At 59.5% G+C, this 69,818-nt stretch overlaps 1 protein-coding gene across 1 annotated transcript; it reads left to right on the top strand.

Annotated features, from left to right (window-relative positions):
• Nucleotides 1-56,908: 56,908 nt before the first annotated feature.
• On the top strand, nt 56,909-68,700 carry PITX1 (paired like homeodomain 1). Its single transcript, XM_051843401.2, has 5 exons — nt 56,909-57,231; nt 57,525-57,737; nt 62,911-63,147; nt 65,177-65,409; nt 67,155-68,700. Exons 3-5 carry the CDS (start codon nt 62,979-62,981, stop codon nt 67,695-67,697), a joined length of 945 nt encoding a protein of 314 aa, XP_051699361.1. The 5' UTR covers nt 56,909-57,231; nt 57,525-57,737; nt 62,911-62,978; the 3' UTR covers nt 67,698-68,700.
• The last annotated feature ends 1,118 nt before the right edge of the window (nt 68,701-69,818 follow it).

Genomic DNA, 69,818 nt, shown 5'->3' with positions numbered 1-69,818 from the left:
GGCACACAGAGGCCATGAAGAGACGGGGAGTCTGAGGCCCCTCCCTCACAGGCCTGGGGGAGGCGAGCTGAGGGTGATTGTCCATCAGCCCCACTCCACTCCCCATCCATCCATCCATCTCCTGCCACAGCCACTGGAAACCTGGGGTCACGGTTTCCCTCTCTCTCACGGCGGTGTCTCACCCATGACCACACCAGTGGGAGGCACCCTGACCTCCCGAACTATTGCTGTATTGCTCAGCCAAGTCTCTCCCTGGCCCTCTTCACTGGCATCCCAGCCTCCTCTCCAGCCCCTCTCCATCCGTTGCCCACTTCTCAGAATGCAAATACGATCTTGTCCCACCAGGGCATGACTCCCTTCTCCGCTCTTAGTGGGAGACTAGAACACTGCACAGGGCTGCCCGGGCCCCACCCACCCTACTACAGCTCCCCTCTGGCTCACTCCTCTTCTTCCTTTCCCAACTTCCCTGCCACTCATCCTCCAGAGCTTGGCTCCCCTCTGCCAGGAGCCCTCCCCTGAGCCCTGACTAGCTAAGACCCACCACAGAAACAGGCTCTCTCAAATTCCATGGTAGAGACCCCAAACAAATTATTCCCAGGGTGCCAACTACTGGCACACAGCAGGTGTTCATGCAGCATTTGCTAGGTGAAAGGGCTCCATGGAGACAAACCCCTGGGAGGACGAGGCGTCACTGGACAGAGCACCGAGGGGGGTGGGAGCTGCCTAGAAGGGAGAGAAGAGACAGCTGCACCTCCCATGCCTGCTGCAACCGTGATCTCCCTCCAAGACCCTGAGGTCAGTGCTGCTGAGTGTGCTGTCAAACAGTGCACCTGACCCACATCCAGTTCACCACAGGATCCATTCTGTGTCTCCAACAGGAGCCCACTCTGGAGTGTAAAACACAACTGGGCACCATCATGAAGACAGGTGGAGGAGACAGGGAGGACCTGAGCAGGGCACTCGGCAGCATGCTACAGCAGGTGCCCAAGGAGCTCCGTGGCACCAGAGAAAATTGTAGAGATCAGAGAGCCGAGTCACCTGCAGCGCCTGGGGAAGGAGCCACTGCACGCCAGCCTTAGGAGCCGGGGCGTTCTCGATGACAGAGCCGTGACCTTACACCTGCCCTCCAAGCCAGAGACGATGCCAGCTGCATGGTGAGAGGGTGAGCCCCGTGCAGGACTTCCAGTGGGTCAGCGTCGCCTCGCCAGGCCCAGCAGAGGGAACAAGCAAATGAATGGCAAGCACAGTATACTTCTCTCTGTAAAGCAGACCCCGAATTAGCACTGGCAATGAGCATCCCTTTAGGATCTAAGAGGAAAACACACCCTGCCACAATCCTCCAGGGGCCCCGGGACTGCAGAGCAGGAAGGTTGGGACCCACAGAGTCCTTAAGAGTGACCCCCTTGCTGGCGCCGCGGCTCACTAGGCTAATCCTCTGCCTAGCGGCGCCAGCACACCGGGTTCTAGTCCCGATTGGGGCGCTGGATTCTGTCCCGGTTGCCCCTCTTCCAGGCCAGCTCTCTGCTGTGGCCAGGGAGTGCAGTGGAGGATGGCCCAAGTACTTGGGCCCTGCACCCCATGGGAGACCAGGATAAGTACCTGGCTCCTGCCATAGGATCAGTGCAGTGCGCTGGTCGCACCGCTTCAGCCACGGCGGCCATTGGAGGGTGAACCAACAGCAAAGGAAGACCTTTCTCTCTGTCTCTCTCTCTTGCTGTCCACTCTGCCTGTCAAAAAAAAACAAAATGACCCCCTTGCCCAACAAACCTCACCTCCTCCAGGAAGCCTTCCAGGGATGCCGAACACTCAAGCTCTCCTAGCACCCTCTGCCTCCCAGAGCAGCTGCCATGCACCTCCCCTCCCCTCTCACCCACTGCCTGTGCACCCTTCTCCCACTTCGAAGCAGAATAAAGCTCAGCCCGATTTGTAACACCGGGTCCGTGCTATCCTGTTAATCCCTCGTCCCAGCGCTCCTCTCTGGCCTGTCACCACCCCAGCTTTCTCTTGGGTGACAACATCCTGAGGGTGGAGACGGGCCCCGTTCACCCTTTTGATGGCAGCGACATGCACAGGCAGGCAGCTGATGCCCACGGAGGACTGAAAGTGTCTCCACTGTGTGGGTTCAAATATTGACTAACACCAAACCCACCAAGCAAACCCACACTTCCCAAGGGCCGAACTGGTGGGCAAAGTGAGTTCACTGCCTCACCGGCTCAACCAGACTTCATCTGGTGAGGCCACAGGGGAGCCCGGAGGAGGAGGGGGTTGGAAGGCAGCACGGGCTTATGCACCACGCACATGACGCAGAGCAAAGCTGTCTGACCTGGCCGAGCCTCAAAGATCAGGCAGAACTTCGAGACTTGGGGAACAGACAACAGCAGAGCTGGGCAGAAGGGCCAGGGCCAAGGCACTGAGACCGAGGAGGCATTGGAGGGCCCAGCGTTGAAAATGGTGGTAGACGCTCACAAGGGAGAGAAGTGACTGCAATGAAGAGACGAGGCATGAGAAAGAAACTGACCACACAGACCCTGGCCACCTGGTTCTGTGACCCGGCCCAGACAGCACCGGAGGTCCCCAGAGGAGCAGCACTGTGCACGTGTGCATGTGTGAGCGGGTGTGCACACACTCACGCACACCCTGCGCCGCTGGCCAAGGTGATTATGCAAATCTCAGGCTGGGCTGCTTCTCCCATGGGAACCGGCCAGCAGGCCATGCTTAGGGCTCTGAGAGCACAGCCGGCAGGTGCCAATCTCAACAGCGATGCTTATCCTGTCCTGGAAAACACCCATGGTGTCAACCGTGAGGACCACAGGCACAGGCCAGGCCTAGATAAGGAGCCAGAGGGCGCCTCCCCACCAACACCTTCCCACAGCCGTTTAGCAAGGCCTGTCCCCAGGCCAGCCCCGCGTTCCAGGAGATTCGGCTGGAGTTTTAGCTAGCACCTGTGCACCACTGTCCCTGGAGCCAGGAGCCGCCCAGCCACAGCGTCTACTCACCAGGCCTCATGACACAGGGGATTTCACAGTGACCCAAGCTCACCACAGCCTCCAGGGAGGCTGATGCTGCTGTTCCCCCGCAGGGGACTTCAGGAAAATTCTGTCCCCTTGCTGGGCATCATCTTGTCCATCCCACACAGCAGGATGGGGCCAGGTGACCCGCAGGAATTCCGAGATCCACAGGAACCACCAGGTTCCTCTCTCAGCAGAGGGACCAGAGTCCACCTGGGCACCGCTCTGGCCCGCTCCTTCCTGCTGGGGAACCCTGTACAACAGCGCAGAGCCGGGTTACACACAGTCCCATCACCAGGCCATCAGGTCAACCCCGCTCTAGGGACCCAGGTCCGTGGACGGAGAGTCCCAGACCCGGCTCTCTCACCACATCTGTGCTCTGGGAGTTCAGTGACCTGAGGGCAGTCACCTTCCAGCTGTCCCTCCTCGGGTCCCTGGTGCCAGGCACAGAGGCATTGCGAGCCCAGGGGAAGCCCCAGGCTCAGATGGCAAAGGACGCCAACAAGGCACAAAGCACGAGGTACCCAGCACCCGCCAGGGGTCAGATACCCGCACGCAGGTGCAGCCAGGGTCATCTTCCACCGCAGCGGTGCCGCCCAACCCGACAGTCACCCCCGACGGTTTCAGCTACCCACAGGTGACTGCCGGCGGAAAATACAAAGTGGAGAATCCTGGCAACAAACAGCTCCCATGTGCTATGTTTCAGGCCATCCTGAGTGGTGTGCTGGAATCCAGAGCTCCAGCCCGCCCAGGATGCGAATCCTCCCTCGGTCCCGCGTGGCTGTGCCGTGCACGCCATCCCAGTTGTCAGAGGGCCTGGCTCGGCGTCGCAGGCTTCCGTTCCAGTCACCTTCGACTTACTGGATAAAGACTGCAAAGCACAAGGGTAGCGAGGCTAGAGAGGAGCCGGCGTGCTTCTCAGGGGATACAGGAAAGAACAAGGGGACGTTTCGGCCAAGAGATCGCCTCCCTCCCACAGGGCTTTCAACAGGCGTGTTGTTACGACTGTCCTGTGTCCCCATGAGCTGTTGTCCATCTCGCACTGTGCCTGATTGATCAATGAAGCTTTCTCATAGGTACGCCCCCATCAGAGAAAATAGGACATAAAGGGTTCGGTGCCAGCCATGGTTTCAGGCATTCACTGGGAGTCTCCCACGGAGACAGGCGTCTTCTGCACTGTACTGGGAGAGGGGAGACAGGTGGGCAGAGCCCAGGCTGGCCAGTGTGGGAAGCCAGGAGTTCACCTGTGGCTGGGAGCTGGGCACCACGATGAGAAACACGCATGCCCCTTGCACCAGCAGGGCCAGGGCTACAAAGACAGCCACTGACGCTTGTTTACAGCAGAGAGAAAGCTGGTGCAGGCGCCGTGGCACGGCGGGCTACACCACCACTTGGAATGTCCACACCTCGTACCAGAGTGCCTAGGAGAGCGTCCTGCATCCACTTCCAACCCAGCTTCCCGCATGTGTGCATGGAAGGCAGCAGATGCAGGCCCAAGTGCCCCGGCCCCTGCTGCCCACGGGGTTAGCCTGGACTGTTGTCGGCATTTGGGAAGTGAGTCAGTGTCTAGACGATCTCTCTCTCTCTCTCTCTCTCTCTTTCCTTCCTTCCTTCCTTCCTTCCTTCCTTCCTTCCTTCCTTCCTTCCTTCCTTTTGTCCCTCCCTCCCTCTCTGTCACTCTGGTTTTCAAATAAATATATCTTTAAAAAAAAAGGATAAGAAAATTCCAAAAGCTTCTTAAAACCCACCAGAGGAAAATTACAATTTTTTAAAAACCTGAGGCAGGACTGGGCGCTGTGGTGTAGTGGGTAAAGCTGCCGCCTGCAGTGCCAGCATCCCATATGGGCACTAGTTCTTGTCCCAGCTGCTCCACTTTTTTTTTTTTTTTTTGACAGAGTGGACAGTGAGAGAGAGAGAGAGACAGAGAGAAAGGTCTTCCTTTGCCGTTGGTTCACTCTCCAATGTGAACAGGCGCACTGCGGCTGGCGCACTGCGCTGATCCGAAGGCAGGAGCCAGGTACTTATCCTGGTCTCCCATGGGGTGCAGGGCCCAAGTACTTGGGCCATCCTCCACTGCACTCCCTGGCTACTGCTGCTCCACTTCTGATCCAGCTCTCTGCTATGGCCTGGGAAAGCAGTAGAAGATGGCCCAAGTGCTTGGGCCCCTGCACCCACATGGGAGACCCGGAAGAAGCTCCTGACTTCTGGCTTCGGATCTGTACAGCTCTGGCCATTGTGGCCATCTGGGGAGTGAACCAGTGGATGGAAGACCTCTCTCTCTCTCTCTCTGCCTCTGTAACTCTACCTGTCAAATAAATAAATAAATAAAAATCTTTTAAAAAATAAAAACCCTGAGGCCACACTCTTCATATATGTGCCAGGAGGACAAGGACAGCCCAGAGCACCAGGCAGCCCATGAAGCCGCCGGTGCGTGGGGGAGCTGAGCGGCTGGGGACGCGCGCTCTGCAGCCTGCTGTCTGCACCACCACACGGCCTGGGGAGCACAGGCCACACTTGTTTGTGAACAGTGCAAAGCATCTGGAAAGACGCAATCTTAATGAAGCTGGAACACCCAAGGCTCAGGGCTATGGAGGGGGAGAGCAAACGACCAGCAGCCAGGTGCACTCAGCTAGCCACTACTGTCCACAATGTGTCCACCAAAACACCAGCGTGTCCACGGAGCAGGACTTACAGGGTGGTTAAGTCCTTACACTTTTTTTTATTTCCTTGGACTACCAAGTGGTGTCTGAGAGATTTTAAGGAAACCTGAGTCCCTTTCTATGTTAAGAGGAACCCTCACGGCGCTGCCCCCACCCGAGAGGGATCTAACACACGCAGAGTTCCTTCCCGCTGTAACTTCTCTGTTTACCTCTGGACCCTCAGAGCTGGTACACGGTGACTCTGCAAACCAGCACAGTGAACGCCTGAAAACTAAAGCGCAACTGTAACTGTAGTGCTCCCTCACCTGGGGAGACCTCCCCCGCCCTGGCCCCGACCTCAGCATTTCTGCCCAGGCAGCCTGTGTGTGCCCAGACACCAGCCTCCAAGTCACACCCGCCCCTCCCACCCACCGCCGCCTTGCACGGAGGAGCGGAGGCACAGGGCAGCCTCCAACACCACGGTGCGCCAGGCGCCTGTCCCTGAGTGCTCTCTGCGCCAGGCACCCGACGCTGCCCTGCACAGTGTCCGTTTCCCTGTCTGACAAAGAAGGAGACTTGAGCTCTCCAATCGGCACCTGCCTGAGGCCACACACTGGTAAACTGGGATTCAATTCCACACTCCATAAGTCCCAAGGCCGCGCCCTCAGCCACTGCTGTCCCATGGCTGGGAGGCCCCTGGACCCACCGACAGATGCCACCCAGCAGCACCGAGCTGGAGCTGGGAGGGGAGGGCACGCTGGACACGACCCTTGGAAAACGCTGCAAAAACCCAACGTGGCTGACTGTGTGAGGGGCGGAGTGACAGGCGAGGCCGCACCTGCCCAGAGGGGGCTGGTCGCCTGCTCTGGGATGGAGAGTGGGCAGTCGGGGGGTCTGCACCATGGTTTTGCACCAACATCTCAGTCAGGAAGACCCTCCCTGGGTTCACGGGCAGCACTGAGGGCTCAGCGTGCAGCTGCACACAGAGCAGTCTGGGAGCCAAGCCAAAGCCGGGCAGGTCCCAGGCCAGGACCCAGACACACAGCGTCCACCTGCCGCATGGGCCATGCCGGAGGTCTCCTGGCCTGCTCTGAGGTCTTAGCAATACGCACCTCTGCCTGAGGCAACGTGCACATGGAGCCCCAGGGGTAGTCACCTGCGCGGGCAGGCCCAGGGCAGGCTCCCCTGTGAGGACAGATGAGGGAGGCTGGGCTCAGAGGGGCTTCCTGAGCCAGGGGATTGGCAACCAGCGAGGCCTGAAGGGCCAGTCTGGGAAGTAAAGGCAGCCTAGGATCACAAGGAAGAAGCAAACGTAGCACGAGTCCTGCCAAGAACCCCATTCGGGCTGGAGCTGGGGCAGGGGCGAGAGTGCCCGTAAGAGGCAGCGTGGCGGATCTGGGCAACACCATTGGCAGGGCCCCCCCGAGGCCAGGCCACTTGGGGATGCAGGAGCCCCTGGGCCTAGGGATATCAAGCCACCTGGGCCTGGCGCTGTAGGCCACAGGGCAGCCAGAAGCCATAGTGGGTGCCCAGGCCTCAGCTCCCAGAGGAGCAGGGCCCCTTCCCACCCCGCTGTGGTTCAGAGCACATAGTAGGCACAGTCAGGGGAGGGCCTGAAGGCAGGTGCTAGGAACCACTGTGTCACACAGGCCTGGCCTGGCCAGGGCCTACTCAGGGCTGAGCATGGGGCAGAGTAAGAGAAGAGCCGGGCAGTGAGACCACAGAGCAGGGGAGCAGCCAGGAGCCACGGCCCCAGCGGAGGCCACGCACAAAGCATGGGGGACACCTCGGGGGCAGGCATTCAGCTCAGCCGTGAAGACGCTAGCCGGCGTGGCCGCATCCCACATGGAGTACCTGGGTTTGTACCTGGCTCCAGCCCCTGACTCCAGACCATGGTAGGCAGTGATTGGGTTCCTGACACCCGCATGGAAGAGCTGGATTGAATTCCTGGCTGCTGGCCACAGCTGTGGTGGACACATTTAGAGAGCGAACCACTGGATGGGAGCTCACTCTGTCTCTTTCTCCCTCTCTCCCTCTGCAAGATCTCGGAAGCACAACGGGTAGCACCAGCCACTCCCACAGCCTTCTTGTCTCCTGCCCATGCCTTTGGCCTACCTGGCCCCCAAAAGGGAGCTACCTCTGGATGGGGCAGCAGAAGGGGTGAGGGCGCAAGACCAGAGCTGGAGTCTGGGTCGGACCCCTCCCCTGGCTTGCCACATAGGCTAACCCGGGTTGTGCCTTCCTCAACGCCAGAGCCCCCAAGCTGAGTGCCAAGGCCATCAGGGCTCGTGGCAGGTGCTCGGCCTGACTGCAGAGAGTGAATGAAGGTGGCCCCGGGGCAGCGGGAGGTCCGAGCTGCAGCTCAGGAGATGGCTGCGGAGCACGGAGGCAGCAGGGAGCGGAGCTGTCGGAGCATCGGCCGCCTGCGGCACCACCCCAGGAGCTCCTCCAGATCACTCGTCAGTCTGCTCAGCACCCAACCCAAAAGACCGTGACTATGCCCAGCTTTCAACTGAGACACCGAGTCCCTGAAGTCACAGCCAGGACATGGAGGGTCCAGGACCGGACTCGGGCAGACCGGCCCCTTCAAACTCGCCGTGATGGAGACATCACAGCCAAGAGCAGATGGGAGAGCGAGCACAGGGAGAAAAGGACCAAGGACAGAGCCCAGGGCGACAGCCTGGAGCAAGGAGCAGCGGGAGGAAGCCCCAGGGAGGAGGGGCGAGGAGCTGAGCCGGCCTCGCCGGGCAGCACACAGCGTGTGCTTGCATTGGTCAGGGAGGGAAGGCATCAGTGATGGGACTGACGTCGACGCCAGGAAGCAGTCACTGGACAGGGTGGGCGGCAGTGCCCCCCTGCAGAGAGGCAGGAGGGCCCAGTAATTAGAACTGATGAGCGGCCATCAGCTCTGGCCCGGCCCAGGCCACCAGAGCCCGGCGTTCAGCCTGGGGCCAGCCGGCCGGCCAAGAAGCCTCAATCCACTCCGCGGGGCTGCAGCAGTGTCCCCTTCTCTCACCCACCGGCACCCTTCCTCGATGCCAAGCCCCTCCAAGTGCTGAAAGGAGCTGCTGCCCAAACAGTTCGCAGCTGTGCTAACGCCCGGGCCGAGAGACGCTGCCCGGGCAGAAGCAGGCGCCGCTCCATGACCAAGCTGCACAGAGAAGTGGCAGCTCCATGTCGCCTTTGAGTTTGTTGTAGCTAAGAAGAGCTCACAGTTGCGCCCTTGACTGCATCCAAGTCACTCCTTTTCCCCATATATGGCCGGGCCCACTCTTTGCCAGGACAAGCCACGTTTTCCTTATTAAGCAATATACAAAGCTAGAAAAACAGACCGCTCCCTGCCCCACAGCCCAATCCCAACAGTCACAGCCGGAGCAGAGGCCCCAGCAGGCTGCGGCGCATCAGAGGGCCCCTGTGGTCATAGGACACAGCCCAGAATGCTGGGCTAGGGGTCGGGAGCCTGCCCCAGCCGAGCCAGTGCAGCCGTGGCCATGAGCAACAGTAGAGCCCACTGGGTACCAGGCTCTGAGAGCAACCATGTGCAATCCTCCTGGCAACCCTAGCTGTGGGTCCTATTAGCCCCATGTTACAGGTGAGAGGCACAGAGAGGCCAAGTCATCTGCTCAGGGTCATCCAGCAGGGATGGCAGGGCAGAGAGCCAGCAGCATGGCCATCTGACCACAGAGTCCACCTCCCACCTCTCCATGGGCTCCCTCTCTCCTCTGGCCCTTGGCTTCCCCACCTGTTTGTTCTGTCACTGGGTGTCTGGCACTTCCACTGGGCCCTTTGGCCCAGGTCCGTAGTAGGTGAAGGGTAAGAGGTGTGTGGAAACGCAGGCCCTCTCCACCCCAGAGCAGGCCGCATGGAGCTGGGTGACGCTTATCTGCAACTCCAAACAGCTCCTGGGCCTCTGGGATTGGACAGCAGGAACACACGAGGCTGAGGGAAAGCTCCATCCTCCCGGGTGTGTGGACCCAGGGTGGTCCTGAAACAGACAGGGCTCGTGCGCCATGCTTGTGCACTGAACGGGATGTGGCGCCCCACACTCGAGCAAGGGTCGAACCCCAAAGTCCCTTGTTAACAGCTAAAGAATGAATGCTAACGGTTGCTGGATTAAGGTGCTCGTGACTAAACCGACAATGGTTTCTTAAGGAGAGACCGCCGAGGCTGGAGGAGGGACCTGCTCCCTGTGCCTCTGCCTCTTGGCTCACCCTGCGATCGCTGCCCAGCACACGTCCACCAAGGCCCGCCTTCACCAAATGCACGCTAATGGAGTCACCCAACCTTGGCCTGTGTAGCTCCAAACTGTAACCAAAAAAAGCCTTTTTCCAAAAATCTCCTCTCCTTTAGTTAAAGCTTCAAAGCTAATACAGCCCACGTGGCATCTGGAAAATGCAAGACGGAGCTGACTTCTCCAGGGAGCCACAGTCCTGCAGAAACATGCCAGGGGAGGCGGCCGGGTCAACCATGGACTCCGGGGTATGAGTCTCTGGGGGGACTTGGACCCTGCACACTCACCCTGGCCCCGGGTGTTCAGGATGGTGGCTGTGAGACCCGCTGCCCCAGATGGCCCACGCTGGCCTCTCCCTTGTCTTTCTCATCTCATCTCTTTGCTCCTGCCCCTCCTCCATGCACTCACCCACAAACTCAGACATGCAGCCCATGGGAGGCCACAAATGCCACCTGCCCATGACTGTCCTTTCTATGGCGTGTCTGAGTGCTTCTCGCATTAACCTGACCACAGCAAACATGGGGACACGCCTGCACTCCACGCTGCATGGCCTACAGTTTCCCCAGGGAGCTGCAGCTGTTCACTGCCTAGGAGGATGACCAGTGCCCCCCCACCCCAGCTGTCTTCTTGGGAATCCTCCGCGCCGTCTTCCGATGTATGTCCTACATGGTGGAGATCAACAGGCGTCAGATCAACGAACACAGGAATCGATGCTCAAGCTTCAAGTCTCAAGCAGCTGATTTATGTCACATGTGCCAAGTACAACAGGTGAGTGACTCTTTCAAGAAATGACCGTCGCCCTGGATTGCAGAAGGGTTTGAATCCGTGATGACAGTTGAGCTCCTATCATAACCTAACCAGGCATCAGGCAGGTGCCGCCATGGTCTCATAGGGCAGCCAGTGCCCCAGCCTGAGGTAAGTCAGCCCCCCACAGTGCACTGCCACCCCAGTTACTCCACATACCCCAAATTCCTCCATGTTTTCAACTAAGCACAATGTTTATCTTTTTAATTCTTAATGTGTTTTCCTATAAAATACCAAACCGATAAAGATGTAGAGAGTAAACCGTGAAAATGGGGACCCCAGCACTAACACGGTGTGCAGGCAGATGCCATTCCCTGCTCCCAAGAGACCCCATGGCCCACAGCACACGAAGGCTCATCTATGTCACGAAGTACGTGACAGCGGGCCCGACTCGGCTCCACCTGCAGCCACTGAGCCCCCGGAGCTCACCAGGTACAGGGTGGCTACCCTTCCCCCAACACCCACAGCCTCTCTGCCTGGCTTGCATAGACACTGCTCCTACCCCAAGCTCTCTTTCCTAAGGTGCCTGGTCACCTTCCCCCATTTTTCACGTTGGCTTGTCAAAAATAGCAACCCAGCTCAGGGCACGCATTCGGGTGCAGTGGGTTAAGCGACCACCTGGAACGTGCCTGGGTGCCCGTCCTGCCCCCGCTTCTGATCCAGCTTCCTGCTAGATCAGATGGCCCAAGTGCCACCCACATGAGACACCTGGATGGAGTTCCTGGTTCCTGGCTTTGGCTGGGCCCAGCTGTAGCTGTGGTGGGCATCTGGAGAAGGAGCCAATGGATGGAAGATACCTCTCTCCCTCTTCTTTACTCTGTCACCCTGATTTTCAAATTAATTAACTAATTTTTAAAAATAGCAACACCGCTCACTGCTCACAGCCAGAGTTCTCCAATGGGAGGGAGCTCTTCCATTCCTCTGGGACCCAGGACCCTCCTTGTGCAGACCCAGCCCCTTTCGCACACTGTCCCCTCTCCGCACGCCCGTGTTTGCATCTTCTTGAAACTGCTCAAAACTGTCCCCACCAGAAGTCTTCTCCACCCCAGCTCTCCAGGACCACAACCCTTCCTCATGTGCCAAACTCAGCCCACAGACCCCCCTCCATGAGCCTCACCGACACTCCCAGCTGGAGGTGGTGACTGGCGGTCCCCACTTCCCACCTGTCACGTGCCAGGGAGAGCCACTTCTCCCAAGTCTGACTGCTCAGGCTAACCGTGAACTCGCCGGGGCAGAGACCACAGCCTACGCACCCAACTCCTCCAGACGCCGGCAGTGACGAGCACATGGCAGACACACATCTAAAGGACAACGTAGCTGAAGCAGGAAGTGATCCCAACTGCAAGACACACACAGGAGAGGACCGTCAGAAAGACGCAAGATGCCAAGCACCACGATTCTGACGAGAGAAAACAGCTCAGGCTTCTAGAAGATCGTCCCCTGAGCCACAAGCACCCTAGGCAAGGAGCGACAACCAAAGTCTTAGAGGCAAGAAGTAGTGAAGATGAGCTGGGGAGCCAGAGAAGCGCAGACTCCGAGGCGCGGGAGCCAGGGAGGAAAGGGGCAAGGAGGGAACACAGGGCACTCACCCGGCTTCCTGACCCCCGGGCTCCGGTCAAGACAGCAGATCTACCTCCTCACACAGCCCAGGAGTTCTCCCTGCTGGCCATGACCCTCCCTGCCCCGTCCCTGTAGGACACTCGCTCCCAGCCCCCGAGGTTCACACAGAAGCCTCCTCTCCGTGAAGCCAGAAGCTGACAACCAAGACACAAGGTCTCGCCACCAGGAAAATCCCACAATGTATCCCACGCGGGACTCAGAAGAGCTTCACTGGCCGCTCAGCAAGGAAAGATCACAGTAATTCCCTCCCACAGTCTCTGCCGGGGGCCGACGCTGCAGACGCAAAGTCTTTCCGAATGGACACACATCCACAAATAGTAAGGGGGCAGAGGCCCAGCGCAAAGCAAGGAGACACAGCCTCCTCATGAAACAGTGGCAATCGATGGTGGTCAGAAGGATCCACTGGGTCCTAACGCCTTTGAGGGATCACGTGACTGCCCACCACCTGCCGGGCACGGGTGCTGAGAAATTGGCCACAGTGCAGGGGAAGGGATCGGTCTAGGTAAAGGAGCCAGAGGCTCAGAGAAGGAGGATGGGTGAGAGGCAGGTGCGAGCAGATGCGGGCCGGAGCTAGAGCAGTGGCTGCGGCTCAAGTGCAGACAAGTGCACACCTTAGGGAGAGAGCACAGACAGGGTCCAGGGGGCCAGGTGAGGGGTGCCGAGGGGGGAACACATGTGCCCCAAGCACATTTGGGCCTGAGGTGACCTCCTCACCTCGGCTTTGCACGACAAACCTGGAGGCAGCCATGCTCTCTCACCTGGCCCCCAGGAAGTCAGGAACCAGGCTGGCACCCAGCCTAAGGACCCAGACACGGACCGCTACAGCGCCCCTCGCAGGCAGGGTCCTCTCCCGCCAGGCACTGCTGGGGCATGGACAAAAGGCAGCCGCAGTCTTAGCCCCATCTCAGGACCCCACGGAAGGGCTCTGCAGACGCCACAGGGCTTCACGTGGCCAGCCTGGGTAGCTCTGAGCCACAGATGCAGGCTCTGCCCAAAGCTGGAGCCAAGCCCGGGGGTCCCCCACACCGGCAAGGCACAGGGGTTGCAGGCAGGGACAGTTACACTGGCAGCCACCCTGTGAGGTATTACAACACCAGCTAGACCTTATTCCAGCTTGAACTCCAAAGTTCTGGTCTCTCAGGAAGACCCTGGTTACATCAGGCAGCCCCAAGGCCGAGGTTCAGAACATAATCCCGAGAGAAACAAGTCCGTCACAGGGGCTTGCAGGAGGCAGTCACAGAGGCCCGTGATCAGCTGGTGTCCATCAGGTGAGCCTAACGCCACAGAGCAAACTGACCCGCCTGGGCCAGATCTACCTCGCCCTGCTGGCTCCTCCCACCTCCACCTCCAGCCTAACCTCCCACCAGAGGTGTGCGAAAGTGCCCACCCCCCACACACATGTGTACATGGAAGCACACACACCCCACAGGTAACAGGTGAGCTGTGGCTGCCTCCTGCTCAGGACCCTTTGCCCAGGAGGGCCTGGAACACGGCAACCCAAGAGCAACAGCTGAGGGAGAGGACAGACGCTGGTGGGCATGACCACCCAGGCCAGGCCTCCCCACGGAGCTCCGTCTGAACACCCGCTCCCACCTCCCACTGAGTGATGCCGGCACACAGCACCCAGAGGGAGCTGCCTCTCCTTCCCTGCAGCCCTGCTCCTCCTGCGAGGCCCAGCTTCCGGACAGCCCTCCGGCACCATTCTGCCACTGAACTGGGCCAGTCCTCCCCCAGTCCTCCCTGTCCCAAAGCCAAGGCAGCCGCAGGGCTTCATAGCCAGTCCTGCCTTCCAGACCCTTCTCCAGCCACAGCCAGGACAACTGCCTGCACATGCGTATTGGACAGCCGCGCCCATCCAGGTAAAGTGCTGTGTGCAGTGCAGAGGTGCTGCAACCCTGCCCGCCCACCTGCACTGCCCCGGCTCTCACTGCTCCCCTCTGCTGCCCCTCCGGGCATTGCCCCTCAGCCCCGGGCCTTTCATATACTCTCCCCCACCTTGGCACTTCCCAGCCCCTCCACCCGGCTCACCATCTCTGGCCTTCAGATCTGAGTCCACACAGGAAACCTCTCCTGGCTCCACCACTCCATGCGAAGCCCATTGTCCGCTCCGTGTCTCTCTAGCACCTCCCTGTGCTGCCCAGGGTCACAGCCGAGCTCCCCATCATCACAGCACACCCTGTGCTCTAGGACCCCAGCTCCACGTGCGCAGGCATCCAGGCCTGGCCAGCAGAAGGAAGCTCTGTGGGGGCTGCGCAGGTGAAGGGGTGGCTGGAGGGCAGGGAGAGGAGGTGGGTGGGTGTGTGAGGACCGAGGTGCATCTCCTGCCTGTGGGGGCTGCCCGTCAAGGGCCTGGGGCCTGGGTTGGGGGGCTGAGGACTGGGGGAAGACTTCCCATCGGGGCATGCACCAGGGGCCAGAGCTGCAACAGCAGGTGCACCACCAGGGACAGGAAGCGCCTCTCTGCAGGCCCACACTGAGTGAAGAGCCCACAGTTCCAGTGTCCCTCACTCGCCCATATCCCAGTCCATTCCCAGCCTGCACAAGAGGGGCAGGGAGAGGCCAACAGCACCCACAGCAGCTGGCAGGCAGAGCACACAGCCCAGCAACAGCCCAGGCACCGGGGTCAGTCCCTCTGACCACAGAACCACCGGGTGCATGGCCTCCCAGGGGCACTGACAGCGTTAGCTCTATAATGAGCTGTTAAACTGAGCATTTTTTCTAAGTGTTGTATTTCACAATTTTTAAAAGGTTGAGAGAGAGAGAGAGACAGACAGACAGAAACAGAGAGTCAACTCTCTTCAAGGAATGTAAACCCTGTGAAGGCCAAAACCCCAGACCCCAGCCAGAATCTCCAACCAGGCAGATGCTAGCCGGGCCACGCCAGGCCTGCCTGAGCCAGCTGCGGGCCATCACCGAGGTGGAAGAGGGCTGGGCTCACCCCCAAGCCAGGGACGGGGGAGACATTTGAGAGGGCTCACTGCCCCTGAACTCTGCTCACACCTCGTCTCTGCCAACAGCCCCGCAGCCTGCCTACCCTGCCCAGTGCAGGGTCCCCGAGCCCCAGGCAGCAAAGCTAGGGCGGAGCTGGCGTCCGAGGCCTCTCCTTCCAAAAGAGAGAACAAATCTGCTCCAAAGCGAAGTTCACAGATGGCTGTGGACGCTCACCACAGGGCCCAGCCTTACTTCCCAAAAACGCCAAAGAGCGGGAGGATACCACCTTCAGCCACCTAACTGGCAACAACAGAGGGATGAAGACAGGGGCAGGCAGGAGGAAAGCCCTCTGCCCCACCAAGGAACAGCGGGTAAATGGGCGCGCCTCGGCGGGGTGGGGGCACAGACTCCCCCTGCCAGGACGCGCCCCGCGGCAGTTCTACTTCAACACAACTCCGAAGCAGACCAAAGGACCAGTGTGCAAAGCTGTGAGTGTACTGATGCTCAGAGCAGCACCCCCTGCGGTAATAAAAAGTCAGAAGCATCCTAAGGGTCCATTAGTGAGAGGCTGGGTGTACAACATACGGGCCAGCGCAGCACCACCGCCACTCGTTAAAAAGACAAGAAGCAGGTGCAGCAGCTAAGACATCACTTGGGATGCCCGCATCTCATATCAGAGCGCCTGAGTTTGAGTCCTGGCTCCAATTCCAACCCCAGCCTCCTATCAATGCACACCCTGGGAGGCAACAGATGATGGCCTGCATCCTGGGGTCCCTGCCACCCGCGGAGGAGGCCTGGATGGAGTTCCTGGCTGCTGACTTTGGCCTGGCCCAACACTAGCTCTTGAGGGCATCTGGGGAGTGAGCCAGTAGACAGGAGGTCTCTGTCTTCTCTGTGTCTCTACCTTTCAAGTAAATAAACTGAAAAAGAGGAAATCCAACATGTGGTTTGGGAACCTTAAGAACTAGCTCCTTATGATGGAAGGACCTGTAAGCTTCAGTGTTGGTGAGAATGATGGTTTCTGCGTGTTTGCAGGGTGTGTGTTTATCTGAGGGTATTTACCTCGGCAGGCACATGCGTGTAACTCACCAAGACAAGGCGCTCTGGAAGGAGAACCGCGTAGCTGCGTGGTGGAGGTGGGGGTGGGGAGCTGCGTACTATCAGGGAGCTTCACAGGCTCTAGATGGCTTTACATTTTTTTATTTATTTTCATTTTTATTGGAAAGAACAAGAAATACAGAGAGATCTTCCATCCAATGATTCACTTCCCAAATGCCCACAACAGCCAGGGCTGGGCCGTGCTGAAGCCAGGAACCTAGAACACCCCTGTGGGCAGCAGGGACAGAAGTATCCGAACCATCCCCGGCTGCCTCGCAGGCTGCCCACGGGCAAGACACTGGATCGGAAGTGGAGCTGAGACAAACAAGGCAGCCTGGTGTCGGAAGTCCCAAGCGGCGACCTGAGCAGAGCACTCAGCTCCCACCTGTTTTAATTTTATAATGATCATGTGCTCATACCATCAAAGAAGCGATAAAGAAGCAGCGTTAAAACACAGCTCTGAGTAAGGGGGAAGGCCCACGTCCACGAGAACAGGGAGAACCGAGAGGCAGCAACACCACAGCAGCGTGGAAGCTGGGAAGCAGGTGGGTGAGCGGCGCTGACTCAACAGAGCCAAGTAAATGAAGTCCAGAGTCAGCAGTGCACAGGGTCCCAAAGCCCCCTGATGTTCACCAGGGGACGATGCACAGCCGTGGGAACTGGAGTCCCCGAGGCCGTGACGGGGCTGAAGCAGGAGGGCCGTGGGAGCCCCAGCTTCGAGGGGCACAGGTGCTCTTTCCAACTCTCTGCGGCCAGAGACGCCCCCTCCCCCGTCTCAGAAGGAAGGAGACTGCTTCCTGCTGAAGGGCTGGGCAGAGGGACCCTCCTTGGGAGACAGCAAGCCCAGCGGACAGCAGGAGCTGCAGACTGAGAAAAGGAGTCAAGTAAAGTGAACGTTCTGGTCTCTTTCCTCCATCAGATGCTCAGGACCTGGCGTCTTCAGAACTGTAGAACAGGGCCTGTGTCATGGCACAGTGGGCTACCATCGCCCCAACCAGAGCACCAGCCGGCATCCCGGCTACCTGGCTTCCATTCAGCTCCCTGCTAGTGCACCTGGGAAAGCAGCAGAGGGTGGCCCAAGTACTTTTTTAAAAAGATTGATTTAGCAGGATGGACTGAGGGAAAAAAAAAGATTATTTATTTGAAAGGCAGAGTTACACAGAGGCTCTGAGACACACACACACACACACACACACACACACACACGGGGGCGGGGAGTGTCTTCCATCTGCTGGTTCACTCCCCAAATTGGCTGGGCCATACCAAAGCCAGGAGCCAGGAGCTTAGTGGGTCTCCCATGCTGGTGTAGGGGCCCAAGGACTTGGGCCATCTTCTACTCTTTCTCAGGCCTTAGCAGAGAGCTGGATCAGAAGTGGAGCAGCCAGGACTCGAACTGGCTCCCATATGGGATGCCGGCACTGCAGGTGGCGGCTTTGTCAGCTAGGCCACAGCACTGGCCCTGGCCCAAGCACTTTGACCCCTGCCACCCACATGGCAGATGCAGATGGAGTTCCTGGCTCCTGGCTTCAGCCTGGCCCAGACCTGGCTATTGCAGGCATTTGAGGAGTGAACCAAAAGATGCAAGATATCTCTCTCTCTCTCTCTCTCTCTCTCTCTCTGTCACTCTCTCCTCCTGTAGCTCCCCCCACCCCTGTTGTTCTGCCTTTCAGATAACAAACCACTCTTTAAAAAAGAAAAGGACAAGAACGCCACAGGACGGAGGTGGCTTCCTTGGGTCATTAAGCCGACAACGCAGAAGAAAGTCGGAAGTCGCACAGAAAGACTACTGTCCTACAAGCAGCACACACAGCTCCAGCCAGTGTCTCAGCGAATGAGAATGGGCAGGCAAGGAAAACTAGGCAGAGGACACACTAAACAGAGGGAAAAAGCTATCCGGAGAAAGAGAGAACGCAAGCAGAGAAAAAAACACAAATGGCTGTTAACGCAGTGAGAATTGAGGTGACTCCCACAGAGCAAGTGCAACGTGCGGAGATCCAGAAAGGCCGCTTGGGAATTGAGGCGCCTGGAAAGTTTTATTTATTTTTACTTGAAAGGCAAAGGTACAGAGGGATGGACAGACCTCCCATCTATGGGTTCCATCTCCAAACACCTGGGCTGACAGCTGGGGCTGCCACAAGGCCAGTCCTAATCCAGGAGGTGAGAAGCCAATCCAGGCCTCCCACCTGGGGGGCAGGGACTCAAGGCGAGGCCTTACCTGCTGCCTCCCATGGTGCACAGAGGCAGGGATCTAGAGTCCGCAGAGGCAGGGATCTAGAGTCCACAGAGGCAGGGATCTATAGTCCGCAGAGCCAGGACTCAAGCCCTGATATGGGATGCAGGCACTCCCGGGGCATCTCAATCGCTATGCCAAACACCTCCCAGCCACGACAATTCTAAATGCTAAGCAGGACCAACACTTATTCCTTATCTGTCTGATGGTCTGGTGGTCACGGCTGGGGTTGGCTCTTCTCTGCCAGTCTCTCATCCCTCTGAGGAGCACGTATTCCAGGGGTGGCATGGAAGAACAGAAGGCCCGGTCACAGCAGCTTCCAGTCCTCTGCCTGTTGAATTATGTTCACCAGCATCCCACCGGCCCAAGGCAAAGTGTAGGAGGGGAAACGGAATTCAGTGCTACTGCTAACTTTGCATGATCCCTCTGCAGCTGCTGCAGGAGCTGTGCACAGAAACTGACTAGGAGGCACTGCACAGCTATGCAGATACAAGGAACAGGCTGTGTTTGCAATCCATAATGTGAGAACAGAGCCAGCAAACAGAGAGGAAGCATGGAAGGTAAGATACTCTACATTTCATAAAACTAAACAGCAGGAATCCCATACTGAATGCCCACTGATGGTCTAATAAATAGAACTGAAGAGAATCACACCAAGATCATGCCACATACCAACTCCAGAACCCCAGGAACAAAGGGAGGTTAGCAGGGGCCGCTGAATAGACAATAAATAACAAGATCAAGAATCAAAATGCAATCTGAATTTTCTATAGCTGAGTCAGAAGCTAGAAGGCAAAGGACCAAGCTTTTAAAATTCTTAAGGAAAATTCTTCACAAATTTGAATTCTATACCCAGCCAAACTATCGATTTCAACTCGATAGGAAAATAAACATGAGTTTACAACATGCATAAAGATTTAAAAACATTACCTTTAATGCAATGTGCTCTGACAAATGAGGACATAAGCCAGAGGAGGAAGGCAAAGGATTCAGCAAACAGGAAATCCTCCCAGAAAGAGAAATGAAGCTATTTCCAGGAAATGGTGAAGCAAAGCAAAAAAAAAAAAAAAAAAAAAACAGATGCGCAGCATGCACTGAGGGTGGCCAGTCCAGCAGGGCAAGTCAGAATGCCCCAGGACGACTTTCTCAGCAACAATGACTGGATATATTGACCACTTTGTCTGAGAACACTTGAAGTAGCTCATGGAAATGTGTATTATGAGAAGACTATGCACTGCTTTCTCTTTCCTGCACCAAAATAAACTTAGCATTTTTATTTATCTGAAAAAGACAGAGTGAGACCTTCCATTCGCTGGTTCACTCCTTAAATGTTTACAACAGCTGGGGCTGGGCCAGGCAGAAGCCAGGCACTCAGAACCCATGCTGGGTCTCCCACATGGGTGGCAGGGAGCCAAGTACTTGGGTCATCACTGTTGTGTCCTAGGGTGCGCATTAGCAGGAAGCTGGAATCAGAACCGGAGCTGGGACTTGACCCCAGGCACCCTAATATGGAATGCAGGTGTCCAAAGCAGCATCTTAACTACTGTACAAAGTGCCCACACACAGACTTATCTTTTAATACCATTTTCCCAGTACTTTTGGAACTGCTGTCATACAGCTGGGGATAATGTATAGGGATAAGTACACAGAAAGATTCACAAACAACAATTATTAATTGTAGGGAAAACAAAAAGTTGTGTACCCAAAAGAAAATGTGCATGGTTTAATATGACACAGCCCAAATAATGTCAACGCTGAATCCTGACCTATCAACCACATTCTGTAACTCGTGGGGCTGTGCATTATGAGAGTGTGTATGGAGCAAGGGGGAGACGTGTGAAAGAAGTGGACACTCACCTTCCATGGTGAGAACTCAACAGAGAGTGCTGGAAATATGATAAAGTTCATAAAACTAAGGTTGAAAAGTAGCAATACAAATATGTTTTGTAAAGTTATGGAAATAAAGAATCAGCTAAAGGGGTTGAAACTGGCTGTCTATAGGAAGTGGAAAAGATTGATAGATGAGTACATGGCTGGAAGAGGGATTTTTTTGTTCACCATACGTGTTGAACACAGATTTAACTTCTTATATTAATGAAAACGTTGGTAGAAAATGAAAACTAAATTTACAAAGCAAGAACAAGGCTTGCCCTTTAGGCACAGTAGGCTAAGCTGCCGCTTGGGACGCCAACCTCCCTGATGGGACTGCTGGCCGGGGTCCCAGCTGCCTGCTGACACACCTGGAAAGCAGTGGACAATAGCTGAAGTTCTCGGAGTCCCGCAAGCCACTTGGGAGACCCAGATGGAATTCCTGGCTTCTGGCTTCAGCCTGGCCCAGCCTTGGCTGTACAGGCATGGGCGGGGTGGTGGGGGTAGTGATTCAGTAGATGGGAGATCTCTCTCTTTCTTGATCTCTCCCTCTCTTTTACTGATGCTCTCCTTTCAAATAAATAACTCTTCTTTAAGAAACAAAAATAAATGCCCCTCCTCTTGGAAAAAAAGCAAAAAGGGAAAGGGACGGCAGAGAAAGAACCTGATGGGAGCCCTGTCAGGAGGTAGGAAAGCAGCAGGCGAGGACAGCACCTGTGCAGGGACAAGGACAGGCGGGGACCCAGGAGGTAATCCTGAAGGGTGACGCCCGCCAAGGCTTCAGAAAAGCAGGTGATCCATCCTTGCCAGTGCGGAGTCAGCTGGCCCCACACATTCTCTGTCCATCTCAGCGAGTGCTTCCGAAGTACTTGGCTATTCGCAGTGCTGTCTGGAAAAGTGGAAACCTGAAGAAGGCGTGTTCAGTCACTCAGTGTGAGCACAGTGGAGCACAAAGCCGGCACCAGACAGGAGCTCTGATCTACGGGAGACGCCGTGGCACGTTCCAGGGTGAATGCAGCCCACGAGGCGTCATGAGTGCTGTGGGGTACCATATGTGTACATACACACAAAACCAGGGCCAGCAAAAATGGAGACTTAATTTAGCCAAACACTGCCAGCGGCTGTGCCGAGGAGGTACTTCGAAGCGACTTCCCCTTCACACATGAGGAAGGTGTTCACTGGAAGGTGACTGTTTCCATGACATACGTTTCCATGGACATTCTGAAGATCCCCCGTATGCATGGCTTTCAGCCGGTTTTGTACCAAAATAAACTTAACTTTTAATTCCATGTTCGACAAACATTTTGAAGTACGCTTGTTGTTACACTCACTTGTTCTTCAAATATTGACTGAGCACTTATATAGATGAATATGCTTGATACCGCTTCAACTTTTTACAGTGGGTATCAATGGAAAAAAATAAGATTTTTAAGAAAAGAAAAATCAATATGATCAAAACATGTCTTCAGCCAGCGCCGCAGCTCACTTGGCTAATCCTCCGCCTGCGGCGCCGGCACACCGGGTTCTAGTCCTGGTTGGGGCGCCAGATTCTGTCCTGGCTGCTCCTCTTCCAGGCCAGCTCTCTGCTGTGGCCCGGGAAGGCAGTGGAGGATGGCCCAGGTGCTTGAGCCCTGCACCCGCATGGGAGATCTCTCTCTCTCTCTCATTGTCTAACTCTGCCTGTCCAAAAAAAAAAAAAACAAAAAAAAACAAAAACAAAAACAAAAAACAACAAAAAAAAACAACCATGTCTTCACTCTTAAAAAAAAAATATTCATTTATTTGAGGGGCAGAGTCACAGACAAAGGGAGAGAGATTGTCCATCTGCTGGTTCACTCCCCAGTGGCCGGATCTGGACCAATCCAAAGCCAGGAGCCAGGAGCTTCTTCCAGGTCTCCCAGGGAGTGCAAGGACCCAAGCACTTCAGCCATCTTCCGCTGCCTTCCCAGGCCATAGCAGGGAGCTGGATTGGAAGACGAGCAGCCAGGACTTGAACCGGTGCCCATACGGGATGCCAGTGCTATAGGCAAAGGCTTAGCCAACCACCCCACAGTGCCAGCCCCATCTTCATTCTTAAAAATATCACCCAGGGAATAGAGGAGAATATGTGGCCCCATGAGCCCAGGCTAGGAAGGGGTGGGGGCGAAAGAGGGAGGTTGGGTAATGAGAAGCCCAGGAGGGATAGACGTAGTGTTGTGCAGCACAGCGGGAACCCGTCATCTACAGCCGTTTGCGATATGTCCAAAGTATCTGGAAGAGTCCAAAGTGCCCCACATAGAGAAACAGGAGACAGAAATATAAACACTCTGAGCCCATCACGACACATGCACACTCGGCAGAGGACCCCACTGTGCTCACAAACACAGCCAAGTAGGATGTGTCAATGAAAAATCAGAAATACAAACAAAAAATGAGAAGGGCACAGCAGCCAGAATTCATGCCAAGGGAAACCTGCCTCCCACTGAGCCCGTATTTGTTATATAATAAACATGAGCAGAGATGTGGCTATGAGGGTCTTCCCTGCCCGTGCCGAGAAAAACAGGGAGCTGGAAGCAGCCTGCAGCCCCCTCCACAAAGCAGGGCCCCCGCCAGTAAGAGGAGGATCGGCCCCCAGAGATGGCCGGGCTCAGGAAGAGTGCATGACGGCCACGGGCTCCCAATCAAGCACGCTGTGCAGAGAGCACAAGTCCACCTATTTTACACGCAGAGGAGGTGGCTTTGTTAGCCTTTTCTTCCTTCCTACCTGACTGTCTACAACAGATACAGACTGATTTTTTAACTCAGAAAAGACTTTTGCTTGCACACAAACGCAAAGTATAGAGCAAAGGCTGGGTTGGACTGGCCTCCACCTCGGAGCAGTGGGCTCTCAGTGACCGATGTGGATGCCAGACCCACGGGTGCTCCTCTCACAGTCAACAGCTGCCACCCCCATCCCGTATGAGAGTCCTGACCTCGTCCTGCTTCTGCTTCCGATCCCGCTTCCTGCTGAAGCTCCAGGGAGGCAGCGGGTGACGGCTCCAGCAGCTGGGTCTCAGCACCCATATGGGAGCTCCGAATGGAGTTCCTGGCTCCTGGCTGTGGGCTGGCCCAGCCCCAGCTGTTGCAGACGTTTGGGGAGTGAATCAGCAGATGAAAGCTCAATCCCTCCCTCTCTCTCTCTCTCTCTCTCTCTCTCTCTCTCTGTCTGCCTTGCAAATAAATAAATAGTTTAAGAAGAAAAAAAAACCAGAGTAATGTTCACTGAAAACCTACGCACCTTCTCCTGTATGCTTTAAATAATCTCTGGCTTACTGGTAATACCTCACCATGTAAACGCTATGTAAATAGTTGTTACACTGTATTGTTTAGGGAATAATGACAAGGGAGAAAGGCTCCGTATACACACAATTGTTTCCCAGTGCACAGCTGGTTGAACCCATGGATCCAAGGGATGCAGAGGGCTGACAACAGTGATGGAAACAGTCACTAATCTGGGTCACAGCCAGCACTTCCCACAGCACCGAGGGATTAAGTGATCGACTGCCCAGCTTGGGCTATGGTGCACTCAGACGTGATCCTGAGATACAGGCCTCCCGTCTCAGACGCGCCTGTGTCCCCAAGGCTTAGAGAGCAGAGTGCATGTGGCAGCAGGAGACACACACTATCAGGGTCTCTGGCCAGCCTGGTTGTGGCCAGCAGGGCCACATCCACTCTGAGACTCTGCTACCTTCATGGACGACAATCACCCTGTCCCGCCCATCTTACCATAGGACTCCTGGAAGGCACACATCAGATGCCTACTGTGTACCGTGTGCTGTGTGGATTGAGGTTTTCCTGGGCTGCAACAGGAAGCCAGGAGAGACCATGGAGGCGGCCCCCGGGGGAATGTGCCGAGGGGCTGTTCCAGGCCCCCTGCTCCATCCCCGACCCCCTCCCAGCACCCAGCCACACACACCTGCTGTTCCCCACCCCCGCATCTTTCAAGGAAGTCAGAGCTCCAAGGAAAGCAAACCCCTTGGGCGGCTGCTGGAAGCAACAGTAGCCCTACTGTCCCAGGTAGGAGAATCCCTCTGCAAAGAAAGGTTGACAAAGAGGAAGGCGAGGAGAAAGGGGGGTTATACCAACAGACGCAGAGCAAAGCATTTCAAGTCCTGACACAGGCAAACTGGTTCTGAAAGTCACCTGTCTCCGAGCAGGAACGCAAGGCCCTGCCCCGTCACGCCACACAGCTGGGCCGCCACGCTCTGCCAACTGCCTTATATAAGCTCATGAAAACCCCGGCCCTTTAAGTTCCCTGTTTGTGCAAACAGTGTCAGGGACGCATCCGTGCGCCCGGGCCGTCCGTCATCACCAGTGCGTTTCCCAGGCCAGCGGTGACTCACCGCGGCCCCAGCCCACACTGTGCGTTCTGCAGGCAGCTGTGTCACCACGAGGCCCGGCGGCCTGCGAATGCCTCCATGCCATGAATCAGACCCACAGCAGCCGAGTCAGTGATGCCGAAACCCCAAGCCCCCAGAGCAGGGGAGAGGAGAAGGGCCAGGGACTGTGGGGGAGTGGGGGGTGTACTGTGTATATTACACGTGTATGTGTGTACATGTGTGTGAATGTACGTGTCTGTGTGGGTATACATGTGTGTGTTGTGATGTGTGTATGTGCATGAGCATGTGTGTATCATCTATGTGAACGTGTGTGTCTGTGTCTGTGTGTATATTACTTGTTATGTCTGCATATATGTGTGTGAATATGTATGTATATATGCACGTGCATATAGGTGTATGTGTATAGATGTGTGTGCAGATATGTGCGTGTATATTTGTGTATGCATGTGTGTATCTGTATTTATGTGTGTGCATGTATGTGTGTATTGCATGTATACACGTGTGCTGTGTGTATACATGTATGATTATGTGTGTGTCGCTCCCCGTCTTCGTGGAGGAACGACACAGGACCCTGCGCTGTTCTTTCATCTGCTCGGCCCTCCCGGGGTTTGCTGCTGGTTCTTCCCGGGTTGGCTACTGTCCCTTCCACCTCCGTGGAAGGGCGGTTCTCCCTGCCACTTTCCCCACTTCCGCGGGGGAGCGGCACACCGCCGGCCGGCTCTCTCGGGGGCTGCACAGGTGTTCCTTCAGATAGATGTTCCTGGTGCATATTGTCTCTCTCCTCCTTTATAGTCCTCTTCCGCCAATCCCAACTCTGCTACCCACACGCCGAGTACGCTGCTCTCCTCCAATCAGGAGTAGGTCCTACAGTTTATTGGTTGAACTGGAGGCAACTGTGTAGAAGCTGTTTCCCTTCTCAGCGCCATATTGTGGGAAAGCAGATGCATAGAATAAGTCTTAATTCCAGTAACTTAGTCTAGTCCGAGTTGCTCCCCACAGTGTGTATGGTGTGTACATGTGTGTGTATGTGTGTGCACATGCATGTATATGTGTGTTTCTGTGTGTATGTGTGCATGCATGTGTATATATGCATATGTGTGTGTTATATGCTATGTGTGGTGTGCATATTTGTGTGTTGCATATGCATGTATATCTGTACATGATGTATTGTTGCATGTGTTGTGTGTGTGCATGTGTGTACGTGTGCATGTGTATATATGTGTATGTGTATATGTTGTATATAGATGCATATGTGTGTATGCACATGTATATATACATGCATGTGTATATATGTATATGTGTGTGTTGTGTATATATGTCTATGTGTGTGTACATGTGTATAATGTGAGTATATATAGGTGTGTATGTATTTCCTTTCTCATCATTCAGCCAGCAAAGCTTGGGCTCCAGAGATGACACCTGTGGCAGCCCCTGCTCTGCAGAGAGAAAAACCAAGACTCATCCTCGTGGGAAGCACGCAGGCCAGACCACAGCAGAAACCACAGGGCAGAGAAGGCACGGCGGTGCCCACAGAGCAGTGGGACCCTAGGAACCCACAGCAGCAGCTGGCGAGTGTGAAGGTGGGGGCCAGCCTCGGAGACCCCCACATCACACCCCGATCAGCCACACCCACGGAAGACAACACCTGCCCCCACAGCGCTAAGGCTGCGGCTTACCCCTGCCTTCTTCTCCAGAGCTCCACCCAAAACGCAGGGCCAGAGCACACCCGTTTTCAGCCCCCGAGTGCACGGAGCAGGAGAGATCAAGGGCGGGCACACACGCACACACAGCCAGCCCTGTTCTGTCTCCAGGGACGTGACTGACAGCTGCCTCTCATCCCGAGCTTGGCCCTTACACATCCGGGGCACTAGCACACCAGCGACCTGCACTTAGCCGCATTATTTGAGGTGATCGCAGATGAGCAAACAGGGTCACATACCGGCTGATGAGACTCTTTAACATTCGTGCTTTCGGCTATCAGCATATTTGATCTTTGCCATTTGTGTGTATAAACACAGGGGCATTGAGATGTGCGTGACTGAGTGCAGACCCCAGCTCACATTAACATCAGCTGAGGCCTGCTCTGCCCGGAGACACAGGCAGTGGGACACAGATCCGCGACAGGGTTCTCACTCAGCAGCACCTTTACAAAGCAGCAGGAGCGGGCAGGTGAGCAGAGGTGAGCTTCTCTGCGCCCCCCCCCCCAGCACCCAGCACCCAGGGCCCCCAGCACCCAGGGCCCCCAGCACCCAGGGCCCGCAGCACAAACGTGTATGCGGGAGGTGCTTCCCGCTCCAATGGGGAGACCTGGCAACCGCAGGTCCTCTTGCAGGGATTCACCCTCGTTCACGCTCTCTGAGCCCGATGCTGGCCCGGGGCTGGGGAGCAGCCGAGAACAAGCCGGGGGCCGAGCAGACGCGCCCCTGCCCGGAGGCGCCTGCGTGCTGGAAGGAGTCCGATTTTGGCCGACTTGCTTCTTGATCAGGGTGGCGAAGCCCCTCTCACTGCATACTTTGGTCAAGCGTCTCCTTTTTCTGGGCTATTTAAGCCCTGGCTCCAGTCCACCCACCTACTCAAAGAGCCACGTGATGCCGAGGTTGGGTCTACACTGAGAAAAGAGATTCACAAATCACAACAGTACTTCCCTTCTCTAAGTCACCCCCAAACAAGTCTGCTGTCACCCCGTGTTCAACATCGTGCCATCCAGCAGCGGGGAAGCTTTGAGTGTCATGCCACCCACCGAGAATCCAGGGAGATCGATTAATGCCCAGCAAGTCTCAAGATGTCTCTGTAGAGTTAGAAGAGTTTCTTGGGGAAGCGCATCACCAGTTACAGAGAATATTTTGTGGAGTCTAATGGTGGACTCGGAAGTATGTTCCAGAAACGGAAACAGGGAGGAAGTCTCGCTCTCCTGGGCGCAGGTGCCCTGGGCCGTAGGGCGCCATGAGGACAGAACTCAACCAGCTCAGCAAGGCCAAGGACGGACGGGCGCCATGAGTCCCTCCCGGCAGGCACAGGTGCAGAGACAGGAGGAGGGCACAGCATCCGGCTGCCCCTGGCTGGCTGCGGCCGTGGGTCCCTCGCCTGCGAGACCTCCCAGGGGACAGCCCTGCTCACCTGAGAGAAGGTCAGCCTCAAGGTTCCCTCAGCGAATCAGGGGGAGACAGCGTTTTTCCAGGCTTTGAATCACTCTCTGATTCAGCTCCCAAACACCCAGAGACAGGAGGCCCAGCCGGGTTTGCTCAGGAGTGAGAGAATGTGTTTGCCTAGCACAGCACACAGCCCAGCTTCCAAACACCCCCTGTACCTCGGCAGAATGGCTGTAATTACAGTATTCATGTCATAATTGCTGCCTATTTGCAAATACAAAATCCCCAAATCTTAAATTAAATTATAGCTCCTTTTTCTATGCACAGCCATTGTGCGCTGGTTTGCCGGGAGGAGGAGATGTCTCCGAAGACAGTTTTAATAACAAGACAGAGGTCAGCATTTGCAGAAGGCGACGTGACTTATTAGGACAAAAGAGAATTACTGAAAACCACTGTAGCGAGTGGCTTAATCACACATTTCTCCATCCTGGGACGGAGGACCAGTGAGGGCAGCCTTTGATCTGCCCTTCGTCTGGCCTGCCGCCGACCTGGGCACCAAACGATGAGAAACATCCAAACTTGCTGGGCTCACTTTGCCGCAACAACGGACTTAGCCCGGGGACCCTCATGCTTGAACTCTCACTTCAAGAGAGTTCTAGACTTGTGCAGAGAAAAGTATGTACCAAGGGGTGTTCTCCTCTGCCTAGGGACCACTGGTGAGCTGGCTTTGGACATGGGCGTGAAGGCAGGCAGGGCACAGAGAGACGTGCAGCTGGGGCCAGCGCAGTGGGAGCCGGCCAGGCAGGAACAGGCTCCAGCCTTATTCTAGACGTGCCTCATGCCTGCAAGCGAGGCCAGCAGCTGACACAGCTGTCAGAGCCCAGAAGAGAGTGTTCAGGAGGACTCCGTGCTGCTATGCAGAGAGGAGGGACTGACGGAGTCACTCCCAGCCCAGAGATGTTTGAACCAGGTGTGCCCAACAAAAGGCCACACCGCCCGCTACCACCTACAGAGCCTGTGTTTGCTTACCCGGGCGGGCGGGCAGGCAGGCGGGGCCTCCAGGCCCAAGGGGACCTCACTCAGGCTGCAGGGAAACAAGGCCTCCCGTTTCCAGCCGCCGAAGAGCTGCCCACACAGCTCCACTCTCAGCCCTGGGGGACATGGGGTTCCAGGAGCCTCACCTCTTCACGGGTTGCGTGGGCCTGGGGCTGTCACAGGCAGGGGGCAGGGAACTCAAGGGACATTGTCCATGGCAATGAGCATCTTCTATGCCCCGGCTCTAAGCCGAAAGCAGGTGGCACGTGAGAAAACGTGGGGCAACAGGGTCCTCACCCTCAAACAACTGCAGCCCAACATGGGCCGTTCACAGCGGGCACACGACCTTAGGCAAGCCCCTCAGCCCCTAGCCTTAGCCCTCATCCCAACAGGGGGACGAGGACGTTCTGTTGAATGACAAGACAGCGGGCAAATGTTTCCAGATGCCACCTGTGAGAGCAGCCCGGCACGGCAGACTGCGTGGCTCCCGACGCAGCCCCACCCCTGGGGGCTGTCCATCCACACACAAGTGAGCCACTCACAGCCTGCTTCAGTGTGCCCGTGGCCCTGGGAACAGTAGCTGCCTGGCAGGGCTGCCCTGGGAAGAAAATCAGCAATCAAAGCAAGAAAGAAAACTCGCAGCCGAAGGCACGAGGTCGATGCCTCCCGGTACCAATGGTCACTGTTCTAGTATAACAGCAAAGGCAGGCCTGGCCCGTCACCGAGGGAGGGGAGCTGCCTGCTGGCCTGTTCCATGCAGTGTGGTTCCTTCCCTGAGATCCCAGGGGAAGGGCCCTAGCTGGACCTGATGAGGATCCGAGACACCACCCCCTCCCCGGCCAGAAGAGACACCCCAGGTGGGCGCTGACAGCCAAGCAGGCATCAGCCAGGCCAAGCCAAAGAGTGAGGATGGCTCTGGGCAGGCAGTGCAGGCAGAGAGAACGGCATGTGCAAAGGTGCAGAGGCCGGGGCGGGGGGCTGGGGGAGGCACTGTGATGAACAGAGCTTGCGCACCAAAAGGCACTGGGATGTCAGCTACCGTGCAAGGACGGGGATGATGGCATTTTGCTCTTTAGTAGACTAGACACAAGCATCGACTGAGACCCCCAAAGCAAGCCTGGTCTGAGCCCTGTGGGGCAATGGCCCAAGGAAGAGCCTGTGCCTGGCTCAGGGATCTTGGGGTCCCCACCCAGACCACAGAGCTCAGGTAGGTTCTGCCCGCTCCAGCCAAGGAGCTCACAGACGTAGCACCCAGTGCCCGTGGGCTCCCAGGGGCCTGCCCTGCACTTGTGGCGGCTCTTCTCTGAGACACACAGCAGCTCACAGACCTGCCCGTGTCCATGCTGACGGGACGGTGCTATCATCGGGCTTGGGGGCAGGGTGCCTGCCACGCTGCAGGCAGAGCCCTGGGTGCTCTCTGCCAGGGTCAGGGAGAGCTGGGCCTGGCAGCCAGGTGGATCGCAAAGTGAACAGGGATCTGCTCGAGCCTACTTCCCAGAAGCAGCACCCATCCCAGTAGATGGAGCCCGAGTGGCCAGAGTCCGACCCTGGGGCACTACCTACGTGGCTGTGGGAAACCAGGACAAACCGGGTGAGGATGACAGCCGGCCCTTCCTTGAAGGCCCCACTTCCCACTCCTGGATCCTGGCCTGCTCCCTGTCACTAACACACTCCATGCCTCAGTTTCCCCACTGGTAAGCAGATTTCCCAACAGCTCCCTCCTCAAGGGGTTGTCTGAGGGTTAAAACACTGGACATCAGGGGCGCAGATGAGCCTAAGACAGCCAGCCCTCAGTAACAGTAACCCACTGGCTTAGCTACTCCAAGGCTTCCGTGGAGGGCACGTGAACAGAGAAGCTGTCGTTGGCATCTCCAAGCAACACGGCACACCCAGGATGAACATAAACAGCCCTGACTGGGCCAGCACTCTGGTGTGGAGGGAAAGCTGCTGCCTGCAGCGCTGGCATCCCATATGGGCACCGATTCGAGTCCTTGCTGCTTCATTTCCAATCCAGTTCCCTGCTAATGCACCTGAGGGAACAGTAGAAGATGGCCCAAGTCTTTGGGCCCCTGTACCCACATGGGAGACTCAGAAGAAGCTCATGGCTTCTGGCTTCAGATCAGCACAGCTCTACCCAATACAGCCTTTTGGGGAGTAAACCAGCAGGTGGAAGATTCTCTCCCTCCCTTCCTCCCTCCTTCCCTCCCTTTCTGTAACTCTGCCTTTTAAGTAAACAAATAAATCTAAAAAAAAAAAAATAAAATAAAAAAATAACACAGCACTGAATACCTACGGTTCACTGGGACTACTCCGAGAACAAGAAAAACAAAATTGCACTCAAAGTTTTGCAAAATTTTTTTTAAAGAGACCTGAGCCAGGCAAACCAGTTGCTCAAGTGCAGTCTGAGACTGAAGGCACGTGAGGCAGCAGCAGCACACACAGCACTGCACGGGATGACTGATGACCCACTCGGCCCAGGGCTGGGCCCCCACGGAGTGGGTCCTGGCACACTGCATGCACTCAGTGTCCGGGAGCTCCCACGGCTGCGGCTGTGGATCCCCTACGCACACCCACCTGCCCAGCAGGGCACGGGCTTCCCGCCTGTGATTCCCTAGGGCACGGCTTGGGCTCTACCACGACAGTGAGGCCAAAGCACCACCCCCACCCTCTCTGTACTGTCTCAGGAACAGCAGGGACCCCCTGAGGGGCGAGAAAGAATCCCAGGACCACAGAGGCTGAGCAGCAAGAGCCACACAGCGCTTTGGGGACCACGCCCCCAACATGCACGTTCCTCTCCCCCACCAGGGAGCCTTTTCTTGTTTCTCTGTGGGCACAGGCGCCAGCCCCACCGGGCAGTGCTTGGGAAAATTCAGGTGTCTGCCCCACCCTGCTCCGTACTCCCATGTCCCTCCCCAGAGCAATCTCCAAGGGACTGTCTGCTGGTTGGTCAGACCAGAGCCATCCCCCAGGCCACCCCCAGCAGCTGGACAATGTCCCCTCCCAGGAGAGCCAGCACAGAGCGCCAGGACAGGCCTGCCTCAGTATAGCCAGCTGGGGCCGCTGAGCCACTGCACAGCCTTATGCATGGTCATTATGCCACAGCCCAGGCTGGGCACAGTGGCCAGGAAAAGCCAGCCAAGGGGACGCGTGCATGAAGCCCGGGCCTCCAGGCCAAGCCTGCGACTTGATTCACAGCCCAGGGACTGCGTTCTCTGGTGAACCCTCAGCCCAGGCAGCAGTGACACAGAGCAGGCATTAGAGACCTGTGCCACGGGCCCACAGAGCCAGGTCAGCCTCCTCAGAGCAGACGGGGCACCTGCAGGAGGAGCTGGGGACTCAGCAGCCACAACCTGGTGAGACCCTGGGTCCATTTCAGCAACCCAGAGGCTCCTAACGACAGCCTTCCAGCATGGGAAGCCGGCAGCCCCTGGGGCCCTGTGGCCCGGCCATGGCCACAGCCAATGCTGCCGTCCTCTCCATGGCCAGGGCCAGGTCATCTGGGCAGAACGAGCACCCTTTGGCTTGAGAGTCTCCACCCTGCAGAGCTGCGTCCCCACCCAGCATCCTATAGGCTGAGGGTGCAAACCCTTGTCATTGGCAAGCAATAGGGAACTGCACCCGTTGGACAGGCGACTCGAGCCACAGGAAGCCCCCTGTGCAAAGAGCAGAGACCTCTCCCGGCTGCCAGAGCCCACACGGCCCTGAGATGATACTACCCCCTCCCCAACAGCGTGAGCAGAGCAGGCTCACCTAGGCTGACTGGCAGCAAGCCCCGCCCCCACCCCGCCCACGCAGGTCCAGGCCCTCCAGCACCGCATCTGAAATAACCCATGGTCACCTCCGAAGGATGTCGTGCAGCGAGCCTCACAGAGACCCCCCCCAGGCTACCTCTGCTGGGGCCCCCCATGGGGTGCGCTCGCTCTCGGGACTGGGCATGGGTGCTTTCACTGGGCCCACTTCACCCAAGTTGGCTAGAATGTCAGGCACTTAGCAGGAAGCACAGGGTCCCAGCCTTCAAGGATCGGGCCTGGTTTGCTCACAGCAACAGAAGCGCAAATCCAGCAGCTGGTTCCAAAGGCGTACAGGCAGGAGGGAGTGCACAAAGCCGGCCAAGGGTGCCATGAAGGGTCTGCCTGCCCCGCCCCCACCTGCCAGGGAGGAAGGCAGGTGCAGAGTCGCACATGCACGTGTGCTGCCCACCCCTCAGACATGGTGGGCCTGTACCCCCACAGCCCCCAGGAGGGACAGCAAGGAGCAAGAGGCCTCTGCACCCTGGACCCCTCAGCCCCCAAGCTCTCACCCAGTGTCCAGCCCCTGGCAGCCCTGCGCCCCGCTCTGCGTTCCCAGACCCATGCTGTCTGTCACAGCAGCCATGGCCTGGCAGGCACCCCCAGGCTGGGGGCACCAGGGCCACACAGCCTACACTTCCCATTGCCCCCAACCCCAGTGTCCACAGGGCAGCTCTGCTGGGGGGGCACCCCCCAGCCCTGGGAGCTCTCTGGGCTGTCACCTCTTGCCTGTGTCCAGGCCACTCCGAGAGCCCAGGCAGCTGCAGAGCCACTGATAGACCCTATTCACTGGAGGTGGCAGCAAAACACCACTGCTCTCTGTGGCCTTGGCAGTCAACGGACCTCCCCAGGGCCTGTGTCTTCTCATCGGTGAGACAATTCCCCCTGTAACCCCTCCACCCTGGACTCCCAACAGGCTCTGAGTTGGGCATGCTCACCTCCACTCTGTGGCCAAAAGTGAGTCGCATGATCTAGAGACAATTCCCCATTTCTGCAGAAGCAGAGCAGATTGAGAACAGCATCCCTTTCGTGGCTCCCAGGCTCAATTGCTCTCCTGAGAGGGAAGGAAAAGGCAGAGCGCTGGCCACGCCCGGGGAAGACCCAGACTCTGGAGCTACACTGCCAGGCACAGAGCAGTCTCTGTCTCACCCTGGCCCAGCAGCCAGCCCTGCGGTGAGGGGCCTGGGCTGCACCCCCTGTTCTAGTCCCACCAGAAGACAGCTGCTAGAACTCCTGGCCTCAGAGCTCACATCTCTAAAATGGGACCCACACCATCTCCTCCCTCCCAGGGCTGTGAGTGCACAGCCCATCCCAGGCCTGCAAGCCGTGCCTGACACCCCACGCCTTCCCGGCCGCATCAGCCCCCACTGCCCCCTCCAAGGGCCAGGGCAGGGGCAGCCACAGGAAGGCTGGCAGCCTCTAGTCCCCTCCCACGGCCAGGGTGAAGTTGCCGCCTCCATACCCAAACCCCACTCCCAGTCCTCATAGCTTTTCTGAGCGTCAGGGTGGACAGAAACAGGGAACTCAGAGGGCAGGGTCGACGCCAGAATTCTGAGTCCCAGAAGGAGCAGGTCTGGGGGCCGGGAGGGCTCCACAGAATGTACCTAGGGTCACCTGAGCTGCAGCAGCTCCCCGACAACAGCCGAGAGCCCTGAGACGGGGAGGGCTGGTCACCTGCCCGAGGTCACACAGCCGCTGAGTGGTAGAGGTGGGACCCCCGGCTCCACACCTGCCTGACTGCCCAGTGAGGCAGAGAGGTGCCAGGGAGCATGTGCACCCAGGGGGACCCCAGGCCCATCTCCAGGTCAGTGTCACCCACTACCACCGCCTGGGAGGAACGGCAGCCCCACTGGCAGGCCCATGCCCCCTGCCAGGGAGGGAGCCAGCCACCTCGCCGGCCTGCTGCCAGCCAAGAGGCTCAGAGCGATGCCACACAGAATCCGGCAGCGGGCAGGGCAGGGTGAAATCCCTCTTTATAGAGTTATTTTTGCTGTGGAATTTTCACTGGCCTGTAAAATATTTTTATATTTATTACACGTTTAACGGGAGCTCCTAGAACCAACAGGGTGTAAATAATGAAAACTAGGGCAGTAAAGGCCCCAATAAACCTCGCACCAGCCCTTTGATGCTCTCTGGCAGCTCCAGTTTCTCCTTCCTCCCAGACCCCGGCCCTGTGCCCTGCAGCAAACCCAGAGGCCCGGGGACCCCCGGAAAGCCCATCCTCAGCTCCCAGAAATCAGGCTCACCCACCGGCAGCTGGGACTGTGCCACTGGAAGAGCCTGCTGCTCATCATGACCAAAAAGCACCTACTGTGTGCTCAGCCGATGCCAGTGCTCATGGGAGGTGGGCCAGGAGAAGACCTCAGTGAGGGCCTCCACCTCCCCTCAAACCTCAGGGCTCCATGACCCCAAGGCAGCCCCACAGAAGAGACGTGCACTGGAACATTGCATTCTGGGTACCCAGAAGTCTTAGGAGGATGCGCTCCATCTGTCAGTACCGACCCTGCAGGCTCTGTGCACCTGCATCCTGGGCTGCACCTGGAATCCATGAGTTTCCCAGAGCCTCCTCCCACTCCCCACGCCCCCCCCCCCGCCGGAGACGATCCCCAGGGGAAGCCAGACCTGTGATTCCAGGTGGAATCACAGAGGCACGGAGAGGGGAAGAGACCTGCCCTGATGACAGGTGCCAGCTAACGGCAGAGCCAGGACCAGCCCAGGGCCGAGGACCCTACGCCCAGCGGAAGACATCTGGCTTGAGGCAGGAATCATCTCACCACGTGTCCACAGCAGCTACCCTAACTCTGCCTGCCAAGGACCCCGGTGACCCAAGGCTCAGTCCCCAACAACCCACCCCTCTCCATGCTGGGTCATCTGTCAGCAGCCAAGTCCCAGGCTTCCTCCCCACAGCTGAGCCCAGCCGTCCACCAGCCTGCACACTCCCACACGCAAACCACCCCCAGCCCTGACAGCATCCCCAAGGGATGAGCAGCTCCAGGCTGCCCAGTGAGAGCCCCCTGCCCCTCACCCAACCAAGACACCGAATGGCGGGCCATGCATCTTGGGGGTGGACCGCATAGCGTGTGACTAGCTGTACGCAAGCTCCCTGCTGTTGCATCTCATCTGTCCCACACAGCCTCCAGGGAATTGACTTCTTAGCTCAAGAGGCAAGACACTGCATTTGTCCTGAGCAGAGCCCCTGGGGGCCGGCTGTGGCCACCACTGCAGCCCCCCCTCAACGCCCCCCTCCAGGGCCGCCCTCCCCGGCACAGCCTCCGCCATCCACGCGACCACACAAGGCGCCTGCCCCAGCGGCACTCCATTCCTGCCACCTCCATGCCCGCGCCCCACCCAGACAGGCCACGCAGGCTGAGCTCCAGGGCGGGGCAGGGGCGCTGCAGGCAGACAAGGGTGGGGGTGGAGGCATGAACCCCCACAGTTCTTCAGACACGAGGCTGATGGGAGCGCCTCCTCTCTGGGGACAGATCAGGCGGCAGCTCCTGCCCACAGCTGCTCTGAGGCCAGGAGACTCCTGTCTCTCAACTCCTGATAATTATAGTCCCTGGTGCTCGGTTAACACCCGTGTCATTGCAGGCTGTTGGAACAAGCCGCGTCTGAGCGCAGAAAATTAAACAACAGCCTTCGACAAGTGGCCTGTCCCCCGTGGCACCGCACTCAGCAGGCCAGGGGAGCCGGCACCCCAGGGCGCAGGCAGCAGGCTCCCAGTGGGGTGGGACAGCCCCTGGAAAGAGGGGTACAGAAACTCACGGGGGACACTGGGCAGGCCCCGTCTTCTGCCCTGGAGAGGGGCTTTCTGGATGTCCCCTCCCCTGAGACCACCCACCCAGAGGCAGAGTCTGCCGCTTGGCAAGGTACGTTTTCAAAGAGGCCTGGGGCTCCAGCCCTGCCCACAGTGGGAGCCAGCACCTGCCCCCCACCCCCACCACCACATCAGCCACTGCAGGAACAGGCAACAGAGCAAGGGGTGCGGGCCCCTTCTCAGCTTTCCGACCGGGGGAGATGCAGCCCAGGAGAGCAGTGCTGAGCCCCCCGGCGCAGCAGTGGCCAAGGGGACTTCGCCCAGTGCCCTGAGCCAAGCACCAGCCTCCATGGCCCACCCCACGGTCAGTCAACAAACAGTAAAGGTGCCAGCCTCACTGGAGTAACCTGTGGGTAACTCAGCCCCCACATCGAGGACCAGAGGCCGGGCTGACCGAGCCCTGGCACCTGCTCCAAGAGCTGCTGCAGCTCCCCACTTTGTAAGTGTGAAACCTGGGGAGGGGGGCTCCAAGGGGCTAAGAAACTTGTCCAAAGTGGCAGGTACAGGACCAAAAGCCAAGGCTGACCTTTTGCAAATCGCAGAGGACATCTGAGGCCAGCGCAGCTCTCTCCGCAGGGCAGCTCCAGAAGCCGCTCAGCCCCTCCCTGTCCCGAGCTGCAGCTGTGGGGCGGGGCGGTAACAGCTCCCCTCAAAGACACGCACTGAGCGGCGTCGCCTCCCGGCAGGCACCAGCAGCAGACACATGGTTCCCACGCTCCCCCTCCGGGCTCCGGCACACTGGAGATATTATTATTATTTATTATTTGCTGAGTGCTGACAGCACGCTGAGCATCAGGCCCCGGACCTAGGCTCTGCCAACACAGCCGGCACGGCCCAGCTCTGCAAAGACCCAGATGCACACCAGGCTTCTCTCCCATCCTCAGCCCAGGAGCCCACAGCCCTCAGCCTCTCCTGAGCGCAGCCCGGGCAGCCCAAGCTCCAGAGGCAGTGCCCACCACCCCAGGAGGTGTACAGGAGGAGTACGGGAGCCACCCCACTGGGCCCTCACTCTCGCCTGCCTGTGTGGCTGCGGCAGGTTCTCCAAGACTCAGGACGGCCCTGCCACCGGCTTCTCCATGCTGGGGCACCTCGCTCACGGTCATCTCTTCAGGAGAGAGGCCTGGAGGCCACAGCATGGAGGCCAGGGCGAGCAACGGAGGCACAAAGAGTAAAGGCAGCCCCAAAACTCACCTTTACAATAGACAGTGTTAGCAGGAAACGTTTCTAAAAACCAGAACTAATACAAAAACCAGTGACGAGCGGCTGGCCTTGTGGCGCAGTGGGTTAATCTGCTACCTGTAGCACCAGCATCCCATGTAGGCACTGGTTCAAGTCCCAGCTGTTCCTCTTCCTATCCAGTTCTCTGCTAGTATCCTGGGAAAAGCAGGAGGAGGTGGCCCAAGTGTATGGCCCCTGCACCTACACAGAAGACTCAGAAGAAGCTCCTGGCTTTGGTTTGGCCCAGCCCTGGCTGCTGTAGCCATCTGAGGAGCAAACCAGCAATTGGAAGATCTCTCTCTCTCTAAGAAAATAAATATTAAAAAAAAAACAATGATGAACAAAATATCAAAATCCTAGATAAAAAAGAGATCGGGGGGCTGGTGCTGTGGCATAGCAGGTAAAGCCGCTGCTTGCAGTGCCAGAATCCCATATGGGCGCCAGTTCAAGTCCCAGCTGCTCCACTTCCCATCCAGCTCTCTGCTATGGCCTGGGAAAGCAGTGGAAGGTGGTCCAAGTCCTTGGGCCCCTGCACCCATGTGGGAGACCCGGAAGAAGCTCCTGACTCCTGGCTTCAGTTCAGCTCAGCTTTGGCCTTTGTGATCATCTGGGGAGTGAACCAGCAGATGGAAGACCCCTCTCTCTCTCTCTGCTTCTTTCTCTCTGTAACTGTGCTTTTCAAATAAATAAATAAATCTTGTTAAAAAAGAGAAGATCAGTGTTACTGATTGTTCCTTTGCCTCGGGCGGCAGTGAGACTGGACACGGCACCTGGGGAGGGCACTCAGAGCATCCTCCACTCCAGAAGCACCTCTTCAACCCTACAGCAATGTCATGGTCAACACCCTGACCCCTTGGTTCCTAGGGACAGGCACTGCCCACCTCGGGGGGCTTCCTGGAGGAGGATGAACACTGAGGTCCCTGGGCCTCTGCCTGCATGTAGGGATAGGACAGGGAGAGGATGTGCCTTCTGGTGCTTGTGGGCCAAGTTGTTCAACTCCTCTCCCCCTTACTCAAGACTGGGGAACCCCAGGAGCCACTGTCCCCATGCCACCTCGGCCCAGCGCCCTCTGCTGTCATGTGCTCCCCTGGGTCTGCAGGGGACCCGGGAGGTGATGTGAAGGGCACAGATAGGGATCTGGAACTCCACGGACCGAGAGTTCAGTGCCACAGCGGGGTCAGGAGACGGGGGCCGCCCTGGCACGGAGGGAAGAGGCACACGCAGGACAGCACAGCAGTGTCCCCGCCCCTCGCACCTCCTGCCCCCACGCAGCAGGGTGCCCTGTGAGGCCAGGGAGCACGTTCCCAGCTTGCAGCCCGGGTCAGACATGCTGAGGGCTCTCTAGAATGAACAGTGAGGGAGTAAACAAAAGCGAACACCCTCCTCCCTGCACACACTCCTGGTGTAGACCCTGGGGGAGCTCCACCTGCTGGGGCCCTCTCCCCACACCGGAATCCTCTGGCAAAGGGTGGAGAGAGAGGGCTCTCCCTCACCTCCGCCCCTCAGATCCACGGGGCCAGGGCTGGACCTGTCCGAGGTGCTGGCCACAGCCCCCAAGCTTTGGCCACCTCCATCAACAGCGTAGGGGGTAGGGTGGGGGCCAGCACTCCCCAGGGTCTGCAAATCCTTCCTTGCCTTCCTGTCAGGGCTCCCTGCTGCCTGCCGCCTGACACAGCCCTCAGGGATCCAAGCACAGGGCACGGTCACTTCCAGCAGGAAGCTCAGATCTCCCCCGAGAACCACAGGCACCACGAGCGTCCAGGCAGAGGGTCCCCAGGAGCAGGCACGGAAAGCTGCTGGGAGGAGCAGCAAGAACACTGGGGGCTTGGGGCAAGGGGGCGCTCACGCACTGCTTGGTGTTGGGCTCTGAGGCTCCAACCCTGAGCCTTCTGTGCGCCCACTCAACATTCACCAAACATCTAGCAGTGGCATTCAGCCTAGTAGGACACCCACACCCCACAGCAGGCACTACCCAGGGCTGGCTCCTGACTCCAATTCCAGCCAACGCAGACCCAGGGAGGCAGCAGCGAGGGCTCAGGGAACAGCGTTCCTACCATGCATCAGGGAGACCTGGATTGCATTCCTGGTGCCTGGCTCTCATCGGGGAGACCTGGGTTGCATTCCTGGTACCTGGCTCTCACCCTGGCCCTGGCCATTGCAGGCATTTGGGAGTGGACATGGGGATGGGATCACTCTCTCTTAAAAACAAAAACCAACCACAGCAACACTTCCTGCGCCCAGGCATTCTCACCCCCATGCCCAGCAGAAGGCTTGCCCACAGTTCTGCAGCCTGCACCCCAGGAAACCTCCCCGGGCGAGGAGCTGCAGGCAGCATCCCGGAGAGAGGCGCAGCCAGGCTTCTCGCCGTGCGCATCCTCCTGCACCAGCGGGCTGCAGATAGCATCAGGAGACACCGGGACCTGTGTAGCACACAGTGATTCACAGCCAGAGACATCCCTCCCGGGGCTCCCGCCGATTATCAGCCCCGCCATCTTCAATTACCAGGCTTGTCACTCATCCCCAGCCATCAGAAGGAAGTGAGTGAGGAGATTAATGTCTTTTTAAAAACTGCTTCCATCCCTTAAAAGGATCCCTGCACGGATGTCATTTACATTTCTAAGAGGAAAGGCAGGAGGAGAAGCAACCGGCACACTCAGCTGCTGCCCAGCCCCTCATCCATCTCTGCCCGCCCCCGTCTCTCCCTAACCCGGGGAGGCCCTTCTGGTTGAGGCCTGGGTGGGCTCAAGACCAACACCTGCATCCCCAGGACCTCTGCAGAGAAAGGCCGTGGAGTCACACGCCCAGCAATGCCACAGAGCAGGCTGCCCTGCGGAGAGTCCACTATGGGTTGAATGGTGCCTCCCTACCCCAAAGACAAGTTCAAGTCCTAACCCCACCCAGTACCTGAGAACGTGACCTTTTTGGAAGCAGGGTCATTGAAGATGTCATTATTTAGGAGGAAGTCACACTGGAGGCGGTTGTGCCCTTAACCCAAGGTGTTCAGGGTTTTCGGGAGAAAAAGGGAACTGGGGCACAGACATGCAGAGAAGACAGAGACCCAGGCACACGGGGGGCATCTAACGCTGAGAAAGGTCCCACAGGCTGCCGGTGGCACCCAGAGCAAGCACAGAGGCAGGGGACAGAGAAGCCGAGCCCAAGTCTGCTGCTGGACTCCGGGTCTCCCGAGTTGGACAAGAATCCCCCTGGGGGGTCAGGCCCCCAGGTGGCAGTGCTGGTCACAGCAGCCACAGGAAACAAACACCTGGCCCGTGGCTGCTCTGACTCCTCCATCCAAGGTGCCTACACTCCAGCCCCAGCGGCGAGCGGCACAGTGAACGGAGCACAGAGGGGCTCCCAGATGGGTCTCGAGACCTAGCCAGGTCCCTGCCTTCATGGAAGTGCTCCAAACGACCCAGGAAGGAATCACTGCCCCAGTTTTGACCGCCGCCATTGCGTCAAAGTGTATGTTGAATGTGTCACCAAGCCAGAAGTCTAACCTCCTGGGAGGGCTTTCCAGATACCACTCAACAGAGCCCTAGACAGGGGGGAGCTGAGGCAATGCCCCAGGGCCCCAGAAAAATGCAGGCAGGAGCAGGCACACCCTGGGTCTGTGCCAGCACTGCTGTGTCAGAGCCAATGTGAAAACCAAACCAGTCGATTCGACCACGCCGCACCTGGGGAGGGGCCACCGCATGTCCAGTGCCTAGCAGGGGTCAGACAGGAGACATGGTTCAAACGCATAGAGATGAGTGCGGAGGAGATGCGTGACAGCATGCCCTGCTGCCTTACCGGGACAAGCCAGGAAAACCTGTGCCCTCTGAGGGCTCCCCCACCATCCAGGCACCCCACCAGGGATGCCAACAGCCACCAGCACCAGGACAGCGGGTGCGAGGCTGCCTTTCACCTGCCAGGGAGCCATCGCCACCACCACACCTGGCTCGGAGCCTGGCAGCAGTGTGCGAGTAGGGAGCCGGGTGCACAGGCTGATTGCCCAGTGGGTCTGGCTCCCCGGCCGCGTGCGTCCAAACAAGCAATTGGCCTCTCCCGGGCCTCCTCTCCTCATCTGTAAAATGAGCAGGCAAGCTCACTCTTGGGGTGGGGAGAACTGGGTGGGTTAACACAGGGAAAGCACCGGGTGCAGTGGCTGGCAAGGGTGCAAGCCGATGCTGTTCGCCGTCACTGCTCACGTCCTTCCAACCCCAGGGAAGACATCCTCTCGATGGCCTTGTGAGCGTTCACAGTGGCACTTCTCTGTTTTCAGAGAAGTGAGCCTTGTGACAGGAACACAGCGGAAAGTTCCCGAAGCCCAGCGGGAAAGCAGACACGGCGCATGGAGAAGATGAGCCATGAGACAGTGGCATCCGTGGAGAAGGCTCATCGAACCAAAAGGCATCTGGTGCTGAGGGCTGAATAGGAGTCTCCCAGGTGAGTCCCGCCCAGTCCATAAACCATGAGTGCTGGAATGAGGCAGACACGCATCCCAGGCGAAGGGTCCGAGAATCCAGGTAGGCTCAAGATCAGAGCAGGCAGTGTGCGGGCACTGGTGCAGGGAAGCAGGCCGAGACCAGTCGGGGAAAGGTCTTGAACATCACCCCTGGAGGTCTCGGCTTCACGCACGGGCTCTACAAGGCCATGCTTGAGAGGGGGCGACCAGTGAGAGCTGGGTGTACGCAGATGGCTTCCCGCACACAGCAGCCAGGGAGGAGGCCACGGGGCCCCGTCTTCCTCACCAGCTGGGCCCTGCTCTTCGTCTGCCCTTAGATTTTCTCCCTCGGAGAGATGTTCTCAAGTTTGCACTCCCGGCACCCCCACACCCCAGCTATCCTGGTTAGGGATGTGGCGCCCGCAGCTGCCTGCTACCAGGACAGGCCCTTGGCCAAGGCCTTTTGGGAAACTGCTCGTGTCTCCTCGCAAGCCTCTGGCTGACAGATGGAATTAGGCTGAGAGACATTGGGAGCCCCCGATGGCAGGCTGGCTCCGGGAACGCCGCAGGCTCACACAGCAGCACTCAGAGCCCACGGCCCGCTCCTACCCACACCCCCGAGACACCCCCGCCCCGCCGCTCTGTCGGTGGACGCTGGCGGGGAGAGTTCTTTCCAAATGCAAGCTGCCATGTTCTGTGCCATGGACACTTGAGCTCCCCTCACGGCCCTGTGGCTTACCCAGATGGGCCCCAGGCTGCACTCTGACCTCACCAGCCTGGCACAGATGCTGCCCGCACCACCCTGCCCGTCTGCCTGGCAGCTGGGGCCACACTCGAGGCAGCTGCCCCAGCAGGCACTAAAATTAGGTGACCCATTAGCACCAGGACACAGTGATCATGGGCAGTCACCCACACTGCCTAGGTCATTTCTCTCGGCCCAGGGCTTGAGCCAGAGCAGAACAGGCGTCCCCTCTTGTGCCCAGAGAAGCCAAGTCCAGGAGAGAAGGCAGCGCCCACCGCCCAGCGGGAAAACCTGTGTTGTTTTCTGCGCATTTAGTAATTCCTCCTGAGAATGAAAAGGAATACAAGGGCACTTGGAGAAGTTTGTGGGAAAATGGAATCAAAAGCAGGAGTTAATTTTGGTGCAAAAAACTCTTTTTGTGGGCTGGCACTGCAGCTCAATAGGCTAATCCTCCGCCTGCGGCGCCAGCACACCGGGTTCTAGTCCTGGTCGGGGTGCCGGATTCTGTCCCAGTTGCCCCTCTTCCAGGCCAGCTCTCTGCTGTGGCCCGGGAGCGCAACGGAGGATGGCCCAAGTGCTTGGGCCCTGCACCCACATGGGAGACCAGGAGAAGCACCTGGCTCCTGCCATTGGATCAGCGCAGTGTGCTGGCCGCAGCGCACTAGCCACGGTGGCCACTGGGGGATGAACCAACGGCAAAGGAAGACCTTTCTCTCTGTCTCTCTTTCTCACACTGCCCACTCTGCCTGTCAAAAAAAAAAAAAAAAAAAAAAACCAAAACAAAACCAAAAAACTCTTTTTGTAACACATGGAGAGTACATATTATGGAAAAACCATGTGTGCATCTCAGAATTCGGGTGCACCAAAATAAACACTTACTTTTAATTGCATTTTCCGTGAACTTTTTGTAGCATCCTAGCACATAGCTCTGGTGGAAAATTGCAGCGTTCTCTGAAGAGGTGAAAGACCAAGAAATCCCCATCCAACCCTGGAGCTCACCTCACGCACGTCTGATCTGATGCTTTCCCCTCCTTTGAAGAAAACACACTCCACAGACGATCTGTGAAATGCCCCTCTCCCCACGCAGGGTCAGGGTCAAAGCCTGAAACAGTCTTCGCTCACCTGAAATCCAACCGACGTTCCACAGTCCGTGTTACCCACAGGCCGTAATTAAAGCCCTGGAAGGAACACTTCGGCCGCTTCCCCTCTGAGCCGGTCTACGTAACGGCGCAGTGAACATCCCAGCGCGTGGGCCCCTGTGATGATGTCTCAGGACGGGTCCCAGGCAGCGGAATGAGTGAGTCACAGGAGAAGCTCCGTGGACGGCCCTCGATACAGCCTGTCTGCTGCGTGCCAGGAAGCCAGGCCCCAGAGCAGCCACCCCGCGGACCTCACCCACTCCGGCCAGGGCTCCTCGCAGCCACAGTATGCTCATTCTTGGGATAATTTCTCTCCTCGGGAATTTAGTGCCCATAAACCCCGCCTGCTTCGCACTGCAGCCACATGCCTCCCTCCGGTGCAAGGCTGGCCCGCGGTTCCTGTGCCTAAACTCAGCCACAGCATCCACCAGACGCAGCCAGCCCTCAAATCCCAGGCCCAGGGCCTCGGAGCTGCCGGGGCTCCAGTGTATACAGGTCTCAAATTAGGGGTCAAAGTGAAACCCATTGATCGGGGCCTGCAAACATCCCCAAGGACCTCTCCTGCCCCTGCCCCTGTGCCCCGGCTCACCCCGCTGCACACCCCCAGGAAGCAATCCCCTGAGTGGGGCTATCCAGCCCCGCAAGGTTAACTGATGACCCAAATTACAACACCAGGCCTAAGCCAGCAACCCATAAAGCGACTCGGCCAAGAATCAAATTGCCTCTGCATTTCCCTGTAGGCAGCCTCCACCCCAGGCGCAGCGTGCAGCGGCCGTCTCTGGCGTGGAGTCCGCGTCGCTCCCCCGCAAGGCCTGGATGGCACTGCCGTATCGCCCATCATAAATACAGCCCCTCGGCTAAACAAAGCCGACAGCTTTGTGCCAATAACCTTTGAACCACTCAAGCCCAGTGTCAATTGTATTTGTCTTCAGGCAGAGGTTTGCTCTAGACTGTTTGCTAAATCAGAGCTCATCTGCACAGATAACTCAAATATATTACAGGCGGCAGGCAGACACCAGGCAAGGCCTCCCCCGCAGGGCCTCACAGGGGTCTCCACCCCGGCACCTCCCTAGCCACTCAGCAGCTTTGATGAGAAGAGACACTGAGGCCGGCGGTGTGGACCGTGCTCCGCGGCCTGCTCCGTGCCGCCCCAGCAAAGTCACCTGCCAGTGGGAAGGCTCTGTTTCCTTCTGAGTGAAAGGAGAACGGATTCTGACCTGATCTGGAGGGTCCTTCACAATCTAAGCAGGGCACAGGGCAGACCGCCCAGCAAGTGCAGAAATGCAGAATGACTTCCCAGCCTGTCCCAGAGACCAAACCTGAGAGAAGTTCCGCCGGGCGGAATAGCAGCCCCAGTGAGAACACTCACACTTGATTGGCAGGCGGGGGCTCCATACAGACCTGAGAGACTACACAGTCAGTTTTAACGAAATGATACAGCAGAGGCCAGGCCACTCTGTGCTCCAGCAGGGGAAGCCACCAAGCTGCACAAGGCTGGGCTAATTTGTGCCAGTTGCATTTCCTGAGTGCCTGCTGCACACCAAGCCTTGGGCAGCAGCGAGAGGGCCCCGGAAGTCAGGGCAGCCGTGCGCTCCCACCGCCCCACCCCTGTCACAGGTTGAGGCCGTCTCAGCCGTGACCCGGAGGCCCCGGGGCCTCTCACTTTGCACTGCCCAACCAGCAGCCTCCTACCTGGCAGGAACCCGGGAACACGGGACGGAGGCTGGGAAGGACCTCTCTCTGCTCCGTCTCTGGGCCGACAGGAGGTATGAGATTTGCATTCAGCTCATGTCCCATGCGCCTCTTTGAAAACAAACGAGACGAACCTCAACAAGGAGAACTGAGGGGTGGAAGAGGGAAAAGCAGCTGCATCTGTGTCGATCTGGCCGGCAGAAGCCCCGGGCAGCGGTAAGACGCCAGGCGCCCAGCACCTGTGAGTACGCACGCCCCATGCCTTCGAAATGGGAACGGTCTGCTTTGCCCAGAGGGTCGACGCCGTGACAGACACCGTGGGGACCCTCACGGCCTTCTGCCTCCCAAACACACTCCACCTGCTGCCAGACTGCACACTGTGCTCCCTCCAGCTTCTGCCCCTGGTCCCCTTTCTACTTGGCTCAGGGACCCCACCAAAGTGCACCTCCTCCACCCCGCCCCGTGCTCGCACGAGGCCATCTCCCTCAAGTTCTGCCAGCTTGGACGTCACCTGGCTGACTGTGGGATGCACCCTCCAGGGCCAGCCCCCCCCCCAAGGTGCCCCATCCCCAGAGATCAGCTCAACCCCCGCCCCCAGCAAGAGGATGGGTGCCTGGGAGGACGCTGGCCAGACCAGGGCCAAGGAGGTCACCGCCACTCACCTTCAGGAGCCTGACCCCGTGTGGGGAGGTGGGACGCCCCCGGGCCTCCCCTTCTCATCGGTGCTGGGGGAGGAGGCAGCCAGAGGCAGCCCCGCTCAGTGCCCCGGCCGAGCGGCTGCGCCTGTGCTGAGAAGCAGAGGCGGAAGACATTTATAAATGACCCTCTTAGCTGTTTACGAGACACCTTCTGAGAGAAAGCAGAGGAGGAGAAATAAACTTGAAGTAGGGAGCCCTGGCGGCGTCCGCACCCGGCTTTGATAAGCCCCGCGCCAGCATTGCTCTCCCGTCTTTATGGCCACCTTTACGGCCCTGTGTTTGGGTCTCCTTATCAGGGGCCGGAAGGAGAGAGTGAGCAAGACCCAAGGCGAAGACCCTGCCCCCACCACCCCACGAGTGAGCAGACCCCCACCTCGGCCGCCATCAAGATAACCCTGGTGGCCCTCTGGGCCAGGCAGCTGTCGCTCAGACCCCAGACCTGGGCCGGACCACAGACGCCTGGGCACGGTGGTAAACCTACTGATGTGGACCCTCCCGGGAGCCCTGTGGGGAAGGATGCCGTGTGGAGACAGGTCTGGGGCTGGGGCTGGGGCTGAGGCGCCCCTAAGCCCCGACAGCAGCCCCCACCAGGCCACCAAAGCAGGGGGGGCTAACTCAGGGCCCCTGCCCCAGCACAGCCCTCTGCTCTTCATGGGGGGCGGGGGGGGGGGTGCCATGCCACTCCCTGAACTTGCCAGGATTCTGTGTTGTTAAAAATACATGGGAGGGGTCGGCACTGTGGCGTAGCAGGTAAAGCCACCGCCTGCAGAGCCAGCATCCCATATGGGCGCCGGTTCAAGTCCCGGCTGCTCCACTTCCGATCCAGCTCTCTGCTGTGGCCTGGGAAAGCAGTAGAAGATGGCCCAAGGCCTTGGATCCCTGCACCCGTGTGGGAGACCCAGAAAAAGCTCCTGGCTCCTGACTTTGGATCGGCGCAGCTCCGCCCATTGCAACCATTTGGGAAGTGCCAGCAGATGGATGACCTCTCTCTCTCTCTCCCTCTCTCTCTCTGCCTCTGCCTCTATAGCTCTGCCTTTCAAATAAATAAATAAATATTTTTTTAAAAAGCACATGGGAGGAGCAGGTGTTTTGTGCAGCTGTTAAGATGCCTACGTCCCATACCAGCATGCCTGGGTTCAAGTCCCAGCTCTGCTCCTAATTCCAGATTCCTGCTAATGTGCTCCCTGAGAGGCAACAGGCAATGTTTTAAGTAGGTGGATCCCTGCCACCCACCTGGGAGACCTGGATGGAGCTCCCAAGTCCCAGCTTGAGCGTGGCCCAATCCCGACCATTGAGGGTATTTGGGGAGTAAACCAGTAAGTGGGATCTCCCTCTCTCTCTCTCTTTCTCTCTCTCTCTCTCTCCCTCCCTCCATCCTTCCTCTCCTTCTTCCCTGTCAAATAAATAATGTTTAATTAAAAAAAGAAACCACAGGTGGAGAAGCTCGTGTGCCAGGCAACCCAGCTCTGAATCGCAGCTCTCCTCACTGCCGGAGGCAGCGACTCCCTCCCTCCAAGCCTTGGCTCCGTCATTTGTAAAACGGCCACACACGCATCCCGATCCTGCAAGATGGGACATGCAGAAGGAGCTCAGCACACAGCAGGTGCTTGGACACCGGATGACCGGGAAACAAAGCCGAGAGGCCAAGTGCATTTCCCCGGCCTGGCCATGTCCTGGGAGCCTCAGCCCTGCCCTACACGTGCGGCAAACCCTCCTGGCCTTCTAGCACAGGTCGCTGAGTGTGGGTGAAGACAGTACTCAGAGGCAGAGAAAGGCACAGAGCAGCCCCCGAGGACCTCTCAGTCTACGGCCAAAACCACCCTCCGAATTCAGGCCGCTGTAAGGGCAAAGCTCAGGGACTGTGCCCAGGAAGCAGGGGTGGCCACGGGGAAGGGCAGGGCAGGAAGCTCGAGAAGCTTCTGAGGAGAGGAGTCTCTGGGCTGGGCCTAGAAGAGTATGAGTTTGGGACCTGTGCTGTGGTGCAGTGGGGTAAGCCGCTGCCTGCTGTGAACCCCATATGGGCGCCGGTTCAAGTCCCAGCTGCTCTACTTCCGATCCAGCTCTCTCCTAATGCACCTGGGAAAGCAGTGGAAGGTGGTCCAAGTACTTGGGCCCCTGTACCTGCCTGAGAGATCCAGATGAATATCCTAGCTCCTGACTTCGGAGAGGCCCAGCTCCAGCCGTTGCGGCCATAGCGGGGCATGAAGAAGCAGACAGAAGACCTCCCTCTCTCTGTGTAACTCTGCCTGTCAAATAAACAAAAAGAACAAGGGGAAGAAGAGGGAGAGGAAGAAGAAGTCTGAGTTGGCCCACTCCCTGCAGAGCCTGTTGGGCAGACAGAATGTCCTCAGTGAGCCCCAGGGAGGGGAGGCAGAGGCGGCCGGCAGCACAGAGCAGAGGCATCAGCTCGCAAGAGCCCGCAGCGCAGGCCGGACGGCCCCAGCCAATGCAGCGGTGCTGGGCGCGGGACCGAGGGCCAGTGGAGACGTGGTGCACAGTGCTGGCATGGGGCATCAGCCGAGACGACAGCTGTGGGGAGCTCCTTCTGGTCGACCCAACGAGGGTGGCAGACAGGCAGCTCGGCTGGAAGGCACCCTCACAGTCTCCTGGGCTGTCCGCCGTGAGACCAGGAGGTCTGCCTTCTGCAGCTTGACTGTCCCTGTGGCTGAGCACTGCCCACACTGCCTGTGCTTCCTGCCGTGGGAGCTTCTCAAGGGTAACCAGGGGTAGCACAGAGGACCCCACAGGCGTCACCTCGGGCCTAGACATAGCACCTGCTGTGAGGCACCCCCGTCCCCTCAGAGGAAGGGGGCAGCTTGGACACGGCCTGTGCTGTCTGCTCTCAGACTGCCTCATTCCCCGGCACTTCCGCCCTGCTGCCCCCTGGAACCCCCGATCCTGGCCTGGGGTCTCCCGGGAAGGGCTCCGTCTGACTCACAACCCACGCCCCCTCTGGCCCCAGGCATGCTTGAACCCCCTTTCAGTGCCAGAGACCTCCCCTTCCTAGGGTCCCCCTAACAGCTCCTGTTGTGCTGCGGGGGGCCTGTCTTTGACCCCTTCAGGCAGAACTTCAAAGTAGCCATTTTAAATTTCAGTTTTATTCAACGTTTATTTTGAAATAACACAGGCTTGTCAGATAGCACCGGCAAGCCCCCGCGTAGGCCTCACCCCAGGTGCCCCCCGCTGGCTGTGCCTTTGCCGCCTGGCACTCGCACAACACGTGGGGGGCTCTGTCCCTGATCACGTGTACCTGCACCAACCAGCAGCTCGCTCTGCCTCCCGCCACCCTCACAACCACAGCCTCCCCTTCCCACCGTCCCCACCTCCCGACAGCCACATACCATTCTCTGTGTTTAAATTCTGGCCATTCTGAGCCTGGCCTACAATGGAATCCAGAATATGGCCTTATGGGATGGGCCACAACGCCCTCGAGTGCAGCGAGAAGACGTTGGTGGCCGGTTCCTGCTGGCTGCTCAGCCGCGTGTGGCTCCCGTGGGCCACCCTTTGTCTAAGGTCTCACCTCCATGACAAATAAACCTGCAACAAACACACACGGACAGTGAAGAAGTCACGCGCTTGCCCCGCTGTTAAAGTGACCAGCACACGTCTCGTCCAATGTCGCTGTGTGCACGACCTCACGGTGTCTGCATATTTATACCTACTTCCTCCCAAACAGCTTGGATGCAGCTTTTTCTTTCTTTTTTTAGTACTCACAATGACTTTTTTTTTAATTTTTTTTTTTTACAGGCAGAGTGGACAGTGAGAGAGAGAGAGAGACAGAGAGAAAGGTCTTCCTTTGCCATTGATTCACCCCCCAATGCAGCTGGCGCAATGCACTGATCTGAAGCCAAGAGTCAGGTGCCTCTCCTGGAAGCCAAGAGTCAGGTGCCTCTCCTGGTCTCCCATGCGGGTGCAGGGCCCAAGCACTTGGGCCTTCCTCCACTGCACTCCCAGGCCACAGCAGAGAGCTGGCCTGGAAGAGGGGCAACTGGGACAGAATCCGGCACCCCAACCAGGACTAGAACCCGGTGTGCCGGCGCCGCAAGGCGGAGGATTAGCCTAGTGAGCCGCGGTGCCGGCCTCAAATCGATCCTTAATTCATTATTATATTTTGATTTTTTTTTGAAAAAAGCATATTTGGAATATACCGGGACAGAATCTGGCTCCCCAACCGGGACTAGAACCCAGTGTGCCTGCGCCACAGGCGGAGGATTAGCCTATTGAGCCACGGCGCCAGCCCTCACAATGACTTTTTAACAAGTCAAATCAAGAAGGGAAATGGAGACTGAACTCTAGAGATTTTGCTGTGCAGCTCAAGGGCCACACTGAGCCGAGACAGGGGTCACGGGGCCTTGCCTGCCCCCTTCCTATCCTCCCAGCACCAGCCCCAGTCCAGGCCCCGGAAGAGGGCAGAGCGAAATGGAAGCGTGAGCAGAAAGGGGGGACCCACAGTCTACTCTGTCCCCTCCCCATCAGCTCTGGAGGAAATTTTGCCAGTGTAAAAGTCACCTCCTCCAGGAAGCCTGCTCTGATCCCCAGACCCCACAGTACCACACCTGACACAGGTGAGGTCTGGCAGCCTCCTCACCTCCCTGGAAGAAGTGAGCAGCCATATTTGTCTGGGCTATGGCATCGAGGGAGAGGGGTCGCCGTGTGCCCACAGTGGGAGGCAGCATTGGGCCTGGCTCACCCGGGACCTGCAAATCCAGGTTCCGAAGCCCAGGCCCCAGTGGCCACGCAGCGCTGCCTCCCGCAAACTTTGCCCCTGTTGACTTTGGCCAAACTTCCCGGCCCCTAGAGGAAGAGGAAGCTCGGGATGCACAGGCCACATGGATCCCCACCCCCGCCCCGGGCCTGCCCACGGCCCTGCAGGTGACCTGCGCCGGGGGCTAGGAAGGCTGCCAACAGCGTGGTCCAGGCTTAGCCCAGGGGAGGGAACGGGAACGTGCTCTGGCAGAGGCGAGCCGAGGACGAGGCCGGCGCAGCCTTCACGCCCGGGCCGCTCCTCCTTCCTCACTATTTATGGGCCCTTGGAGGCTGCGCTTCCCTTTGTTCTGCCAAACAAGCTTGCTCCTGACTCCCGAGTCGGCCGGGGACTTGGCAAACATTTGTCAAGACTCGTCCCCTCGCTGTGTTTGTCTTCCCGGCAGAGATCTGGGCTCTGTGCACAGACAAGCTTGGCCCCGACCGACCACAGCCCCCGCCCGTGGGGCCCCAGGGCCCCACCTGCAGGCATCCCAAGGCGGGGGTGCCCAGCTACCCAGCAGAGGTGCGGCCCCTCCACCTGGCTGAAACGCCACCACCGTCCTCCAAGTCCCACAAGAATCCCTCCCAAGAGCAAGCCGTTTGAGCGTGTTGGGGGGGGGGGTGCTGTGCGGACTCAGATTTGGGGGTGGGGGACACAGAGAGGACTCAAGGGGAGGTGGGCATGTCCACCGCCAGCTCAGGCCTCAGCGCCAGCCTCAGTGGCAGGGACCGGCCCCACCCTGGGGATCGGACCTGCCCGGATGGTCCCGCCCAGCCCGCAGAGGTCAGCGTGCCCTGATCAATGCCGCCAGACAGGTGCCCCCAGAGAGGCACATTCCCCCGGGAGACGCCAGACTCTGTCTTCACTGTGCCAGACAGGAGGCGGACAGGGGCCCGGGACAGAGCAAGGCCCCAGAGGGCAGAGACGGAGCAGAGAGGGCCGAGTCCCTGGGCCTCAGTTTCCCTGTGGACATGGTAGGAACCCAGAGGGGAGTCGCTCACCTTTGGAGGCCACGGATGGGGCTGACCCAGATGCCACAGTGCAGGGGTCAGAGGGCAGGGGCGACCCCAGACTCACAGCCAGGAGCCCAGGCAGAGACCCATCACCTCCGGGGGCCTAACTCTGATCCGATGAGGGTAGGGACAGTCCTCACTCTGCAGATGTGCCGTGAGAACTAAAGGAGCGGATGCACAGGGGTTAGCGAGGCCCAGCGCACACCGGGGAGCCTCATCCTGGCGCTCCGATGCCCTTGCTAGCGCTTCTCAAGATCTGGGACTTGTCACTCACCTGGGAAATGGGTGACTCCCACCTCCGGGGGCAAACAGCTGGAGAGGCAAATGCTCAAACAGCAGTGTGCCCTGAGGCCGGCCAGACAGCCAGGTGGTGCTGCCTGCCGATTCCCAAGGCCTGGGCTGGGCATGGGGGTCCCTTCTCAAGGCACCCAACCTACACAGACACCTGGCAGCCCAGTGACGCCCTCCCAGCATGAATATTATTTAGGGTTTGCAGAGAAGAGGCACATGGAGCACTTGAAGGCACTCTGCAGAGAGAAAGGGACCACAACACCTTGCAGATCCAGGAGGGGCTCCCCCAGCCAGCCCGGGGCTGACCCAGGCTCTGCCAACGGCTGCTGCTGGCAGCTGAACATCAGGCCCCCCACGCACAGCCATCCCAACACCCCAGATCCCTGCCAGCCAAGCGCTCTTAGAAGGAGGCAGAACTGGGATTCACACCCAGCCTCATGGGTGGTGAGAGCCTTGAGCTTCGGGGAGAATGAGGGCCAGACCCAAGTGCACACAGCACACACCAGGCCTGGTAGTGAGACAGTGCTGGGCGCACGTTCCCAAACCAACCCCACAACTCTGCACCAGAGCCCAGGACTGGCAGCCGGGCAAGCCCTTTGGAAACGTGGCCCCGTGCAGCCAGCGTCCCCGGGCTGAAGGGGAGCAGCCCCACCATGCCGAGGATGCGTGAATATTTCATGGGCAGCTCCCTGCTGGTCTCCAATCATGGTTTCAATTGTCACGAGACAATTCAGAATTTCCAGCTCGGGCTGCCGGGCTGCCATGGGCCAGACAGCCAGCTCGGGCAGAGCAATTACTTTAAAAGCTTCCACCAGAGCTGCTCACGACACTGGCTCCCCCAATTGTGTGTCTGCAGCAGTGGCCACACCCTTCAGCCCCGGAGCGCCTGTCTCCCTACACAGGAAGCAGACATCCTGAGGGCTGCTGGGCACAAGGAGTGGAAAGTGCAGGAGACGGACGAGGGCTACCGGTGGGTGGGTAAACTGAGGCCCCCCCAAGGGAGCAGCTCCACAAGGGCAGGGGTCGTAGCTTCTCCCCTTCACATTTCCTGCGCCTGACTCACGGTGCACGCGTGGACAGGCAGATGCCCTGAGGGATGGAGACACTGAGTGACACTGCAGGAACCTCTCACCTCACCTGCTCGGATCCATGGCCAGACCGCCCGCTGGTCTACCTCTGCATCAGCTCCTCTGCCTTTGGGCCACACTCCCGCTCTCCTCCCAATCTCCCCCTCTGGTATCTGGTTCCAACTTTACTCCCCAGCTTTCTCAGCCTCCATGCTCTGTCTTCTCACTTGCCCCCAGTAGCCACCCTGCCTTGCTGTGTCAAGTACACCTGTTCGGGTGACCTCAGGGCCTTTACACATGCTCTTCTTTGAAGGATGGGTTCCCGGAGGGTAGAAAAACTTCTCCAGGAGATCCCTCAGTCTCTTACTCAAGACCCTTCAACGCAAGGGCGCAGGTGCCCTTTTCAGCACTGTGTTCCAAATATAGCTATGGTGTGTGTGTGTGTGCGTGTGTGTGCGTGTCTGCCTAATTGGTTCAGCCAAAACGGGCAGGAGCCGTCCATCTCTGCACCTCTGCAATCACAGGCACAAAGCATGCACTCTGTAAACTAAGAGGCCGGCAGACGAGGGTCCCAGGCCAGGGCTCTTTCCACTATTCTGTGCAGATGGTAACAGGACCACAATAATAAAAATAATAATAAAATTCTTGTGATGCCCACAGGGCTTCTCATTTTGCTTCGGCTGCCAGGAATCCCAGAGTGCAACAGAACACTTCTCAAAGATCTTACTTGATCCTACGGGGTCCTCTCAACTGTTAGAGCTTCCACCTCCCTCCTCCTGGCAGATGGAAAAGGGAGTGCAGCCAGTCGCTCCCCTGCCACGGGGGTCCCCCTAAGAGCACGGCCTCCCTCAGAGCTTCTGGGAGCTGCTGGGAGCCCTCCAGCTGGCCCAGCAGAGGCCTGAGGAGCAACCCTCGGGGGCTTCACCCACCCCCAGCAAAGCCAACGCTTCCCCTCATCATCGGGGGTGTCGTCCACACCATCAGCACCCTCCTGCACGCCGAGCACCCAGCCCTCAGCCTCACGCCTTCATGGGGAGGTGCTTCAGAAACCAGCCTGCACCCCGCCTCAGAGACCTTGCTCCAGCGGCCCCTGGGATTCTTGGGGCAGTGTGGCCACTCTTCTGTCCCATGACTGTGACCAGTGATCCTGCCCCATGCTTGTGGGGTGGAGCCGGTGACCCCAGCCAACCACAGCCCTAAGCACTCTTCTCCACAAAGGGGTTGTCCAGGAATGGGAGTGTAAGTTGTACCCAGCCAATCAGCACAGGCAAATCCCCCTGCCCACTCTAGGTAGAGTCCTGCGCTAGGCAAGACAAGGGTCAGCTCTGCTCTCAAGGAGCTTAACCATTGGTCAGCACAACAGGTTTAATCAATCACCATATAAATATTCATTTTAGTAAGAACAATGGGAAAGGACTCTCCTCACTTGCACTGGGTATTGGTATCAGAAACACTGCTTAGAGAATTGTCTGGGTTTTCTGCATCCATGTGGCTGAAGATACATGCCCAATAGGTTCACTGTGAACCTGTGTGACAAGTGCATTTGTCCCAGAGAGTAAAGCTCCTATTAGAAGAAGCCTTTCCCAGGAGCAGTCCGTCGCTTCCCTTCCTGGTGGACGCGACCCCAGCCGTCCTCTCTGATTCCTGATCCCCCTGCCCTCACAGTGAAAATGCTTGTGACCCGAGGTGTCAATACCTAAAGGAGAACCGCGAAATGTTCTTTTTGGAAGATGCAAAAGTAAGGTCGTAAAAGGCATGTTTTGGCCCATACCAGTCACCGAACACCTTCCCGCCTCCCTGATCACGCCCTGCCTACATAGCTCTCCCGCACAGACGCTCCCTAGCAATACAGCAGGGGAAGGAGACAAGTCCATTCCATCAGAAGAGGGGTCCCTTCCTACCTGACCAGCCAGCACAGCCACCCTGGGGAAGAAGGAAGCAAAAACAAGAGTCAAGCCACCTGGCAGGTGCCTGTGCCCCTTAGCCCAGCTCCACCTGGGGCCAGCCCCTCGGTTCCATCATCTTGTCTGTGTCTCAAAGAAGGGGATCCCCTGCTCGCCCCATTTACAGATGAGGAAGCTGAGGCTGGGTGAGGCTCTCTGACTTGCCCAGAGCCACACAGCCAGTCCAAGACGCAAAGATCCCAGCTCAGGCCATCAGGTGCCAGAGGCAGGATTTCTTTGCAACCACAGAAGATTCCTTGGGAACAAGAGCAGGCAGAGAATCTCTCTCTTTCTTTCTCTCTCTCTCTCTCTCTCTCTCTCTCTCACACACACACACACACACACACACACACACACAGAGGCACCCGCTGGAAACAAAACCTGGAAAACTGTTAGTGTGCAGGGGTGGGTGAGTCAAAGCCAACCCAGCCAGGCGCCTGTGCAGCCCTCTGTAGGGGGGCACCAGTGGTTGCCTCCATTAAGCCCAAAGATGCCCGAAAGCTCCAGGTCAGAAGCGCCCTGGCTTAGCAGCTCTGGGCAGGGCCACCACCAGGCCACTTTCACTCATAAAACATGGGGGGAGGGGGGTAAGAGAAGGGGGAGGCTGGAATCCCCATGGCGCAGGGCGGTCAGCAGGCTGCACGTGCGCGGGGCAGTCCCTGGGCCAGGTCTGCAAGAAAGGCGCCAGAGACTGGTCCCTTAACCCTTAACGACCCTGTGTGCCCCGAAAGCCCACTGGCTTCCTAAAGCGGTCCCCACTGTTGAGGGTTGCCGGGAGGGACAACGCCACTCCCCTCCAACGGCACGACAGGCTGCAGGGACCCAGGCGAGCTCGGGTCGGCTTTCACCTTCGGAGGTCGGGGCGCGGGTCCTGGGTCGGCTGCCCGGGCCAGGCTGCCCCGGAGGCGCGGATGAGCAAGGAGACAGGGCGGGCGCGGGGCCGTGCGGTCTCTCTCACGGCAGCTGTCGGCGAGCACCAGGCGGCGGGGAGGCACCGCCGCGGACTGCACCTCATGAAACATTCATGCCCGCCGCCTCGCTGCCCTCTCCCGGAACCTTGCGCCCTGGCCGCGGCCCCGGAGCCCGCGGCCGTCGGCGGGCAGGCTGGCCGCTCTGCTCCCCGAGAGTGGCAGGCCACAGCCCGCCTCGCTGTCCCATCCCACAGCCCCCCGCAGCTGCAGGCGCAGACTCGGCGCTTTAGGGAAGCAGGTTCGGCCAACTGGTTTCCCCAACGAGGCTCCGGATGAGTGGCGACGCGGGGGAAGCCGGTGGTCGCGAATGTGAGAAGGGTCGGCTCCCACTTCCCGCTCGGTCCTGCCCATCTCCCAGCGGCCGCCAGCCAGGAACAGGCCTAGGGACCACATGGGTCGAGGCCTCCCGGCCCAAGGATGATCGCTAGAGGGTGTGCAGGCGCGGGCACTGGACAAGAGGCCATGAGCGCCTGAACTCGTGCACTCGGCGCCTTCTTTCCTCCACAGCCCAGGCCCTGAGGAGGGGGCCGGCTGCCCCTCCCCGCACCCCCGTCACACACACCGAAAGCCTGATCTGTCCTCAAACCTCGGTGGCCAACAAGCTCTGCGCAGCGACTCTTCGCTGCCAATAACTTGCAAACCCAGCTGGACCCGCAGGCTGGGCAGAAAGGGGCAAGGTCGACTCTCCAAACCCCAGCTTGGCTGGAACCTGGCCGGACCCCGGGAAACTCCAGCCGGACCCACGCTAGGCCCAGCCCCTCACGTGCCAGGTGGGAAACTGAGCCCCGGAGAGAATGCGCGTCGGGGCTGGGCTGGGATCCACAGCGGCCTCGTCCGCCTGAGGCCGGGCCTCTCCGCAGCGCGCGCAGTCCCCCGGCGCTCCTCGGACTGCTGCCCCGGCCGGCCGCTAGCCGCACGGACCTCAGCCCGCGCCCGGAGGGAGGCCGGGACCCCTGGCCCGTGGGACAGCGCGCCGCCCCCTCCCCGCCGGTCCCGGCCGGCGCCTTCCCCTCCCCCCCCCCCATTCCCGCCTCCCCGGCCCGTGTCCCCGCCTTCCCCGCAGGCGACGGGCGGCGGCGGCAGGAGGAGCGGGTCGAGCCGAGGCAGCCCCGACCTTGCGCGCTGGGATGTAGCGAACCAGCCGGGGCCGAGGCAGCGCGCACAGCTGGAGACAGAGCTGGATCCGGGGCCCCGGCCGGAGCCGAAACCTGAGCCAGAGTCCGCGGCGGGCGAGCCCAGAGCCGCTGAGCCGCCGACGCAGCGCTGCCCGGGTTGGGTAAGAAACGCCGGGCTCTAGGGGCGCGGGGTCTCCGCGGTGGAGGGGCGTGCGGAGGTGGCGGCCGAGTCCTGCGCTCTTTGATCCCGGCGAGCACGGGGTGCAGCCGGCGGTGCGGAAGGTGCGCGACGCTCGGAAGGTCGGGCGCCCTCGAGGCAGCGCGAGGAGCGCGTTCCTAGCCCGGTGCATGGCCGCAGCTGCCGTCACCCGGAGCCACCTCACCTAAACAGGGAGCTCACCTTGCGCCTCGGCCCCGGGGCATCCCAAGAGGGCAGCAGCCTCGGGGGCGCGGGCCCGGGCCCCACGACGGGCGCAGCCCTGGAATCCTTCGCAGTCCTTTGCGGCGGCGCGGCGCATAGGGGGCCTCGGGGAGCCGAGGGCAGGCGAGAGGGCGGCCCGGCACTCCGGCTGCGTCCGGGGATGGGGGCCCCAACAGCGGCGGAAGTGCTGGCCCCTCTGCGCGGCTCGGGACTTCTGCCGCGGCTTCGCGTCAAGAGGGTATTTGTCCTAAACGAAACCGCTTCGTTCGTTCGCTCGTTCGGGCAGCGATGCCGCACAACAGCAGCAGACCTCGGCCAGAGCCCGGCTCTCTTCGCCCCGGACCCCGACGCCCGCCGCAGCGCGGGACGGTGCGCCCAGCCCACGGCGGCCTGCCCTCGCCCGCTCGGGTCGGGCTTCACTCTCCCCTGGGAACCCCAGATGCCCTTCACAGAGTCTAATAAAGACATTCCCGCGGCTTCTCCCGGGCTTCGTGGTTAAGGCAAGGTCCCCGCATACCCAGCTGCTGCTCTCGAACGGGGTCTCCGCACGCTGACGGAGACCAGCCCCCGAACAATTCCGCGGCGGCCACACAGAGCCCTGAGGCCGGGAGCGCGGCATTGGGCGCCCCAGGCTGAAACTGCAGCCCCAGAATTTTCTGATTTAGGAATTCTCTGAATCTAAAAATATGCGAGCCCCTTTTTCGGAGAAAACGAAGGCTTGGGTGTTCTCTTGGATTCCCAGTGGGTTCTGAGATCCCACAGGGCCAGAGGGAGGAAACCAGTTTGCTGTCTAGTTGCTGAAAAGGCAGCGCTAGGGCAATGGCGAGGTCCAGCCAGAGCGCAAAGCTGCAGGCAGGAGAGGCACTGGAGAGAACCTGCCCTGTCCCCTGTCCTTTCCCCCTGGCTGCTGGGGGGCTTGGGAGAGAAACAGAGGTGGGCTGGGGCGGGGAGATGCAGAGGCCACAAGGGCTGACCCGGGAGGAGGAGACCCTCCAAGGGCCCTTCTCCCAGGAAAGAAGCTGCCTGTCGTGTGACCCTGGGCTGCCACCCTCCTGGGCTCTCTCCCCTCCAGCACAGCCATTCTCAGGAACCAGATAGTGTCCTGTGGACATGGGGTGAGCAGTGGACCAGGAAGACCTATGGGCCCTGCCAGCGGCTCACAGAGCAGGGGAAAGCACAGAGTCCCCAGCTCCCAGCCCTCGGGCTGTGCCCTGTGGCAGTCACCCTGCTGGAGCCCAGACTGGGAACCCCGAGGGGCGTGAAGCCTCGGACTGGGGCCCTCAGCAGCCTGAAGAGCCCGCTGGGGTTATTCCAGCATCTGCCAGAGCACCCCTGCTCCCCGTCGCCCGGTAACAGCTTGTATTCTGGAAACAAGAGCTTTTATTGGGGAGGGGGCGTTAGATCAGGCACAAGGAGGTAGGTGGTCCCCGCTGTACTCCCAAAACTGGGTTTTCTAGTTTGAACTTCTCCACGGCCTAAGAGGCTTAGGACTGGAATGTCCCGGAGAGTCATGGATGGCCCCGGGGGCAGGCCATGGCACATTCCTTCCTTTTTCCTAAAATCCCTTGGTCCTGGGAGCAAGGATTAGAGTAGGTACCCCCATGGGTGGGGAGCAGGGTGCCCCCATGAGGACCTTCCAATGATCCTTCCCAAATTAAATGACTAAGCCACACTTAGGCACCGCGTCCATTTTCGAGCGAGCCCAGCTTTTCAGAATGGGCCCCTGTGACTCCCTGAACCCCAACGATGGCCCTGGCCCCTCTGCTGAGCCCGGCCAGGACCGTAAACCCCAACCTTCTTGAAAGCGACAGCCATTCCTGGCTTCGTGTGGCCGGAATGGAATGGGCAACATGGTTCCCGCTCCAGTAAGCCCCCTCCTCTCCTCTCCTCTCCTCGTGTCCCCACTGGAGGCCTTAACATCAGGCACAAAGTCTCATGTCAGACAGAGCAACTGAGGCACAGTGCAGGTGAAGCCATGCTTAGGGTCACACGGCAGAGGGGGACACTGGGCCTCTGCTCTTACTCCTGTGTGTGTGTGTGTGTTTGTGTGTGTGTGTGTGTGTGAGAGAGAGAGAGAGAGAGAGAGAGAGAGAGAGAGAGAAAGCACCTACTCTGGGACAGTAGGTGGTGGGTGGATGTAGCTAGGGAAGAAGAGAGAGTGCGGCCAGGTCCCCTCTCCAGCCAAGCCCAGGACCATGCCACAGCCTCCATCAACCATTTCCTTGCCCCTTGGTCCTTCAAGGTTGCCCAAGCCCAGCCGCACAGACACCGCCCACCCCACCCCCACAGGCAGTCTTCACTAGCCTCAACTCTTCTCTGGGGCGCAGGGCCCAGGCCATACAGGGCTTCACCCACAAAGAGCTGAGGGCCTGTCCATCCACACAGGCGGGCATCGAGATTTCCAAATAAAGAGAGCGTTATGCCTGCTTGGAGCACTGCCCAGAAGGCACACAGCAGGTGCTCAATAGCTGCATTAAATTGTACCCACAGTGCCAGAAGCGAGCCCCTCAGACAGAGTAGCTGGAGCTGTTGGGTGTAAGATCCCAGGAGGACTCGCCTCTGTGGGGCCCCTGGGAGTGGAGAGGCTGTGACGCCCACCTCTGGATGCCCAAGGGCGAGCATTTGTGTCTCTGCCGCTGTCCAGAGATGCCCGATGCTCAGCTGGCTTGGAGCACACTGCCTTCCCTGACAGCCAGCTGTCAGACCAAGTGCACACAAGTGAATGTGTGTGTGCATGGCACACCTGTGTGGGTATGCAGTACCAGTGTGTGCGCCTTCTCTTGGGCACTGCATCCAGGCTGTTCTGCACAGCGCATAAAGGGGCGCTCCCTAACACCTAGATGTAGGGGGCATCTATGGCCAAGAAACGTGGTCAAAGGTTGAGCGGAGGGCAAATGCCTGGCAACCGCGATTGCCCACGTCCTTCTCTCCCTGGCGCAGACTAACTTCACCTTGGGGGTCTCAACTTGCTAGGACAGGGGCCTTCACTGACTCAGACCAGTGGCCAGTGTCCTCCTTCGGAACTCAGCCTTGGAACCTGCCTCCCACGGTTACAGACACTGGGTGACAGTGGGGCAGGCCGTAGGGAGGTGCGCGTGGGGCTAAGGCCTGATTCCACGCTGCCTGCCTGCCTGCCCGTGCCTGCCAGAGGAACTCAGCCTGGTGGCCCGGGGGGCCTCCCTCTGATGGGGGTGGGGACAGGGGGAGGGCTGGAAGGCAGAGCCTGGGGAGCACCCCAGGCGCAGGCACCCACAATCAGCCCCAAGCAGAGGCCCCAGGAGGAAATGCAGACGCCAGGGGCCCTGGGCCCTCAGGGGGGAGCAGTGCCTCCCTACCAGGCTGCTGTCCTGCTTAGCTTCTGCTCCCCTGGGCGACTAGGTCCCGCGGAGCTGCTCAGCAGGTGAGGGGCAGAGGGCAGCCTGGGGTCTGCCTGGGGTCCGAGGAGCGGGGGTCAGGGACGCGCCCTACAACCGAGGCTATGGCCTGTTTGCTCAAGGCGCAGAGGCCTCAGGGCCAGTTAACAATTGTTCAGCGAAATCCTTCGACAAACCTCACTGAGGACACAGGCAGGGAATGCCTCTTGGGAGGTGGGGAGGGTGCGGTCTTTGCCTGTCCCAGAGCAGGCTCCTAGCGCGCTGCTCAGCTCCCACTGTAGGTAAGGAGAGAGAGTCCGGCAGACGCAGGGCTGGGGGATGGCAGTCACCTGGCCTAGCCATCCTGTGCCCCAAGCCTTGGGAAGCACCCTAAGAAGGGCAGAGGCTGCCTGGGCCAAACCGGCAGCTGCCAAGGCCAGGGCCTGGCCCACAAAGGGGCAAAACAAGGGGAGAGGCCAGGAGAGGCTGCCGGGCGCGCCGCGCTCCCGGGGTCTCCTGCCGCACTCTCTGGGCGCCAAGAGCCAACCGAAAACGTTGCGTCTGATTAGAAGCCATCATTTCTATCCCAATCCCGGAAAATTGACTGCGGTGCAGGGAGGGAGGCCGGAGGAGCAGCCTTGGGGGAGAGGGTCCGAGCTAATTAGGAGGCAGCATCCGGGGGCCCATTAGCGCGCAGGCTGCTGTCACTCAGCCGGCTGGGTCCCCCGGAGGAGAGGACCGGGAAGGAGGGGCCGGCGGCCCCCGACGAGGACCCCGCTGGGAGCGGCCCCCCGCCCTGGCGCTGGCTCCGCGGCGCCCGCTCCTCGAGATTCCGCTCGGCGAACACTCACTCGTCCCGGGCTGTGCTCGCCGGGGGCGGGGGACCTCGCGGCGGCCCAGACGGGGGTGGATTCTGTGCCCAGCAGGCCACTGGGGGCCCGAGGTGCGCCCGAGCCGCGCGGGACTGCCAGGCCAGATGCGTCTCTTTTGTGCGGCCGAGGGAGAGCGCGGTGTGTCACCGCGGAAGCAGGGAGAGGCGCGGCGAGGCCGCGGGGGGCGGGGAGCGGCGGGAAGGTGGCTGCGGAGGGAGGGCGCGGACGAGGCAGGGCGGGCGGGAGGGCGCGGCGGCGGGGCGGCTCGGGGCTGGATTCCGCCCGCGCGCCCTCGCCCGCTCGCTCGCGCCCTCCCTCCCCAGCCCCCTCCCACCCGGGCCCACCCCACCCACCACCCCTGGCGCAGGGACTGCTGGAACCTGGCGGTGCGCGCTGTCGCTTTAAGACAGACTCTGCTGGCGCCGTCCGGAGCCTTAGAAACCGGCCCCGGATCGGGAGCCGGAGCCGGAGCCGGAGCCGGGGCCGGGCTGGCGGCGGAGGCCCGAGCGGCGGGAGCGCAGAGCGGAGCGCGGAGCCAGGCGCCCGGTCGCTAGAAGCCGCCGCCGCTGCCGCCGCCGCCTGCCCGGCCCCGCAGTCCCGGGCGGTCCATGGGGCGGGCGCGGCGTCGCTGCGGGCCCGGGCAGCCCTGGGGGGCAGCCGCTTAGGAGCTGCACTCTTGTCCCCGCAGGTCGCAGCCAGGGCGACCGGGCGCACCGAGCCCCGGCCCCTGGAGCGCCCACCGCGGTCCCCACCTCCATGGACGCCTTCAAGGGGGGTATGAGCCTGGAGCGGCTGCCGGAGGGGCTTCGGCCACCGCCGCCACCGCCGCATGACATGGGACCCGCCTTCCACCTGGCCCGTGCCGCTGACCCCCGCGAGCCGCTCGAGAACTCAGCCAGCGAATCGTCCGACACGGAGCTGCCAGGTAAGCACGGTGCCCACGCGGCGCGCACGGAGCGGCCCGGGCGCGGGGCTCGGGGCGCGGGACCCGGGGCCTGGCGCCTGGCGCCCGCTCCGCACGACCTGGCTCGCTCTCCGCCCCAGGAGCGCCGGGAACTTTCTTTTTTCCTTTTCTCGAGCTGGCCGGGAACGCGGAAATTTACACGCACGCACAGGAAGGTGCTCCCACACGGGAGGCCGACAGATGCGCGAGCCCGTGGTGGAGGGTTTGCGCTGAGCCCCCGAACGCACGGAGAGGGAGGCAGTTGGGTTTGCTCAGAAGAGCGCCGTGGGGTCGCTCGCACTCCGGGAGGCTAGCAGACCGAGGGCACACCGTGGGGGTGACGGACGAGAGAAAGTGCCGGGAGGGGCGGGAAGGGGCAGCCGACGAGAAAGGGCGGGTGGGGAGCACAGTGTGGGCCGGGGCGGGGGGTGGGGGGCACCACCGAAGGAAAGGCACCGAGCGCGGGCCAAGGGGCGAACCCCGAGGAAGGGATCCCTGCCCACGTGTGCGGCCGGGGCCCGGCCTTGGCTCGGGCGCCTCTCCCTGCGCGCCGCTCTTCTGTCCGAGAGCTCGACCTGCGGTCCCAGCCGGGAGCCGGCCGGGCGGGTGTCCGGCGCGGGCAGTGGCTCGGCCAGTCCGCGGTGGATGCCGGCTGCCGGGCGGTCCCCTCTGGCCGGCCCCGCGGGTCGTGGGCACCGCCTCCGCGCTCACGCGTTGCTCCAGGCCGAGGGTCTCCAATCTCTCTTTGCTCCCGCTCTGCATCCCGAAGCGACTCTGCGGGAGGCTCTGTTCTCTTGGCCGAAATGCAGCCCGCGCCGGACGGTGTTTTTTGTGCTCCCGAATTGTGAACGTGGTCTGCGGCTGGCTTTTCTTTTTAAAGTCCAGAGAAACGCGTAGCTAGAGGTTGATTTTTAAAGTCAAATCTATGAGGATGAATGAACTATTCTAACTGTACAGGCGTTTTTTCGATCTTGAAAGAATGAATGCACGAAGTGTAGTTGTCTGGAATTTAAAAGTCTCCACGCAACATTAATCTTGGTGAGATTTTAAAAAGTTTGTCCAAAATGGCGCGTTTCTCCAGGATTTTCTCAAAATCGATTTCAAGCGATATTATTTGGGGATTTTAAATTTTCGAACTAGAATGCTTCTCCGGGATTTAAAATTTATCACTACAAGGGCGTTATTGGGAAGGGCTTAAAAAATCTATCTACAGCAGCACACTGATCAACAGCAACAATAAAAACATCCTCGAGAAACAAACGGTGCGTGCGCCCGCACAGCTCTGCGCTCGGTGGGCGGCGTGTGTGCGCGGGGGCCCGGGCTTCCTCGGCGCGCTCTCTCGGCCCCGTACCTGCCTGTTCTGGAGAACGTGCGGCCCTGTCCACGTTTCCAGGCACAGCGCCATCAGCTTTTCTGCGCTTCTGTGCTTGGGTTTTAAATTCTTTTTCTTTCTGTGCCACCGTTCCTGTGGAGACGGAGAGGCTACAGCCCGAAGTCGCCCGCACAAGAATGTGTCCGGACAGCGGGCTCTGCAGGCCCCGCGGCCGAGGCCTGCGAGTCAGGCCGCTTCCGTGCCCAGCGCGGGCTCCCATGCAGTCCCGGGAGGAAGAGAGCGGCCGGCCTTGAGGCCGCTGCCCCCACTGCTTTCAGACTGGAAAGATCTGCTTCACGAAAGCAGGACTCCCTCAGAGTTAGACCCCCAGAAGCTCTGGGGAAAGAAAGCGCAAATGTTTGCTGCTGACAGCGGCTGCAGGGCCGGCGCCGGGCCGAGCCGCAGGAGCAGGCCCCGCGCGCGGGGAACGCAGGCCCGAGGCTCCGGCGCTCTGAGCCCCGGCGCGCCAGGCCGGACGTGCCTGCTGACGGCCAGCACCCAGCCGGCCCTCTGCTTGGGCACGATTTCCAGGGCCCCCGGCGGGAGGGCGGGCTCGTGGCCGGCGCTTCGGTGGAGCCGGGAACGCGTGCGACCGGGCGTGAGCCTGAGCTGACGCGCGCCCCGTCCTGCCCGCTGCAGAGAAGGAGCGCGGCGGCGAAGCCAAGGGGCCCGCGGACGGCGGTGCGGGCGGCGCGGGCTGCGGCGGCGCGGAGGACCCGGCCAAAAAGAAGAAGCAGCGGCGGCAGCGCACGCACTTCACCAGCCAGCAGCTGCAGGAGCTGGAGGCCACGTTCCAGAGGAACCGCTACCCCGACATGAGCATGCGGGAGGAGATCGCCGTGTGGACCAACCTCACGGAGCCGCGCGTGCGGGTGAGGCGGGGAGCGCGCCGAGGGTGCCGGGCTGCACGGGCGCAGCACCGGAGAGCGCAGGCCCGCACCGGATGCGCACGCTCTCCGCTCCTGAGACCCCACCTTGGGCCCCGGGTCCACCGGCATCTGCAGGGCTCCAGGGCCGCTGGTGGCCCCTCACCACCCACCCCCGGGCTTTACGGCGGCCCCAGGAAGCCCGCCCATGCCCCGTAGGGCCCCGGCCCCGCTGGGATGTTGGGATACCCCGGGCCAGACACTGTGCAGAGGACTCCCTGCCGCTGGGGACCTTGGGAGCCGCTGGCTTCCCCCTTGGAAAACGAAAGGGAAAGGCAGGTCCTGCCTGGCTGCCTCTCGGAGGTTGAAGGAATGTTGCTAGGGTTCAGGGTCTCAAAACAGGGGTCCCATTCTGCACCCAACTTGTCCAACATCGGGATATTATCCTCCTTCCCGGGCCGTTCAGCCAGTCCACCGCTGGAGCCTCTGGCCAGTGCCCTCCCGGGGTCAGGTGGCGGAGGCCGCTCTGCGGGCAGAGTAGCCCTCAGAGCCCTTTTGGGCTGGAAGGTGCCGTCCAAGGCCGCACTGTCTCCTCTCTTCTTACCCTTTGGGTTCCCAGTCAATGCCAGGCAGGCTTTCCTGCCGCGGCAGGAAGAGAATCCTTAGAATCATTTCTTCCTGGACGCACAAAGATTGAACCAGATCCCAGGAGCTGGGTTCTAGCCAGACCGGAGTCCCACCTGGCCCCCAGACACCGGGCCACCCCTCCCCTCCGCAGGCCGCGGTGACTCTACAAGTTTATGGAGGAAGAGCTGGGCTGGGACCAGGGAGAGCAGAGGCGGGGGTGCTGCAGGCTGGAGGTGGGGGGACTCTGCCCAGGGCTGGACAGGGGCCAGGAGGGCCTGGGCATTCGGTGGGCAGCTGGATGGGTGCGGACCTGGAGAACCGAGCACTGAGAGGTCCTTACCAAACTTCGCAGGAGAAAAGGGGGAGGAGGGATTAGGGCAAAACTGGTAAGAAGCAAAAGGAAATTAAATATTTGCAGAGAAACATATTTGGCATATATTTAGGCAGCAGGAAAGAAATTAAATATTTAAGGGCAAAGCATAAGGATCGAGTATTCAAGAAAAAGAAAGAATCAACTATTTAAGCGTAACACTGAGGGTCAGACATTTGGAAAGAAGGGGAAAAAACTAAATATTTGGAGAAGAATCAAAAGGATCAAAAATGGGGGTACAGCAGAAAATAGACCGTTTGAGTACAAAGAACGGGGTTCAGATAGGGCGCAGACCGGAGGGAAATCAACATTTGGGAAACGAAAATATCAGAAATTGTCCTTCAAGATGGAAACAGACGGTGTGAGCCAGGAGACATCTAGGGGAGTCGGGGAGCCCTACGTTTCAGTAAGAAAACAACGCCGTTTGCGTTTGCAGGGGAAGAGAATGGATGGCGCATTCGAAGGCACCCAGGGACCCGTTTAGGGGAGAAGGCGGGAGGCGGACTGGCTGGGAGCAAGAGAAGGGAACCGAGTATTTGTTAAAAACAAAAACAAAACCCAGAATGCTCGTTAGGAGGAGAAAATGGACTTAATTTGGGAAAGAGGCTAAAGATCGGGGGGGGGGGGGGAAGAAAAATTTAAAATAAAAAACAAAAACATGTTTTCTCGGGACAGGAAGGGGACCGTCAGGGCGAACAGGCAGGGTGGCGGGTGCAGGCGCGGGGCCCTGACCTGTCTCCCGCCCCTTCCCCAGGTCTGGTTCAAGAACCGGCGAGCCAAGTGGCGGAAGCGCGAGCGCAACCAGCAGCTGGACCTGTGCAAGGGCGGCTACGTGCCGCAGTTCAGCGGCCTGGTGCAGCCCTACGAGGACGTGTACGCCGCCGGCTACTCCTACAACAACTGGGCGGCCAAGAGCCTGGCGCCCGCTCCGCTCTCCACAAAGAGCTTCACGTTCTTCAACTCCATGAGCCCACTGTCGTCGCAGTCCATGTTCTCGGCCCCCAGCTCCATCTCCTCCATGACCATGCCGTCCAGCATGGGCCCCGGCGCCGTGCCCGGCATGCCCAACTCGGGCCTCAACAACATCAACAACCTCACGGGCTCCTCGCTCAACTCGGCCATGTCCCCTGGCGCCTGCCCCTACGGCACCCCCGCCTCGCCCTACAGCGTCTACCGGGACACGTGCAACTCGAGCCTGGCCAGCCTGCGGCTCAAGTCCAAGCAGCACTCGTCGTTCGGCTACGGCGGCCTGCAGGGCCCGGCCTCGGGCCTCAACGCGTGCCAGTACAACAGCTGACCGCCCGGCCGGCCACGCGGGGCGGGCCCGCGCAGGACGCACGCGGGGCCCCGGCCGCCGCCCGCGGACCCCGCACGAGCGCAGCCGCTCCCCACCTGCCCGCCTTCGGGCTGGTTTTGTGTTTGCTTTTCCGGACCCCACTCCGCCCTCCACAAAGAAACAAAAACGAACCAAAAAGACGTCGGAGAAAAGCGCCGCGGAAAAAAAAAAAAAGAAAAAAATGGATGAGTTGCAATTTCCCTCGGGATGGCGCGGGTGGAGTGCGTTCGTTCACACGGGCCCCGGCGGCCCTCTCCGCGGAGGTAACGCGGCCCGGCAAGCGAACGCGGAGGCCCGGCGGCCAGGAGAGGACGCCCGCGTAGCCCGCGTCCCCGCCGCGCCGGACCCGGACTGAGCGGCTGCGCCCGCGTCTGAGCCCGCGGACTGGACGTGCGGAGCCCGGACACGCCTGAGATCCCCCGGCCGCGCACGAACCAGACGTCCTCTCCGAGCTGGCCGGGCCGAGCGCACCTTAGCTCGATTCGGATCCGAGTTGGAGGGGGCGTTGGGCCGGGGATGACGGTGCCCAGCCCGGGATCGCGCGCTCGCCGCTCAGCTGCTCGCACACGGCCTCGGCGCCCCGCGCGGAACCCTCGCCGGCTGCGCGCTCCGGAGCCGTGTTTTAAGGCCACCAAGCCGCGGCGGGAGGCGAGGGAGGGCTCGTTGCGGAGCGCCCCAGCCCCGAGCTCAGCCGCTGGCCCAGGCCCTCTGCCCCGCTCCCGTGCCTGGAGGTGCCCCCTGTCCCGGCGAACAGCCCCCTCCTCACCGCCCGCCGTGCAAGAGTGGAGCCGGAAGAGCGCGGGGCGCGGCCCCAGGGCCCCGCGCCCACTTTGCACACCCGCTCTCCGGCCCGCGCCCCTGTTTACAGCGCCCCTGTGTATGTCGGACTGACTATAGAATTATAAATCTGTCTATATCGACTTGTCCATGTACGTCTATTAAAACCATAGTCCGAGCGTGCTAAGCACTGCCGAGCCCTGACTGCTTCATTCGGCCGAGGAGGGAGGAAGTGCACAGAAAGGGCACGGGGCCGCCCCCCCCCCCCCCCAGGGATGGAAATGCCGAGGCAGCCTCCTCTGGAGTCCCCCTACCCCAACTCCCCACCACCGTCCCCGACCTGCTCAGCCCCGGCCCCACCGAGGGCGCCTTGGGCCGCTCGGAGCTCGCTTTGCCCGGTGGGCACCGGCTGAGCCGCTCAGCCTCCCGGCTCTTTGCGCAGTGCCGCCCCGGCCAGGGCGCCTTCCCCGCCACCCCCAGGCCACGGCACCCTGCACAGGCTGTTGGCGGCGACCCTCAGGGTTCCCAGGGTGCTAGAGCCCTTGCTTGCTGGGAGCACTGGGGTGGGGGTGGGGGTGAGGGACACTGAGAGCCTCCTGAGGCGCGGGGTTGCTCTGTCTCCCGTGGGCGCGCGGCCCTGACAGCTGCGGGGGATATTGGGATATGCCTCTTCCCTTAATGTCCCAGCACGCCGAGATCCCACCCAGGGGCGTGGGACTGTGCCGGGGGAGAGTGTCCGTCACACAGGGCTCACTTCTCACTTCCCTTCCACCCCGGCTCAAGGGGGCGGCTTCGGGCTGCCTCCACCCTCCCTTGGCTTTTGGAAACTACTGAACAAGACCAGCCTGTAAACTGCCTGTAAAATTCTGCTTCCCTTAAGTAAGTCACTTCTAATGGCAAAACAAAATGTTTGCAGCTGCAGTGGGTGAGCAAGGAGGGGCTGGCGTCCTGCTTTAGGATCACCTTGTGATGCGGACTGGCACTGCCCTGAGCCAGCCCCGGGCGGGCGAGCCCTGGCTGGGAGGAGGGCACGGCCACAGGCTCAGTCAGGAGCTAATAGCTACAGAGCCCTGTGCACACACTCTCCAGCCAGGGCAACACGGCCTCAGAGGTCAGGAGTGTCAGCCCCATTTTGCACAGGGAACTGGGGTCCCCGACTCTTGAACTGAGCCAAGGTCACACGGAGCCCAAGGACTGGAGACTGCAAAGCTCTTCTCACCCCTAGCTGAGGAATGAGGAGGGGTCCTCGCTGCAGGATGGCCCAGACTGTGGGGTTCTGACACGGACAGGGCCAGATACAGACTG

Source organism: Oryctolagus cuniculus, chromosome 6, assembly GCF_964237555.1.
Source record: "Oryctolagus cuniculus chromosome 6, mOryCun1.1, whole genome shotgun sequence".
NCBI classification, from domain to species: domain Eukaryota; kingdom Metazoa; phylum Chordata; class Mammalia; order Lagomorpha; family Leporidae; genus Oryctolagus; species Oryctolagus cuniculus.
The sequence above is the reverse complement of the archived record's forward strand: the minus strand, read 5'-3'. Positions and strand labels throughout refer to the sequence as shown.

Bases quoted from the DNA above. Each gene is read 5' to 3' on its own strand.
- PITX1 (XM_051843401.2), top strand. From the start codon at position 62,979: ATGGACGCCTTCAAGGGGGGTATGAGCCTGGAGCGGCTGCCGGAGGGG. The intron at 63,148-65,176 runs GTAAGCACGGTG...TGCCCGCTGCAG, and splicing joins GTCCGACACGGAGCTGCCAG to AGAAGGAGCGCGGCGGCGAA. The intron at 65,410-67,154 runs GTGAGGCGGGGA...CCCCTTCCCCAG, and splicing joins TCACGGAGCCGCGCGTGCGG to GTCTGGTTCAAGAACCGGCG.